Below are 69,832 nucleotides of genomic sequence, written 5' to 3' on the forward strand. Positions count from 1 at the left end.
AGGGGACACAAGTTAAATCCCTGGTTGGGGAAATGAGATCCTACTTGCCTGGGAACAAATAAGCCTGGGCACCATAACTAGAGAGTCCATGTGCTGCAATGAAAGATTCTCCAAGGGCTTTCCTGGTGGCTCAGTGGTAAAGGATCTGCCTGCCAGTGCACGAGACATGGGTTCGGTCCCTGATCCAGAAAGATCCCACATGCCTCAGAGCAACTAAGCTTGTGCACCACATCTATTGATCCCGTGCTCTAGAGCCTGAGAGCCGTAACTATTGAAGCCTGTATGCTGTAGAGTCTGTGCTTTGCAACAAGAGAAGCCACAGCAATGAGAAGCCAGTGCATCGCAGCTAGAGAGTAGCCCCAACTCTTCAAAACTACAGAAACGTCTGCACAGCAAGAAGACCCAGAACAGCCAAAAATTAAAAATAAATAAATATTAAAAAAAAGATTCTGCCAGCCCAATTAAGTCTTGACACCAGCAAATACATTATTTTTTTATTTAAAAAATAATTTATTAAAAAATAATTATATTTTTAAAAAGTATAACTGCTCTGGAACCGTGTCAGGCAGCATGGAAGGGAAATTCCCTCTCAGGTGTTACTGCAGCTCTGGCCTCCTGCCTTCCGACCTGCAGAGATGCTGAAGGTCTCCGGAGGCCATTGAGACCCTAGGGGACAGGACTCCTAGAACTCCGCTCCTCATTGGTCGGTGCTGATATGCCCTCGTCCTAGCTGCCCACTTCCAGATGAAGCTGGGAGCCCCACTCCCACCTCCCCCCACATCCTCCAGGTGCTTGTTCCCCCAGGGCCCCCCAAGGATACAGACCAGCCCTCAGTTTGCCCCTTCCCTACCGGCCTTTCCCTCAGCCCGCAGCCGCAGGCAATTCAATTCTTTTCTGAGTCTAAGAAGACTCTGAATTTGGCCTCAGAGCAGAGAATTCTAAGGGTCCAGCCTCAAACCCAGTTGGTATGTCTTAAGGAGAAGGGAGGGAGTAACAAATAGCTGGGTTCTTTTTTCCAAGAGTAGGGAAACCAAATGCTCACATTCCATAGTTTAGTAGATGATGCTGACACATTCAAGCTCTCTGCCCTCCACTGTGCCCTCTCTCAGCAGTGGCCTCTGCAAACCTCTATTCTGCTCGGAACCACCTTCTGCCACCCTCCTCCATGCCCCCCGCCCCCGGCTGACCTTAATGATGCCAGCTTGTCTGCCTCCTTGAACTACTGTGGCTTCCTGCCAGTGACCCTTGCACACGGCACCATCCCTTCTTCCCTGCTTCCCTGGGAGTTGGAAAGGGATCTTCCTGCCCCAGGCCAAGTGCTCCCCACTCTCCTCCAGCTCTGTCAGTGGCCCCTCCTTATACATTTTAGATTGTTTTTTAAATAAAGATTTATGTTTGGTGGTGGTTTCGTTGCTAAATCCTGTCCGACTTTTGAGACCTCATCATGGACTGTAGCCTGCCAGGCTCCTCTGTCCATGGGATTCTCCAGGCAAGAATGCTGGAGTGGGTCACCATTTCCTTCTCCAGGGGATCTTCCTGACCCAGGGATTGAACCTGGGTCTCCTGTACTCGGTATGTTTAGAAACATTGATGATTTACAGAAAAGTGTACAGAGACTTCTTGTATACAACCCTCTTACCCAATTGTACATTACTATTAACTAAAGTTCACACTTTATTCAAATTCCCTTGGTTTTTTCCTAACATCCTTCTTCTGTTTCAGGGTGCCACCCAAGATATCACGTGACATTCTGTTGTCATGCCTCCTTGGGCTACTCTTGGCTGGGACAGTTTCTCAGACTTTCCTTGTCTTTGAGAATCTTGATGGTTTGGGGAAGTACGGTTGTCAGTAGACTGTCCCTCATTTGGGGTTCGTGTGGTGGTTTGTTTTTCTCGTGACTAGACTGGTGTTTAAGGGCTCTTGGGAGGAAGACCACAGAAACGAAGTGTCATCCTCATCACGACGTTTCAAGGCTGCCTGATGTCAACATGCTCACCGCCGTGGATGTTGACTTTGATCGCCTGGCTGAGGTGGTGTCTGTAAAGTTCTTCTTTGTCTCCCGTTCCATACTGTGCTCCCTGGAAGAACTCCGTAGGTGTAGCCCCTGCTTAGTGGGTGGGGAGTCAAGCTTCACCTCCTCGAGGGGTCAATATTTACATCAATTATTGACAATTTTCCCATACAGAAACTTTCTCCCTCTTTTATTTGCTTAATCATTTATTTGTATCAATACAGACTCACAGATATTTATTTTATCCTTTGAGTTATCAAATATGTTATTTCTTTTTTGTTCAAATTGTTCCTACCTTTGACTCTGGGTTGATTCAATTTTAGTAATTTCTGTGGTCCTTTGATGTGGCCCCATCCCTTTGTTTTGGAAGCACTTCCTTCCTTCCTTCCCGGCTTCCGAGATGCTTCAGGCTCCTCCCCCAGGCTAGAATTAGACACTTCTTCCAGGAGCCCTGGTGTCTGTTATCAAGGAGAACAGGCTTAGGAACCTAGGTCTGGGTGCCGTGTGCCCTCTAAAGGAACAAAATTGGAAATTTGTGTGGAAATATAGATAACCTGTGTATAATACACACGACTAGGATGCTGGGACAAATATCAACAACCTCAGATATGCAGATGATACCACTCTGATGGCAGAGAGTGAAGAAGAACTAAAGAGTTTCTTGATGAAACTGAAAGAGGAGAGTGAAAAAGCTGACTTGAAAGTCAACACTCAAAAAACTAAGGTCATGGCATCCAGTCCTTTCACTTCATGGCAAATAGAAGGGGAAAAAGTTAAAGCAGTGACAGATTTTATTTTCTTGGGCTCCAAAATTAGTGCAGATGGTGACTGAAGCCATGAAATTAAAAGATGCTTGCTCTCTGTAAGGAAAGCTATGACAAACCTAGACAGCATATTAAAAAGCAGAGATACCACTTTGCCGCCAAAGTCCATCTAGTCAAAGCTAAGGTTTTTCCAGTAGTCATCTATGGATGTGAGAGTTGGATAATAAAGAAGACTCAGCACCAAGAATTGATTCTTTTGGATTGTGGTGCTGGAGAAGATTCTTGAGAATCCCTTGTACTGCAAGCAGATCAAACCCCAGTCAATCCTAAAGGAAATCAATCCTGAATATTCATTGGAAGGACTGACGCTGAAGCCGAAGCTCCAATATTTTGACCACTTGATGCAAAGAGCCAATTCATTGGAAAAGACTCTGATGCTGGGAAAGACTGGGGGCAAGAGGAGAAGGGGGTGGCAGAGGATGAGATGGTTAGATAGCATCCCTGACTCAACGGATATGAATTTGAGCAAATTCCGGGAGATAGTGGAGGACAGGAGAGACTGGCATGCTGCTTTCCATGGGGTCACAAAGAGTTGGACATGACTTAGTGACTGACTAACAACGACAGCATTTCTGTATTTACTCATCTATATTTTTACAAGATAAATGAGTTTCTGCTTATATCTCCAACTTTAAACCAGCACCACGTGGTTCATTCCAGCCTTTCCCTTGCTTATCTATAACTTCCCTCTGCAAATGGGAGAAACTCAGCTCCCACCACCCGCCATCCCTTTACTTATTTATTTATCCATGGGATTCAGGAGTGTTAGCTTGCTCACCACGAGCAACGAATTTATCAGCAAGAGAACAGCACTACGTACAGCTCCCTTTGTCAACAGACTTTGGCAGGACGAGAAAGGGGAAACAGAGAATGAGATAATTGGATGGCATCATCGACTCAGTGGACATGAGTTTGGGCAGACTCTGGGAGATAGTGAAGGACAGGGGAACCTGGCGTGCTGCAGTCCATGGGGTCACAAAGAGTTGGATACGACTGAGTGACTGAACAGCAACAACAAAGTCTTATGGCCACCAATCATTCCCGCAGTTGCTTAAGAAACTTTAGGTCAGCACCTTTTCTCCCCTATCTCCTTCAGGGAGGTTATGTGACTTTTCTAATACAGTTACATTCTTTTTTCACAGTCTGTACTCTATCCTGGGATTCCCCCACTATCTCCTAAATGATTTTTTTAAAAATTTGTCTCCATTAAGGTTTTCTCTGTGCTGTAAAGCTCTGGGGATTTGACAGTGGACAATGTCCTGCATCCATCATCACAGTGTTATACAGAACCGTTTCATTCCATCCCCCCAATTCTCCTGTGCCTTCCTTCCAACCCTTGGCAACCACTGATTAGTTTTCCTATTCTATCTCCTGCATTTTATTATTTTATTTTTGTCTTTTCACAGCTTTACAGCTCATTTTCTTTTTAAAAAATTCTTTTTGGACTATAGTTGGTTTACAATGTTGTGTTAGTTTTAGGTGTAAAGTAAAGTGAATCAGTTACACACACACACACACACACATTAATATATGTGCCGTGCCATGCTCAGTCACTCAGTCACGTCTGACTCTGCAATCCCATGGACTGTAGCCCTCCAGACTCCTTTGTCCATGGGATTTCCCAGGGAAGAATACTGGAGTGGGTTGTCATTTTGTTCAGGGGATCTTCTCGACCCAGGGATTGAACCTGCATCTCCCATATCTCCTGCATTGGCAGGAGGATTCTTTACCACTGAGCCACCTGAGTAGCTATATGTATGTATGTGTATGTATATATATATATATATATATATATATGCACATACCCCTTTTTAGATTCTTTTTTCCCTACAGATCATTACAGAGAGTTGAGTAGAGTCCCCAGTGCTCTACAGTGGTTCTTATTAGTTATCTGTCTTATATATGTATATGTGTGTGTGAGTTGCTCAGTCGTGTCTGACTCCTTGTGACCCCATGAGTTGCGCCCGCCAGGCTCCCATGACTTGGGCCCACCAGGCTCCTTCATCCATGAGAGTCTCCAGGCAAGGAGTGGGTTGGGAGTGGGTTGCATTCCCGTCTTCATATCTTATACAAAGTAGTGTGTATGTGTCAGCTCCAATCTCCCAATTTATCCATTCCCCCATTTCTCCCTAGTGACCGTAAGTTTTTTTCTACATCTGCAACTCTATTTCCATTTTGTAGATAAGTTCATTTGTAACCTTTTTTCAGATTCCACCTATGAGTGATATCATACGTTACTTGTTTTTCTCTGTGTGACTTACTTCTCTTGGAATGATAATCTCTATGTCCATCTCTGTTGCTGCAAATGCATTTTAACTGTGCTCGACTTTCTCCAGGGACTCCTGCCCACCAGCATTTATCATCTTTGAAAATGCGTCTCTCTAATCACTTTGGGTACCTCCCACTATGACATCACCTGTTGTCTCCTTTTCATAGACAAACTCCACATTTGCCCTGAATTTGAATGAACTTTTTGGCCAGCTAGACAGGGCATGTGGTTCCCTTACAGACATTTGTACATCTGCTGGCTGGTGATTCCAAAAAGAAAGCAATTTGAAAACTTGCTTACATGAATATTCATAGCAGCATATCCTTGAGAACTAAATAGCATAAAAATCCAAATATCCATCAACTGATGGATGGATAAACAAAATGTGGTCTGTCCTCACAATGGAATATTACTCAGCAGAAACAGGAAAGAAGTGCTGATACAGGCTATGGCACAGATGAACCTTGAAAACATTGCACTGTGGGAAAGAAACCAAAGACAAAAGGCCCCGTCTTATGGTACTGTGATTCCATTTATATGAGAGGTCCAGAACAGCCAAATCCATAGACAGAAAGAAAAGAAGACTGGCAGTTGCGAGGGGCTGAGGGGAGGGAGAATTAAAGGGCGATGGCTAAGGGGTGATCAACATGTTTTAAAATTGATTTTGTTGATGACTGCACAAGACTGTGAGTATACTGCTGCTGCTGCTGCTAAGTCGCTTCAGTCGTGTCCGACTCTGTGCGACCCTCACAGACAGCAGCCCACCAGGCTTCCCCGTCCCTGGGATTCTCCAGGCAAGAATACTGGAGTGGGTTGCTATGTCCTTCTCCAATGCAGGAAAGTGAAAAGTGAAAGTGAAGTCGCTCAGTCGTGTCCGACTCTTCACAACCCCATGGACTGCAGCCTACCAGGCTCCTCCGTCCATGGGATTTTCCAGGCAAGAGTACTGGAGTGGGGTGCCATTGCCTTCTCCATACTACACACCATCAAATTGTACGCTTTAGATAGATGGATTGTATGGTATGTGAATTACAGTTTCATAAAGTTGTTACAAAACAACACAGAACAATTCCCTCACTGATTGTGCTAAGGCGATATCCGTTGAGATGAGTCATACTCACTGTGTGAATTCTCAGGATGACTCAGGGTTACAGGGTTATTTTCATGACAGCCCCAAGTTGGGCTTCAGGTCGACCCAGGACCAGCCAAGGAGGCTTATTTAAAGGTGCCCAGAACTGCTTTACGCAGGAGCTGGCCACTCACACCTGTGAAGCCTCTTTGGCTGTGCGGTCCCAGAGATGGAGCAGGCCATGAACAAAAACACTGTCAGGGTCATTTCAGCTCTGGACTCTCCTTTCCCTCCATTCTAGGGCTTGAATTGGGATTGGAATCTGGGACAGTTCTGCAAGTGACAGAATTTGAGCCCTGTCTGTAGGACTGTGGCCCATGCCTCCAGGGTGGGGGTGGGGGTACGACTTTCTGACGCCAGATCAAACGTGGATGTGTTTATAGCAGTAGGGTTAGGTTGGTTTAAGTTGCTCAGTCGTGTCCGAGTCTTTGTGAGCCCATGGACTGTAACACGCCAGGCTTCCCTGTCCTTCACTGCCTCCTGGAGCTTGCTCACACAGCAACAAAGCAGCCAAAGAAATTGGTGCCAGAATCTAATCTGAGAGGGAGTGTCACACGTAGAGTCATACGCATTCGTTCTCAATGGGAGTGACCTGTCACGGGGGACAGAGATCAGGTGGATTGTCAGAGCAATTACGTAGAATTCACTCTCCCTCCAGTTCCAGCTCTACTTGCTGATCCATTGGTCTTGCTCGAAACCTCCCAGCATGTTCGTCAGTAGGAAATCTGGACACTCTGTATTTCCTGCTGATCAGTCTCCGTGTCCATGACCAGAGGGCAGGCAATGAAGGAGCTGGTTTGTCTTCCTTTTCACCACTAACTCACCTGGCCTTAGCCTCTGTGGTGGGTTGAATGGTCCCCAACCCCCTGCCACCATGGATCTACCTAGAACCTGTGAACATGACCTTATCTAGAAAAAAGGGTCTTTGCAAATGTAATTAGATATTTATTTATGTATTTGACTGCACTAGGTCTTAGTTGCAACACCTGGGAGCTTTAGTTCCAGCAGGGTAACTCTTAGTTCTGGTAGGTGGGATCTAACTCCCTGACCAGGGATCGAACCCGGGGCCCCTGCACTGGGAGCACAGAGTCTTAGCCACCGGACCACCCAAGAAGTCCTCTGCAGATATAATTAAGAATCTCTACTTGAGATCATCCTGGATTATCTGTCATTGGCCCTAAATCTAATGATTGATACTCTTATAAAAGACAGAAGAGGGGAAGGCTGTGAGAAACAAAGGCAGAGATTCAGGTGGTGTACCTCAAGGTGAGGAAGGCCTGGAGCTGCCGGAAGCTGTTAGAAGCCAGGAAGCCTCCTCCCCGAAAGTCTTTGGAGGGAGTTGGGTCCTGCCGACACCTTGATTTCAGACTTCTGGCCCCTGAAATTCGAGAGAATACATTTCTGTTGTTTTATGTCACCAGGTTGGTGGGGATTTGTTATGGCCAAAATGAATACATCCCTGAGTCTCTGAACTTCATCTGTAAAATGTATTAAAATAAAACAGCATGGACTATGTGCCAGGGATTATGTAGACTAAGCCTTAACCTACTTATGCCATCTAATTCCTGGTATTCCCATTTTGCCACGTTGGAAGGAGGTGAAACAGGAGGCTGTGACTGTGCTGTGGACTGGCAGGACCTGCTGTGTGGTCAGCTCCCCCAGGGCTTTTGTCCTTGGCTCCCTAACACTCAAGCACTGGGAGTCTAACTCATAAAGCCTCTGGCCTGGCCTGTTTCTGAGATCTTCCATTCTGTGCACCAGCGAGCACTGCAGGGGCTTGAGGGGCCACCGGGGGATTAAAGGGTTAAATCCAAACCTCAGTGGCCAGGCCTCTGATGTGGTCCTGTTGTTGTTGTTCAGTCACTGAGTCATGTCCAACTCTTTGTGACCCCATGGACTGTAGCATGACAGGCTTCTCTGTGCTTCACTATCTCCCAGAGCTTGCTCAGACTCATGTCCATTGAGTCAGTGGTGCCATCCAACCATCTCATCCTCTGTCCATTTCTCCAAACTACAGGGAGGGAGCACAGCCTCATCTATCAGCAGAAAATTGGATTATTGGATTAAAGATTTACTGAACATGGTCCTGCTCACCAGAGCAAGACCCAGTTTTCCCCACAGCCAGTCCCTCTCATCAGGAAGCTCACACAATCTTCTTATCCTCATCCATCAGAGAGCAGACAGAATGAAAACCACAATCACAGAAAACTAACCAAATGGATGACATAGATCACAGCCTTGTGTAACTCAGTGAAACCATGAGCTATGATGTGTAGGGCCACCCAAGACAGACGGGTCATGGTGGAGAGTTCCGACAAAACGTGGTCCTCTGGAGAAGGGAATGGCAAACCACTTCAACATTCTTGCCTCAAGAACTCCATGAATAGCATAAAAAGGTAAAAAGTGGTCCTGGGGTTCTCCTATTGGCCTGCCCAGAAGGTCCTCTCAGCAGTTCTTCCTATCCCTGCTGACCCCTAATGTACCCTGATTTGGAGAGGGACGCTTACACTAGGAAACAGAGAGTAGACCCAGAAGTCCTCCCAAAGAGCATCCTCTCCTCATCCAGAGAGACACTGAGTCCACCCTGGGTGGTGACAGGCAGGGTGGCCTGTTGCTTCATTTTGGTGCTAGTGTGGACGGTGACTGCAGCCGTGAAATGAAAAGACGCTTGCTAGCTAGAAGAAAAGTTATGAAAAACCTAGACAGTGTATTAAAAAGCAGAGACATCACTTTGCCAACAAAAGTCCGAAAAGTCAAAGCTATGGTTTTTCCAGTAGTCATGTACAGATGTGAGAGTTGGACCATAAAGAAGGCTGGGCACCAAAGAATGGATGTTTTTAAATTGTGCTGGAGAAAACTCTTGAGAGTCCCTCGGACTGCAAGGAGACCAAACCAGTCAATCCTAGGGGAAATCAACCCTGAGTATTTCTTGGAAGGACTGATGCTGAAGCTCCCATACTTTGGGCACCTGATGTGAAGAGCTGACTCACTGAAAAGACCTTGATGCTGGGAAAGATTGAAGGCAGGAGGAGAAAGGGGTAGGACAGGATAAGATGGTTAGCTAGTATCATGGACTCAGTGAATGTGAATTTGAGCAAACTCAGTGAGATACTGAAGTTCAGGGAAGCCTGGCATGCTGCAGTCCCTGGGGTCACAGAGAGTCAGACACAACTTGGCAACTGAACAACAACAACAAGTGGGAGTCATGGAAGATGTTGACAGCTTGGCAGGGCAGAGACAGGGCCTGTGAGAAGAGTCATGGTCACGGACAGTGCACAGGGCAAGTGGGCTCACTGAGACCCCCACCCTTGGGGACAAGGGACCCCTTATCCCTTCCCAGAGCCACAGCTTCTAAGCATGATGGCTCCTAGGAGGCTGCCCGCAGGCACCCCTCATCTCTCATCCTTTAGCCTCAGAAGAAAGCAGCGTGGGTTGTTAAAACACATTTCATAATAAAGTAAACAAGTCTGGGTCCCAGGCTGCAGGACACGTGTTCAAGGCAAGTAACATGAGTCCTGTGACCTTTCCCACGCTGGCCGGCTGGGAGCTCGGCCACCTGTTGGGCCAGAACAAGTGCAGCCATGAAAGTCACCCAAGTCCCTCTTCCTCCAGCAGCAAATAGCAGCTTGCAGATGCCACAGGTGCCAGCTGAGGCCCAGGTGGGACGGGCTGTACGCAATGGCTCCTCCGGGGCTGGGGCCACAGCGCAGTTATTTATAAGCTCTGGCTGCTGCCAGCCATCCTGGATCAGGCTGGTTTGTTTGAGTCTCTGGTGCCAAGTGTTTTCCTTTTTTTTCTTTTCCCAGTGAGAATCTGAATCTGAACATCACCGGGGAAACCCAGAATCAAGTCACTGGATCAATACTTGCTCAACACCCACTGTCAAGGCCTCAAAGGTACAAATGTATGGCTTATCACCCACTCTCCCCTGGGATGATGGTGGGGCTGCTGGGTGTGTGTGTTGGGGGGGTACTTCTAAGAGCACCTGCCTAGAATTTGTCCTTGAGTGTGTCCGGTGGCTTAGTGGTAAAGAACCCGCCTCCCAATGCAGGACACCCAGGTTCAATCCCTGGGTTGGGAAAATCCTCTGGAGAAGGAAATGGCAACCCATTCCAGTATTCTTGCCTGAAGAATCTCATGGACAGAGGAGCCTGGTGGCCTACAGTTCATGGGGTCGCCGAGTCAGACACAACTTAGCGACTAAACTGCAGTGTCCTTTTCAGAGAGGGATATGTCAGAGCTCTGTTGTTATTTACCAAGTAGATTGATGTCCCTGAAGAAAGGATGTCCAGAGTATTTGCATAACGTAGGGCTCAGGCCTGCACTGTGACTTCCACAGGCCCTGAGCACTTCTGTTTTTTTGGGTCTCATCCTTCATTAAAAATAAATAAATAAAAAATTTTAAATTAAAAATTGGTATTGGGTTGGCCAAAAAGTTCATTTGGGTATTTTAATATCATCTTTCAGAAAAACCTGAATGAACATTTTGGCAAACCTAACACAAAGCAGACATAATTCAGGCTGGATTTGCTGCTATATATTCATTATTAATGTATTCACTTTTTCCTCTTGATTTTGTAAATTGTGTGTGTGCCATACTCTCAGTCATGTCCGACTCTTTGTGACCCTGTGGACTGTAGCCCACCAGGCTCCTCTGTCCGTGGAATTTTCTGGGCAAGAATACTGGAGTGGGTTACCATTTTCTACTCCAGGGGATCATCTTGACCCAGGGATCGAACCTGAGTCTCTTGTGACTCCTGCATTGGCAGGAGAATTCTTTACCACTGCGCCCACTGGGGAAGTAATTAAAACCTTTCTGAGGGCTCCTAAAGTCCCAGGGTCCAGTGAGTGCCTCCTGCTGGGCCTCCCTCCCAGAGCTGTTTTATTCTCTGATGGTCACCCACATTCAGATTTACTGTGCTAAGTGATTTACATGCAAAGTCCTATTTCTTCTCTGCAAAGTCCATGGGGAAGTTAGCCTCCCTACCCCAAACCCCAGATGGGGAAGCTGAGAAATGAGATCACTTGTCCAAGGTCACGCACAGCTGGGGCTGCACCCACTGCCTTGTCCTCTATTTCCCCACTAGATGCCTCTTCACCCACACTTGACTTTAAAAAGCTTTCATGCCTACAGTTCATGCTTCCTGGAGGCCTCCGTTAGTCAGTAGCCACTTGTTCCTGGCCCAGTGAGATGCTACCAGGAATAGAAGGTCCAGGCAGAGAGAACCACAGGGGTGTGGCTGTGTCTGGAGCCAAGCTATCCTCTCCCCCACCTCCCTGGACATCCCTGGGCCCAGCGCCCTTGGTGTTGTTCAGTACCCGAGGCAGCTGGCTCTGTCCGGCCTTGACTGCCTCAGACCCAGGGCCACTGCCCTGTGAAAATTAGTAAAAGGCATCCCTTCCTCAAGACCCTTGATTGCCAGGAAACTGGTGCATTAAACACCCAGATCTATAATGTGCAATGTGTTTGTTATGTGAATGGGGGCCCTTGTAATGTGTGACGTGTGCATCCTGCCCAACCAGACAGGGTGGCCCTGGCCAAGCTCCCAGAGCCCTGTTGCCAATGCCTGCTTTCAAGGATGCTTGAAGTGATAATAGGCCAGTCTTGGGAGAAGGCTGGAGATGAAAGCATTTGCAGCAGAGAGGCGTGGGGGCGGGGGGCAGGGGAAAGGTCTCAGGCTGGCTCCAGAAGGAGGGGTTGGGGGGTTGCAGTTGGAGTTGAAAGCAGAAGTCCAGGCTGCCTGATGGTCACATGGGGAGTTGTACTTGAGGTCAGGAACATCCAGCCCTGCGAGAACCAAAGGTGGGCCTTGGAGCATGCACCAAGTGCTACAAAGGTAAAGACAAAGAGGCAATTACGCCTGTCGGGGCAGAAAGGACAACCAAGAAATGCTTCATGAGAGACAAAGCATCTGAGCTGGGCTTTGGCAGGATAAATAGGAGTTCGCTGTGCCAAGAATCTGGAAGAACATTTTAAAAAGTGTGTAGGGCTTCCCGGGTGGCTCAGTGGTAAAGAATCCACTTGCCAATGCAGGAGACATAGATGTGATCCTTGGGACAGGAAGATTCCCACATGTTGCCTAGCAACCAAGCCCGTGGGCCGTGACTACTGAGCCTGTGCTCTAGAAGCTGGGAGCTGCAAGTACTGAACCCACGTGCCCTAGAGCCCATGCTCCGCAACAAGAGACGCCACCACAATGAGAAGCCTGCGCACCACTGCTAGAGAGTAGCCCCCACCCACCATGACCAGCGAAGAGTCCATGTAGCAGTGAAGATGCAGCAGAGCCAAAAATAAATAAATAAAATCATTATGTTTTAAACAAGGTGTGTCAAAGAGAAGGAACAGAGAGGCAGGAGACTACAGAACTTCAAAAGACCCCTGGGTCACCCCTGTCTGGCACTGACCCACTCTGTTACAGGAGTTGTTTACCACATTGCTTTCCCACTGCCCTGTAGGCTCCTGTGGGCAGGGACTGAGTCCAGTTTGCTTGTATCTCAGAACAAGGTTATGGCCTGGCATAAACGGGCTCTTGATAAATATGTGCAGGAAGAATGTACCAGGTGTTGATTGACTGTCTGTTGCAGCCAGGGTTTAAGGGGTTGGGAATTGGGATGGGAAGGTGGGAGGAAGCAAGGCGGAGAAGACCAGCTGGAGACACTGTGTGGGCCTGGGGGCTCTGCCGTGGAGCCTGTGTTTCACTGTGTTGGGAATGTGGGGTCAACAGAAGGGTGATCCAGACCTGCCTAGGTCACCAGATCTGTTGCCAAAGGTTTGGGGTGGCCTCCAGTTCAAGGGTGGCTCAGTGGTAAAGAATCCCCCTGCCAATGCAGAAGTCACAGGAGACTGGGTTCGATCCCTGGCTCAGGAAAACCCCTTGGAGGAGAAAATGGCAACCCATTCTAGTATTCTTGCCTGGAGAGTCCCGTGGACAGAGGAGCCTGTATAGGGTTACAAAGAATTGAATATGACTGAGCATGTACGCACCAGGCCAAGTGGGCAGAGCCTTGAGATAACAGAGGAGAGAGGAGGAAAGTGTTGGGGCTGTGGGCTCCTGGCCATATCTACTTGCTCTAAAATGATGAAAACTGGGGAATTCCCTGATGGTCCAGTGGTTAGGGCCTCTCACTGTCACTGCCAAGGCCCTGGGGTTCAATCCCGTGTTGGGGAACTGAGATCCTACAAGCCATGTGGCATGGCCAAAGGGAGGAAAAAGATAGAGACAGTCCCACTGAGGGAAAGAGGGAGTTCTCCAGTTTAGAGGCATGAGTCAGGAAGAGCAGCATAGTCTCCTGGGTCAACTTGGGTGTGGTAACATTTGGAAAACATAACCTGTCACAGGGCTAGCATATAAAACTATTCACTCAGCACCATGACCAAGTGGGATTTATGCCAAGTGTGTAAGGCTGGTTCAACATTTAAATACCAATGAATGTAATCTATCATATCAACAGGCTAAAGAAGAAAAAGAATCACATGATCATATCAACAGATGCAGAAAAAGCATTTGACAAAATCCAACACTCATTCAAGATTAAAGCTTCCAGCAAATCATTAAGAGGGGTACTTCCTCAATTTAAAAAACATCTACAAAAAAACTACAGCTAACATCATACTTAACAGTGATAAACTTGAAGCTTTCCTGCTAACATCAAGAACAAGGCAAGGATCTCCCCTCTCACTAGTCCTTTTCAACATTTCGCTGCAAGTCCTGGCTAACGCAATAAGACAAGAAATGGGAGTAAAAGTTATACAGATTGGGAAGGAAGAAATAAAACTGTATTCACACATGACGCAATTTTCTCTGTAGAAAATCTGAAAGGACCACCACCACCAACAACAAAAGCTCTTGGAATTAATGGGCAATTTTAAAAAAGCTGTAGGATACAAAGGTAATACATAAAATCCAAAAGTTTTCCTGTATACCAGCAACAAACGAGTGGAACTGAAGTTAAAAACATATCATTTACATTAGCAGCCCCCCAGATCTATATGAGGAAAACTACAAAATTCTGATGAAAGAAATCAAAGAACCAAATAAATAGGAAGGTGTCCATGTATCAAGATGTCGTGTGTGCTAAGTCACCCAGTCATGATCAACTCTTTGTGACCCTATGAACTGTAGCCTGCCAGGCTCCTCTGTCCATGGGATTCTCCAGGCAAGAATATCGGAGTGGATTGCCATGCCCTCCTCCAGGGGATCTTCTCTACCGAGGGATTGAACCGGCACCTCTTATGTCTCCTGCATTGACTGGTGGATTCTTTTACCACTAGCGCCAACCTGGGAAGCCCAGCAAGATGTCAGTTCTTAACTCGATCTTCAGATTCAACGTGATCCAAATCAAAATGGCAGCAAATTATTTTATGGATATTGATAAGCTGATTCTAAAGTTTATTTAGAGAGGCAAAAGACCCAGAATAGCCAACTCAGTATTGAAGGAGAAGAACAAAATCAGAGGACTGACTTAACCCAATTTCAAGACTTATTATAAAGCTATAGTAATCAAGACTATAATAATAGCAAAAGAACAGACAACTAGATCAATGGAACAGAATAGAAAGCTCAGAAACATACTCACATAAATATAGTTAACTGATCTTTAACAAAGGAGCAAAGATAATACAAAGGAACAGAGGAAATCTTTTCAACAAATGGTGCTGGAACAGCTGGGCATCTATATGCAAAGGAAGCATCCAGACATAGATCTTACATCCTGAAAAATTAACTCACAATGGATGATAGACCTAAATACAAAGAGCAAAACAGTAAAGATTCTTGAAGATGATATCAGAGAAAATCTAGGTGGCCTTGGGTATGGTGATGACGTTTTAGATATAACACCAAAGGCACAATCCATGAAGGAAGAACTGATAAGCTGAACTTCATTAAAATAAAAACTGCTCTGTGAAAAAAGATGTCAAGTGCATGAGAAGACAAGCCACAAACTGGGAGGAAATATTTGCAGAAGACATATCTGATAAAGGATTGTTATCCAAAATATACAACAAAGTCTTAAAACTCAACAAGACATCAAACAACTTAATTATAAAATGGCAAAAGAAAAAAATATAATGGCAAAAGATTTGGACACCCTACCAAAGAAGATATACTGATGGCAACATGCATATGAAAAGATATTCAACATCATATGTCATTAGAGAAATGCAAGTTAAAACAATGAGATACCGCTAGACTCTTAACAGAATGGCCAAAATCCAGAGCACTGACAACACCAAATGTTGATGAGGGTGTGGAGCAGCAGGAACTCTCATTCATTGCTGGTGGGAATGGAACGTGATTCAGCCACTTTGGAAGACAGTTTGCCAGCTTCTTATGAAACTGAACATACTCTCACCAATATAATCCAGCAATCTCAGTCCTTGGTATTTACCCAAATGAACTGAAAACTTACATCTACACAAAAGCCTGCACTCGGACGTCCAGAGCAGCTTTATTCATAATCTCCAAAACTTGAAAGCAAACAAGAGGTCCTTTGGAAGGTGAATGGATAATGAACTGTGGAATATTCACCCAACAGGATATTATTTAAGAGAATTCCCTGGAGGTCCAGTGGTTACGACTCCACACTTTCACTGATGTGAACCTGGGTTCAGTACCTGGCCCAGGATCTAAGACCCCCACAAGCTGTGCTGCCAAAAAATAAAAAAAATAAAATAAATAAACCTGAAGCTTGTTAAAAAAAAGAATATTATTCAAGATTAAAAAGAAATGAGCTCTCAAGCCATGAAAAGATGTAGGGAATACAAATGTATGTTACCAAGTGGCAGACACCAATCTGAAATGGCTACATACTTTATAATTCCAGCCACATATATGACATTCTGGAAAAGGCAAAACTGAAGATGGGAAAGGATCAGTGGTTGCCAGGGGATCGGGGAGAGCGGGATTAACAGGAGACACGAAGAGGCTTTTTAGTCAGTGAGGTTTCACTCTGTAAGACACTAGTGGATATGTGTCCTTATACATCAGTCAAAACCCATAGAATGTACAACACCAAGAATGAACCCAAGTGAAGTATGAACTTTGGGTGGTGATGTGTCAGCATAGGTTCATTGATTGTAACAAAAATGTCACTCTGTGGTGAGGGAGGCTATGAGTGTGAGAGTTGTGGTTTAGTCTCTATGTCATGTCTGATTCTTTTTGCAACCCCATGGACTGTAGCCTGCCAGGCTTCTCTGTCCATGGGATTTCCGTGGCAAGAATACTGGAGTGGGTTGCCATTTCCTTCTCCAGGGGATCTTTCCAACCCAGGGATCAAACTCACATCTCCTGCATTGGCAGGCAGATTCTCTACCACCAGGGAAGCCTGTGAGTGTGAAGCGACAGGAGGTAAAAGGGAAATCTCTGAAATTTCTGCTCAATTTTGCTGTGAACCTAAACCTGCTCTAAAAAATAAAGTCCATTACAAATTACTGAGTCAATCTCCCTTCCTACTCCAGTCATCAGACCTTGAGCTGGGGGGTGGAAGGAGAGATGGGAGCTCACAGGAGAGGGGCTCCAGAAGAAGCAAAGGACCCCAGCTGTCCCACATCCAGGCCTGCTCAGGTCATGCCCACCTTTCCAGGCCTCAACAGCCTAGGAGGGGACACTTGAGGGGGTTGATGGTGACTGTAAAACATGGGCTGGGTGGGGACTTCCCTGGCGGTCCTGTGGTTAAGACTCTGTGCTTCTACTTCAGGGGGCACAGGTTCGATCCCTGGTCGGGGAACTAAGATTCCACATGACCAAAACAACAAAACCCAACTCCCATCCCTAAATCCAAGGGTTGGGTAGTCACCTTCTGGGCAAACTGCCTCTGGACTCTGGCTCCAGAGGTCCTGGCTCCACCACTTTTCAGCTGGGAAACTTGCCAAGTGGATGCGTGTCTGCGAAATTGGCAATCACAGTAGTGCACCTACTGTGGGCGCCGATGAAAATAACCGGAGTGACACAGGTGGATGGCCCTGAGCGGACAGCTGGACAGCAATACCAGCCAGGAGGGAATCGTCAGATCTCCGCGTTCCTGCATGCGCCGCTGCGCCCCCTGGTGGCCGCATAGGGAGCGGCAGCACTGGCCGGCGGCCTGGGGCAGAGCCATGCTCCCTCCTGTCGCTGTGTGCGGCTTGCTTTGCCAGCAGTGAGCATCGCGTGCTTGCGTGCCCTGTCGCTTCAGGAGTGTCCGACTCTTTGCGACCCTATGGACTGTGGCCCACCAGGTTCCTTCTGTCCATGGGGTTCTCCAGGCACGAATCCTGGAGTGGGCTATTGTACCTTCATTAATCAAGCGTCCCTAGAGGCGGCCATGCTGAGTTTTCTCCCAGTTTCCTCTCTCTTGGGTCCTGAGGTCGCCATCCCCAGGACAGGTTTGGTGGATGCTTGTAGAACTGTGCTCTACAACTCTATCCAGGATGCTTGTCCTGTGTCTCCCCGTTGGGCTCTCCCAGGACACAACCCCAGAGGTGGAGGAGCCAACCCCTTCCTCTCTGGAAAGCATGTACCAGCCCCAGGCAGCCCACCCTACTAAGCTGGACTGGTAGGGATGGATGTACCTACAGGCCTCTCCGGGGACTGTCTGTCAAGGAGCAGGAAATCCAGGGAAGGGCCCTGCTCCCTGGTTTTTAAGGGACACTGACTGAGTGCCACCACTTGGAGGGCCTTTAGCCACTCCTGTCTCCGCAGTGCGTGCCTGCTGCGTGTGTGCTCAGTCGCTCAGTTATGTCTGACTCTTTGTGACCTTGTGGACTGTAGCCTGCCAGGCTCCTCTGTCCATGGGATTTCCCAGGCAAGAATACTGGAGTGGGCTACCATTCCCTTTCTCCAGGACGTCTTCCCGACCCAGGGATGAAACCCGTGTCTCCCAAGTCTCCTGCATTGGCAGGCGGATTCTTTACCACTGAGCCATCTGGGAAGCCCATCTCCCCCAGCAACCACAAATAAGGAAAAAAAAAATTGGCAAAGTATGTGTTTCAAATTTCCAAGTTGATGGGACTACTGTTTAATTCATCAAACGAAGAAATTAAGAAAAAAAAATAATGTACTGGTGAAGTAATTGGTCATTAGGGGGAATTCTAGATTCCACTTTAAAAAACTCTATTAGGTAACTTGTTTGTAAGGATAAAGTTTTTTTCTTTTAAGGTGTACCTAATTTTATTTATTTTTTGACTGCACCATGTGGAGTGCAGGGATCTTATTTCCTCGGGATTGAACCTGTGCCCCCTGACTTGGGAGTTCGGGATCTTAACCACCAGGGAAGACTCAGGGATAAAATATTTATTAATAACACATTTCTGGATGATTTTCTGGTGCTGTCCTCAGTTGGCACCATGTCAGTGTGCCCTCTGTCCCAGGCTAGAGCCCTTGAAGAGCCACCCTCGAGCCCTCTGATGAGAGTGGACCCCCACCCGCCTGACTGTTGGTATCTAGGTGCCCATCCTAGGACAGCCTGAGTATTAATAGATTCTAGAGGAAACTGGCAAAGGGCACAGTTCTGCAGGCCAGAAGCTGAATGGAGCCCCTGCACCGCGCCCCTGCCCGGCTGGGATAGCAGAGTAGGAACCGTTGGGGAGGGAGTAGAGAACACTGTGTCCGTGAGTCCGTGTTTGGGGTTTTAGTCTGGACCTGAGCAGGTTGTGAAATAAGGGCATTTGAGCCATGTTTATCGAAATTTCAAAGGACCGTTTGGCCCAAAGTGACATATTTAGTTTAATATCACTGATGTTGCCTTGGATGTCAGAGTGCTGCCAGAAAAAGGCTCTGTGATCAGGCTGCCAGGGCTGGAGGATGGCTGATGGTTCTGCAAGGAGAACAGGAGGGCCTCTGAGCTCAGGGAAGAAGGAGGGGTGTGAGGCTTCCGTGTAGACTGTGACCAAGCTAGGAACTAGGCGGGGGCCTCGCCTGTCCCCACCTGCACTCAGGGTTTCACAGATCCCCGTGTTTCTTACACCTCTTTCACAGGCTCAGAAATCTCAAAAGGACGTGGACAAATTTGAGGTTCAAAAAAAAATTTGACGTTGAAAAAAATTGATGTCATTTGAAAGACATCAATTGTGCAGTATTTTTCATTTTTCTCTGACAGAGTTTCATGTGCATTTTCTGTTTTAAGCTTCATTTTTCTATGATAAAACTAGTAGAGCCACAGAGAGCTAGGGAACCTGGGGATGAAAAGCAAGTAAAACCCCTGTGGCTCAGATCATAAAACACGGTTGGCATGTGGCTCCATTCCCTCTGTTCGTGAACATGGCTACAATCCCAGGTCACTTGCAAATCCAAGTTATGTGTTAAGATAGCAAAACATGGAGAGAGTAGGTCTTAAGTGTTCTTAATACACACATACACACATACAGACAGGCAACTATGTGAAGATATGGATGTGTTAATTAGCTTGATTATGGCAATCATTTCACAGTGTATACCTGTATCAAATCTTTTCTTTGTGTACTTAATGTATATAATTGTTGTCAATTAAATATAAAGTTGGAAAAAATTAAAAGCAGATTTCTTCAACAAATAAATTGCAAGATGAACAGGGAACCCATAGATAAAAAGAAATTTAAATGTCAGGTCAACCAATCAGTGGATCCTGATTCAAACAGGCTGCTTTTTAAAAAAAGAATATTTTTGGCATCAAGGAGACTATTCATAATACAGCATTAATGATTTAATTATGTTGAAGTTTATTTTTAGGTGTGGTGAGATTAAAAAGATTCTGTACTTTTTGTGCATTTAGAAATATTTACAGATGGAATAATATACTCTCTTGGATTTGCTTTAAAACAATAACAGTTGGAGGGAGAGGGTAGAGGTCAAGATGAAATGAGGATAAATGTGACAACGTGTTGGTGGCATGTGGGATCTTAGTGCCCCTACTAGTGACTGAACCTGTGCCCCCTGCACTGGAAGCATGGAGTCCTAACCACCGGAATGTCAGGGAATTCCCTATTTCTCTATTTTTAAAAAATACGTTTGCAATTCTCCATAATAAATAGTTTAATTTTTGTTTTTAAAGGACATGCAGGGACTAGGACTGACCTTTTGTTGCAAAGGGACTCAGTCACTGAGAGGTACCCCATGGGCTTTGTTGTTGTTTAGTTACTAAATGATGTCTGACTCTTTTCGACCCCATGAAGTGCAGCACACCAGGCTTCCCTGTCCTTCACTAACTCTCAGAGTTTTCTCAAACTCATGTTCATTGAGTCGATGATGCCATCAACCATCGTTCTCTGTCACACCTTTCTCCGGCCCTCAATCCTTCCCAGCATCAGGGTCTTTTCCAAAGAGTCAGCTCTTTGCATTAGGTGGCCAAAGTATTGGAGCTTCAGCTTCAGCATCAGTCCTTCCAATGAATATTTGCTGGGAAGAGGCTATTCAGACTGGTCCAGCCACCAACTCCCTCCAGATGCTCCTTCCTAAGGCTCAGTAGGGTTTCCCAGGTGCCTCAGTAAAATTCACCTGTCAATGTAGGAGACACGGGAGACCCAGGTTTGATCCCAGGAAAGATCCCCTGGAGGAGGAAATGGCAACCCACCCCAGTATTCTTGCCTGGAGAATCCCATGGACAGAGGATCCTGGCAGGCTGAGGTCCATGGGGTCGCAGAGTCAGACCCAACTGAGCAAGTGAGCGTGTATGAAGGCTCAGTATCCAGTGTCCGCCAGGGGGCGCTGAGACCATGTTTAACTGACCCAGAGCTGAGGGGCTGGACCTTTCTGGACCGCCTTTGAGATGTGCTAAGATTTCAGACTCTCCGTGGGAAAAGTTTGGGCACAAACCTAAGAGATGTGCAGAGGGTCAAGGCGAGGGCTGATATCGCAAGAATGTTGCTGAAAACCTGTGGATGAAAATTGGGCTTTCCTGCTGATTTCTTGAGAGAATTTTATTTCTTTGGCTTCTATCCCTGAGTTTCTCTAGTCTCCATTGTGGGTTTTTTTATTTTTTTAATTGTTGGAGGGAGGGATATAATTCACATATCATAGAGCTTACCCATTTAAAGTGTACAGTGCAGTCATTTCTAGAATATTCACAGATATGTGAAACTGTCACCTCTTTCAATGTTAGTCTTTTTGTTTGTTTTTTAAATCCCCTCAAAAGAAAACTGCTGGGCTTCCCTGGTGGCAAAGTAGGTGGGACTCCGCCTGCCAACGCAGGGGATACAGATTCGATCTCTGATCCAGGACGATTCCACATGCCACAGAGCACCTAAACCCGTGTCACAACTCCTGAGCCTATGCTCTGCAACGAGTGAAAATGAAAGTCGTTCAGTCGTGTCTGACTCTTTGTGACCCCATGGACTATACAGTCCATGGAATTCTCCAGGCCAGAATACTGGAGTGGGTAGCCTTTCCCTTCTCCAGGGGATCTTCCCAACTCAGGGGTCAAACCCAGGTGTCCTCCATTGCAGGCGGATTCTTTACCAGCAGAGCCATAAGGGAAGCCCGCAACAAGAGAAGCCATCACAGTGAGAAGCCCTTACACAGCAACAAGGAGTAGACCCCACTCACTGCAGCTAGAGAAAGCCCGCACAAAGCAACGAAGACCCGACACAGCCAAAAATAAAACCGGGAAAAAAAAGAAACTGAGTGCCGTTTGGCTGTCTCCTAACTACCTTCCTGACCCGTGCCCCTAGCTCTAAGCCACCACTAATCTACTTTCTGTAGATTTCCCCACACTGGATATTCCCTTGTGGGTTTGATGAGTGAAGAGGCTTTTTTCTCTCTCATCTTGGAAGTGAGAGCATTATGGGGACCACCCCCCACCCCCAGGGCCTCCTGTCCCTCCCTCTTGGTAAGCTTGGTCCAGAAGCTACAGGTTGCCATGACGCCCTCTATACTGCTCAATGAAACTGGCTCCTCCAAAATTAGAGTCTGAGGAGGCTGGGGTCCCCTGGATCACAGACCCCAGTACACACATGTGTGCACACAGGAGGAATTAGAGTGGGCTGGAGAGCAATTTCAGTTCAGAAAGACTCTGACTGCCCTCATAGCTGGCCAGGGAGATTGTACAGCCCCTGTGGAAGTGAGCTGGCAGTTCCTCAAAACTCAAAGTCACCACATGACCCAGTAATTCCACAACTAGGTTTACATCCAAGAGAATTGAAACTGTACATCTGTGCAACAAACTTGTACACAAATGCTCTTAGAAGCATTATTCACAATGGCAAAAAAAAAAAAAAAATGGAAGCCACCCAGTGTTTATCAACAAAGAAATAGATAAAATGTAGCATACGTGTAGAACAGAATACTATTCAGTCATAAAAAGAATGAAGTACTGATACACGAATGAACCTTGAAAACATGAAGGTCAATGTGTGAAACCAGACACAAAAGGCCACATATTATGTGATTCCATTTGCAGGAAAGGAAATAAACAAATTTATGTAGACAGAAAGTAGATAAGTGGCTGCCTGGGGTTGGGGGAAGGGGGGACTGGGAATGACTGCTAATGGGGATGGGGTTTTTGGGGGGAGATGAGAATGTTCTGGAGTCAGATAGTGGTGATGGTTGAACAACCCTGTAAATAGTTACAGTGAATTTCACAGTTTAGAATGGCTAAAATGGTGAGGGGGAAAAAAAAGACTGAACCCGAGGGGCCGTCTTTCAGTCAGGGAGATGGGCAGCAGGTCTGAAGACTCCTTCTAGAACTGGGGTGCAGAGCAAAATCTGGAATGTTCCAGATCATGGGCTGCGGTTGTCCTCACCGCTCCCCTGAAACGGCTCTTGTCTGGGTCACGGATGATATGCTCCTGGTTTTCTCCTGCTTCTCTGATGGCTGGTCTTCAGCCTCCTCCACTGGTCCCTCCTTCTCTGCCTCCCAAGTGTCTCCAGCCATCAGTGCAGCCTGAACTGCCCCTGCCTCCAGACTCCCTCGTCCACCTGCCTCTCCATCTTGCTGAGCTGCCCAACAGGAAGTTCAAAGCTAACTTCTGCACAACCACTTCCGCCCTCCCATCCCAGTCTGCTCCTGACCCCTGTGATCTGTACTCCCTCTTTCCACTGGCCCAGGCAAAAGACGCTGGGGTAATCCCTGGCTCTTTCTCTCACACTCAACATCCAGTCTCTCAGAAAAATTCTTTCAGTTTGGTGACGTGAGAAGATGCTCTGGATTTGACTGTTCTCACCACCTCCCCTGCTTCCTCTCTCGACCAATTACTGTAATAACCCCCTGGGGAGTCTCCCTTTTGCTCTTCCAGAATCTTCTCAACATAGCAGCCACACTGATCATTTAAAAAATAATAATAATTAATTTTACTTTGGACTGCATCGGGTCTTAGTTGCGGAATGTGGGATCTTAGTTCCCAGATGAGGGATTGGATCCAGGGAAGCCTCACATTGATCCTTTTAATCATGAATCAGATCATGTCATTCTTCTGCTCGAAACCTCCCAAGGCCCCCATTTCACTGAGGGGAAAAAGCTGAAGTTTGTTCTGTTATCGAGTCTAAGCTTGTACTGCTCGCCTGACAGGCCAATAATTGCGACATGAGTTGTTGGGGCAAGGAATCACTTTATTCGGAAAGCAAGCAAACTGAGAAGCCGGTGGACTCACGCTGCGGAGAACCATCTCGCCCGAGTTAGAATTCTGGCTCTTTCCATACTAAAAGGGGAGGGAGCAAACTCAAACACAACCTGCTTCCACTCAGACTCTGGAGGGGACATGTTCATTTCTGCACATCACCTTGCAGTCAGCATCATCGATTCAATGGAAGTGAATCTGAGCAAACTCTGGGAGATGGTGAAGGACCGGGGAGCCTGGCATGCTGCAGTCCGTGGGGTCGCAAAGAGTCGGACATGACTTGGTTACTGAACAACAACAAGGCTGCAGTCATTGGCTGATGGACCTGGTCAGGATGTTCCCTGTGAGCTAACAAAGGTGTTTTAGCTTAATGCTCATTACCTGGGAAGTAGGGTTCCCAGAGCTGGGCTATTATGTATAATTTAAGCTTATGGGCACCATCTATACAGTGATTAACTTCCAGCCACTTTATCCAGGGAAGGATGATTGAGCTGTGTGTCAGCAAAGAGGAGTCTGCAGTGCCAGACTGCAGCCCCATTTAATTTTTTTATTGTGGTAAAATACACATAATAAGTTTTCCAGGTGACCCAAGTGGTAAAGCATCTACCTGCCAATGCAGGAGACTCAGGTTTGATCCTTGGGTCTGGAAGATCCCTTGGAGAAGAAAATGACAACCCACTCCAGTATTCTTGCCTGGAAAATCTCATGGACAGAGGAGCCTGGCGGGCTACAGCCCATGAAGTTGCTAAGAGTCAGACATGACTGACTGAGAATGTATGCATGCAAAATACATATAACATGAATGTTACCATTTTAAATCATTTTAGAGTATATACTTCAGTGGCATTAGAGGCATTTACCCTGCCCGGCAACCACCATTATTGTTTAGTTCCAGAACTTTTTCATCACCCCAAAAAGAGACCCCACACCAATTAAGAAGCTGCCTTCAGTTCTTTCTTCCCTCCAGCCCCTGGAAATCACTTGTCTGCTTTCTGCCTCTATAGATATACCTATTCTGGACATTTCTTTTCTTTTTTTTTTAATTAAAAGTTAAAAAAAAAAAAAGCTTTTGGCTGTGCTATGAGGCTTGCAGGATCTTAGTTCCCCAACCAGGCATTGAACCCACACCCCCTGCAGTGGAAGTCCTGACCACTGGACTGCCAGGGAAGGCCCTCTGGACATTTCATATAAATGGTGTGCCTGTGTCTGCTCAGTCATGTCTGACTTGATACGAAGGATAATATTTTGAAATACCTGGCATACAAAGCATGCATGATATCCCTAACAAAGAGCTAACTTCCTTGAGGAATTACGCTACCATGCCAGATTATGACATCTGACAAAGGGAAAGTAATTTCAACCATAAAATTAAGCAATCTGACATGACAGACAATGGAAGGCTTGATTTGACATTCCACATGGATCAGAATACAAGGGCATGTAAATGGAATCGCAGCCTGTGCTGCCCTTTGTGTCCATTTCCTTCTCTGAGCATGTGTTGAGGGTTCACTGGGTTGTGCCCAAACTTGATTCTTCTTTATGGCTGAGCGACATTCCAATGCATGGCTGTGCTTCCCTGTGTTCATCCAGTCATCTGTCTATGGACACCTGGGTGGTTTCCACTTTTTGTGAACAATGCTGCTATGAACATTCATGTACAAGTTCCTGTTTGACGTGTTTAAAATAGTAAACATTAAGTCCCACCTAGAAGAACAAAACACCAGTTGCCCAAGAACAGGAAAGATCTGTGACCCAAATCTGGAGTTTTCCCGCAATCTCATCTCAGTAAGGACCAATGGTGTGATGCAGTTCTTGGGGAAACCAATGAATGAATACAGTCATCAGAGCATCTTTTGCTCTGTTTGGACCAGAGACCAGATGCACATTGGCTGTTTACTATTACAGGTAGCAGTAATTGGAGAATAAGTCCCTCCTTGCCAAAAGTACCAGCCCCTTCATGTCCTGGGATGATCAGTCATGAGTGTTGACAGATTATGAGTTCCACAGTCAAGGTTCATATCCTTGGGTTCAAATCCCAGTTCTGCTACTTCTTGGGGCTTCCCAGGTGGTGCTAGTGGTAAGGAACATGTCTGCCAATGCAGGAGACATGAAAGACGTGGGCTGCATCCCTGGGTAGGGAAGATGCCCTGGAGGAGGGCAGAGCAACCCACTCCAGTATTTCTGCCTGAAGAATCCCATGAACCCCTTCCATGGAGCAGCCTGGCGGGCTACAGTCCATAGGGTTGAAAAGAGTCGGACACAATGGAAACAACTTAGCATGCACGCTACTTCCTGACCGTGTGGTCGGGTTTGTCACGTAACCTGTCCAACCCTACTGTCCACTCCTTATAATGAAAACCTCCTGGGTGGTTGTTTCGGGGGAGTAAGATAATGTGGCTGAGCCCTCCAGCAGTATCTGCTATGTGGAAGATGCTCCACAGACATTTAAAAAATTGTTTATTCATTTGGCTGTGCTGGGTCTTAGTTGCTGCACTCGGGATCTTTGATCATCAATCTTCACTGTGACATGGGGAATCTTTAGTTGTTGTTCAGTCCCACAGTCATGTCTGACTCTTTGTGACCCCATGGACTGCAGCACACCAGACTTCCCTGTCCTTCACCATCTCCCAGAGTTTGCTCAAACTCATGTCCTTCAAGTCGGTGATGCCATCCAACCATCTCATCCTCCATCACCCCCTTCTCCTTCTGCCTTCAAACTTTTTCAACATCAGGGTCTTTTCCAATGAGTCAGTTCTTTGCATCAGGTGGCGAAAATATTGGAGCTTCAGCTTCAGCATCACTTCTTCCAATGAATATTCAGGACTGATTTCCTTAGGATTGACTGGTTTGATATCCTTGCAGTCCCAGGGACTCTCAAGAGTCTTCTGCAACACCACAGTTCAAAAGCATCAATTCTTTGGCACTCAGTCTTCTTTATGGTCCAACTCTCACATCCATACATGACTACTGGGAAAACCATAGCTTTGACTATACAGACCTTTGTTGGTAAAGTAAGGTCCCTGCTTTTTAATATGCTGTCTAGGTTTGTCATAGCTTTTCTTCCAAGGAACAAACGTCTTTTAATTTTATGGTTTTAGTTTTGGCATGTGAACTCTTAGTTGAGTCATGTGGAATCTACTTCCCTGACTTAGGATCGAACCTGAACTTCCTGCATTGGGGGTGTGGAGTCTTGGAGTCTTAGCCACTGGACCACCAGGGAAGTTCCTCTCCATGGGCATTTGCAGGGACCTGGGATGCTGGAATGACCAGGGGAGGTGGTTGGGATGGTCCCAAAGCTCCAGGATTACCCGCTAAGTCACATGGCTTTGCTTCTCAGGTTGAATGTGCTTTACACAGAAACATCACGACACAAAGCAGTTTCCTCTTACAGCCTGATAAAGAGGATCCAGGGAGGGCAGAAAAGCAGGCCAGGAGCAGGAAGAAAACTCACGCTCAGATAGAACATGTGATTCCATGAGTATCTCAAATATGCTCAATCCAGCCAAGATCGTGTCTGCAATCAGGCCGATGAGAAGTCCTTGCACAAAAATAGCACCCTTGGAGATAAGAGGATGTTTCTTACCGGGAGAATTTTCTTTTGGGTCTTCACATAGTTCACCAGTGACTCTGGAGGGAATTTTGAGGAATGAAGGCAATAAAAGTGATGAAGAGCTTGGAGGGCCTGATTATGAGTGAAGATGAAACGACAGCCTGGCCGTAGCATGGGTTTCGGGGAGTTGTGGCCTCCATCTGGCAGATGCGAGGGTCCCAGATGGAAGGAGAGGTTGGAGGAGTCTGGGAGGGTGTAAGTAGGAGTAATGGTGTGATATTATGAAAAGAAAGCGATAGGCTGTGGATAAGATGGTTTCTGGGCAAAGAGCCTGTTGAGGAAACTAATAGCCTCCCAAGGGCGGTGGACATGCCTCATGGCTCGTTAAGGCAAACGTTTGACAAGATCAAAGTCTGAGAAGCTGCTCTGTTGGGAGTGACCACCTCCTCCCCAACTCAGGTGCTTCATCTCCACACCCCTTATCTCTTTCACAAGTTTGGAAGTGCCGTGTGGGTTTGCAACCCAGGTCTTCAGGGTGGTGGATGGAGTTCTGGCCCCTGAACACAGGCTCAGAGGAGAGCTTAGCAAGGAGGAGCAGATAGATGAGCTGGCTGGAGAGCATCTTTATCCACCCAGGGAGCAGAGGATGGAGGGTGCTGTTGGAATCCTGGGGTAAACAACACATGTGCTTCTGGCCTCTGGTCTGAGCCAAGTAGATATTGGAATGGTTCTACTCGGGCCAGTTTCTTTGATTTCTATGGTTCCTCTGCCCACTGGGTTGTGATGCCTCAACGTTTCTGGTTGACAAGGCAGTTTCCTGTCTATTACCTCCTTTATTATGGTTACTATTTGAAGCTGACCTTTAGAGTGGCAGAAGTATTTGCATCATCTTGTCTGTTCCCCTGATTTGCTGTTGAGAATACTGAGGCCCCCAAAGAGCAAGTGACTTGATCTGAGGTAGCTGGTGATTCCAGACCTCGCATGTGGAACGCTGGAACCACGCGTGTGACACATATGAGAACAGTGCTTTGGTGAACTCCAGAAGGTTGCCTCTGGGAAGAGAAATGGGTGGCTGGGGGTGGACAGGGGTTGGAGAGAGACTTACTGTATTTGCCCATGTACACTGAAGATTTTTAAAAATATATTTATTTGATTTTCTGATCCAGAAGTTGCCCCTTTCTTTCTTTTTATTTATTTGGCTGCGCTGGGTCTTAGTTACAGCATGTACATCTAGTTCCCCGACCAGGGATTGAACCTGGGCCCCCTGAGTTGGGAGCACGGAGTCTTAGCCACTGGACCACCAGAAGCTACCCCTTTCTGAGAGCGGAGACCATTTGGAATGTGATCCACTCCTGTGTCTAGAATCCCGCCTGCTCCTTTTCCCAGGAGCGTCAGCTCTCACTAGGGAGGCGGCAACCTCTGAGCTGGTGATGGGGCCGCAGGGGCCTCAGGAAAGTTCCCTCTGGCTAGTGTTCACGTTGTGGTCAGTGGTCTGCGTGGAAAGGGCAGCATGGGTCCTGGAGCCACCATCCCCTCTCACTGGTAGAACTAGATGCTCTTTACCCAGAATTTGGTTTCCTTGTGCTGCTTTTCCTTCAGGAACAAACTGTTCATTCAAAAGCAGGTGTAAAAAAAGCAGGTGGGTCAGGAAGGCCACCTCTCGCTGCTCCATTGGAGGGACCCATTTGGCTCCTGGAGTCACCCCTGATGGCTGGCAGACAGAGACGAAGCTGTCCAGCCTGGGAGCCCCACAGCCCTGCACAGAGCCCTTGGATTGGCTGACCTCTGACCTCTGAGTCGGCTTGTTGGCAGATGGGCTGGCTAAGTGTAGGACCACAGCCAGACTGCTGGGATACAAATGTCACCCTGCCACTTAGCAGCTGTGTGACTTTGGGCAACTTACTCAACCTCTCTGTGCACTGTGCCCCCAGCTTCCATATCGTGTGGTAATAATAATACCAACTCCACCAAGCTCTTATGAGAATGAAATGGTTTGGTAGCTGCTCTTAGGACAATGCCTGGCACAGAAAGTTCTGTAAGTTCTTGTCACATAAACTGAAGCAAAGAGGGTGATCCTCAGCGGGACTCTGGCTCTCTCTCCGGTTCCAGGGTACTTTATCACTGTGTTCTTCTTGTGTTTAGCAATTTTTTCTTTTTTTTTTGGCAGCGCTGCCTGTCTTTGTGGGATCTTAGTTCGCTGAACAGGGATTGAACCCAGGGCCTTGCAGTGAAAGCACCAAGTCCTAACCACTGGACTGCCAGGGAATTCTCTGGCACTTAGCTATTAAAAAAAAAAAAAAAGATTTGTCAATTTTATTGATTCTTTTGGGTGGGGGGAGGAATCAATTTCCTTCATTGAATTTCTCTACTGTTTTCCCATTTTCAATGTAATTGAGTTCTACTATTTATTAGTTCCTTATTTATTTACTTATTTGGCTGCACGGGGTCTTAGTTGCAGTATTTGGATTCATCAATCTTCCTTGCAGCATGTGGGATCTTTATTTGTGGCATGTCGGATGTAGTTTCCTCACCAAGGATCGAACCCAGACCCCTTGCATTGAGAGTCTGGAGTCTTAGCCAATGGACCACCAGGGATGGTCATTAATGAATGAATACGTAAATGAAACATCCCCCTTCTTCCACATTAATAGACTGTTCCTGGAACAATGAATCACTAGGAAGCAACTTTGGCTTGTCTGCTGGGGCATCTGGGTCTGGTTGGGAACTTGTAGGGTCACTGTATGACCTCAGGGGGAGTGCATGAGCCATGCAGGTGCTTCAAATCCAGGCAGGTGGCAGGTGAGTGGCTTGGCTTCTCAGAGTGACACGGAGCAGTACCTTATGGTCCTGTCCCCCACGCCCTCTGCCTGTCTTTTGTCTGTGGACAAACTTTAGTCAAAGAATAAGTTTAATCAGAGAAGTGAGAAACACAGAAACAAAGGAAAATAGTCTACGGAGACCAAATAACGATAATGTAGTCATTAGGCATAGTCAAGGACCTTCAGTTCCTTCTCAGGGACTACAGCTAATATTCTGAGCCATATCCTGAGAGCTGTCTTATAGAGACTGAAACACCAAGTGGAGAAAACTAGATGATGACCAGATTGCACCCAGGACATGAGCTGCCACAGTTCCAAGAACCGGCCACAAAGAAACAGGAACAAACTGACCCTGGAACTGAAGACTAACTGTATCTAAAACAACCAAGATGACGTTGCTCAGAACACTGATGACCAATTTGAGGATGACTGTCAGAGCTGACTGTGCTGTTTCTGCATGTAGCACTCCCTCTACTTCTCTCTATAAAAGTTCATGCCCCACTGGTTGCCAGTGTGGAGGGGGTGTCAGCCTTTGGATAGGTGTCCACCACCCTCCCCCAACAGTTGCTGGCATCTGAAATAAAGCAAACTTTCCTTTCCACCAACCTGGCCTGTTTATTGGCTTTTGAATGGTGAGGAGCCAGACCCCACACACTCTTTTGGTAATGAGACGAGGAGGCTTCCAGCCTGCCAGGCCCTAAGCTGCTGACCCCAGGAGAGAATTCAACAACAGGCTCTCCCCATACTGCCAGGAACAGTGGGGTCCATTCTTCCTGATTAAGTCCTAGGATGGGCTAGGTTATTAGAATGCTAGAGTCCTGGTGAGCAGTCTATCTGCGGAAGTTAGACCAGCAGCTCCAGGAGGCACCAAGTGTCCAAAGAGAAGACTTTTGCTCCCTGACAGGTAACTGGAGAGACTAGAGAAGGAGAACCCTGGGAACAAACTAACGTTGCTTATCATTAGGGTAAAGGCACATGTGCACCTCCAACCTTTGACTCAGGACAGTAGGGCTTCCCTGGTAGCTCAGATGGTAAAGGATCCACCTGCAAAGCAGGAGAACCTAGTTTGATTCCTGGTTCAGGAAGATCCCTTGGAGAAAGGATAGGTTACCCACTCCAGTATTTTTGGGCTTCCCTTGTGGCTCAGATGTTAAAGAATGTGCCTGTAATGCAAGAGACCTGGGTTCGATCCCTGGGTTGGGAAGATCCCCTGGCAGAGTGCATGGCAACCCACTCCAGTATTCTTGCCTGGAGAATCCCCATGGACAAAGGAGCCTGGTGGGCTACAGTCCATGGGGTTGCAAAGAGTCGGACATGACTGAGTGACTAACCACACAGCACAATCAGCCCCTGGTACCCAGGTCAGTCCCACCCCATCTGTTCACATTTTAACTGGCATCCAGAGGGATGATCCCTTCTGGGACACCCAGAAAGAAGGAAAGATGTGCCTGGGAGGCTCCTGGCTCCATCACATCAATGTCAGCTTCTGAGCCCTTCTCTGCTCACGGAGACCCAGACGCTGCCTCTGAGTGCATGGAGCCAGCTGACTAGAGGCAGGAGAAACCTGACATAACTGCCTTGGCTGCAAGTCGGAATCATCAGTGAGGAAGGGGGACAGCAGACGACCCCCTCTGGCAGCCTCCAGGCTCTCACATTTAAAGTCACGAATGTGGTCACTATGAGAAGCATGAGACAGGCTTTGGGTGGTGTCCCATGCTGGGGGAGAGACCTCGGTGCTCCCCACATCAACAGTGGGAGTCGGAGGCCTTCCTTCGAGCAGGTCACATCTCTCCGAGTGCCCACTACCCTTACCCAACTACGGGTGGGGGTGGAGTGGGGCTGTAGGGTGGGAAGGGCCCCAGAGTCCAATTTCAGTCAAAGCAAAGATCAATCATTGAAATATTAGACATTGCATCCTTATACAGGACAAAATGCTTGTCTGGATGAAGGCTGCTGCATAAATTTAAACTCTGTATCTTTAGGGAAAATCTTGGGAAATAAGCTCTCTTTTCAAGCAGTTCACTTCATTCATTCAACAGACTTGAATGACATTCAAGTGACATTCAACATGTCTTGAAGCCTCACCCTGGCCTGAGCACCATACTGTCAGCAGGGAGCCATGTTTGAGATGTGGGCAGATAATTAACAATGTGCAGCCAAGTGCCGTGACTGAACCACCCGCAGAGTTGTGGGGAGCCTGAGGGACTTCGCTCTTTGCTGGATGAGAGGTGGGGCACTGAGTCAGTGAAGGCTTTTCAGAGAAGGTAATGCCTGAACTGAGTGATAAAGAATGAGTAAGTATTTGGGGGTCGGGTGGGGGGTGATGAGAGCATTCTGGGCAGAGGAGGCAGCAAGAGCAGAGATCCTAAGGAAGGAAAACATCATGTGTGTGTGTCTGTGTGTGTATGAACTGTGTGGCTGGCATAGTAAACAAGATGGGGGCAGTGGTACAAGGATGAAGGAGGAGGGAGACAGGGCTGGATCAGGGAGGCTGTATGTTCCTTGCTAAGGAGCTGTATTTTACTTTATTAGGGATGGAGGTATGCAAAGGCAAGTGAGTGAAATGCACATGTATTGTTTGGGTCTCTTTTAGTCCCATATTACAGAAACCCAGTTCCAATCAGCTTGAGCACAAAAAGATGTGATGGCCTTTCAAAAGTGAAATGTCTTGGGGATAGTTCTGCCTTCAGGCAGAGTTGGATCCAGGTGCTCAGACAATGTTGACAAGAACCGGCCTCCTGCTGAAACCTCCTGCTGAGTCTTATGGCTAATTTATAATTAAAATAATATTTGGGTTTCTGTTCTTTTTTGAAAAATTTTATTTATTTATTTTTGGCTGTGCTGGGTCATTGCTGCCAGGACTTTCTTCTAGCTGTGCTACGCAGGGGCTGCTTACTCTCTAGTTGCTGTGCACAGGCTTCTCATCGCTGTGGCTTCTCTTACTGTGGAACACCTGCTCTAGGGCACCCAGGCTTCAGTAGTTGCGACTCCTGGGATCTGGAGTACAGGCTTGGTTGTTGTGGCACATGGGCTTAGTCACTTCTCAGCATGTGGGATCTTCCTGGATCAGAGATCAAATCGATGTCTCCTGCATGGGCAGGCAGATTCTTTACCACTGAGCCACCAGGGTAGCCCCAGGTTTCTGTTTTTGATCTTCCTACTCCTCTTTGTCCTAGCCCAAATCTGTTTGCAGAATTCGTTTGCCGAATCAATAAAAAGTAGTGAATATCAGGTGCTGTGAGCCACAGCTTTCCAATAAGCATCACAGTTGATGTGATGATCTAGGTTATCTTCCAGGTCAAGATGACCTGTGCACATTACGTTGGCTTCACAGACCGTGGGTTCAAAGACACACATACCACAGATGATTCAGAAGATTAACCCCAGCGCCTGTTCCCCTTGAGAAATCTCTAACTCAGAGACCAAGTTGGAGTGGATCTAAGACTTGTTTCCTATCCCCTTGCTTGGAGACCTGCAACAAAATCCTTGCTTTGTTGCAAACTCCCACTCTGAGTTTGCCTTTCTTTGCATTGGGCACAAGAGCCCTTTGCTTAGATGCAGTGCTTTGTCTCTGTTTTCCTCTGGGTGGGTGTTTTTCCCAGATGGGCACTCCTTCCATGGTGGCCAAGATGGCTGCCAGTAACCCCAGCATCCCATTTTGCTGACTCAGCAAGCCAAGCAGAGAGCACCTTGCTCCAGAAGACGTCCTGTGACTGCTCTCATTGGCTGGGATTGAGTCACAAGCCCATCCCTGAGCCAATCAGGGTGACTGATTGGCCAGACTTGGATCATGTGCCTGCCCCTGCACACAGTGGGTAGGGCATTCAAGTGGATTGAAGGGAAGGCTGGGATGGCTTCCCCAAAGTAAAATGTGGGTGCTATGGTCAGCAGAAGGGGAAATGGTGTTCTGGGCAGCTAAAAACAACAGATGTCTAGTTCCTTATTGTGTGACTCCATTTATATGAAATGTCTAGAGGAGGTAAATCCAGAGACTGAAGGTGGATTGGTGGTGGCCAGGGGCTGGGTAGAGAGTGAACAGGAGTGATGGTGGTTTAACGGGTAGGGGGTTTCCTTTTGGCATGATAAAAATGTTTTAGAACCAAATAGAGGTGGCGTTTGCACAACACTGTGAATGTACTACTAAATGCCATTGAGATGTTAACCACTTTACAGTGGTTAATTTATTATTATTATTATTTTGCCATGGATTGAACCCTGTGCCCCTGCAGTGGGAGTATAGAGTCTTAACCACTGCACTGCCAGGGAAGTCCCAACAAAGGTTAATTTTATGGTATGTGAATCTGGTTGGATAGCATCACTGATTCAATAGAAACGAACTTGGGCAAACTCCAGGAGATGGTGAGGGACAGGGAGGCCTCACGTGCTGCAGTCCATGGGATCGAAAAGAGCTGGACATGACTTAGCGATGAACAACAACAACAAATGTGAATCCTACCTTGGTAAAGAATTAAAAAACAAAACAGAAAAATGGCACACCCATATTATGAGAATTCCTTTGAAGAGGCATTAGATAAAGGAAAAGTGATTCTTACATTGGTTCCAGTTAATGAGAGAACTGGAACCAAGTGTTTCTTCAACTTCAGAAATCAATGTGGATCTGCCGAATACAAGTGATCAAGTTCATCCTCCTTAAACAAATGAACAGTTTGAAGCTTGCCCCAAATCTAGTTGCAGTAAACCAGTTTCTCCTTGCAGACCATGATGCCTCCAATTGATAAGGTTCATCAGGACACTTTGCAGAACTGGTGCCAACAACTTAATTTGAGTACCAGTGGCCAGAAAATAGAGATTTATCTGAGACTCCAGAAACTTGCTTATCTTGAAAAAGGTGAGTAAATTCTGGAGTCATCTCAGGAAGCCAGATTGCAGTCATGTTGAAGGAAACACAAGATGGTGACCAAGAATGCAAGCTTTCAGAAAAGTAGGATGAGTGAGAGCAAGGAAGGAACTAATATGGTTGAAGCGCTAACTTCAGCTCAGGAAGCCATGTTGGCAGCATGGTCAAGAATTGCTGAGCGGCTTCCCTGATGGTCCAGCGGTTAAGACTGCACTTCCAGTGCAGGGGCCACCGGTTTATCCCTAGTTGGGGAACTAAGATTCCACATGCCCATGGCCTGGCCAAAATAAATACATAAAAAGATGTGTTTTTTTTTTTTTTTTAAAGAATTGCTGCAAGCCATTCAACCTACGGCTGTGAGTTCCCAGCCCCTTCCTATCTCTGTTTAGCCCGTTCTGCCACAAGGTCCAGGCGTCCAGTAGTGTGTGGTCAGTGGCAGACTGTTCCCAGCAGACATAGAAGGTTGGGTTCGCCTGCAGTTTCATGCAGGTCAGGCCTGAGTCCCTGACACTCCCAGGAGATGTTCTCTCTCTTCCTGCTACCTGCCTGCACTTTCCCATCCTCAGACCTAGAAGATAATATGGTATGCCCTGAATGTGCTAAAAGAAATAAGAAAATTATGGAAAGATTAATTGCAATGGGGAAGAAGAAGAAACTTGGTTTGGACACACAATCAATACTTTTTTTAATTAAAAAATTAATAATTTAATAATTTTGGTTGTGCTGGGTCTTCTTTGCTGCTCTCGGGCTTTCTCTAGTTACTGTGAGCGGGGGCTACTCTTCTTTGTGGTGCACAGGCTTCTCATTTTGATGGCTTTTCCTGCTGAGGAGCATAGGCTCTAGGTGCATGGGCTTCAGCAGCTGCAGCAGGCGGGCTCAGTAGCTGTGGCATTCAAGCTTAGTTGCTCTGCTGAACAGGGAATTTCCCAGATCAGGGATCAAACCTATGTTCCCTGCATTGGCAGGTGGATTCTTATCCACTGCACAACCAAGGGAGTCCCATCACTGCTTTTAGATGGTTCATATCAGGAATTCCCTGGTGGTCCAGTGGTTAGGACTCAGTGCTTAACTACTCAGCCAAAGAGGGAGGGGGAAAAAAGGAATATATATGATCAGTGTCTTAATACAAAATAAATGGTAATCAGAGGGGAATGGGTGAGGAATGGGTGAGATGGGAGAAGGGGGGTAATTGTACAGTAATAATGGTAACTAGACTATTCTGCTTTATTGACTATGCCAAAGCCTTTGACTGTGTGGATCACAATAAATTATGGAAAATTCTGAAAGAGATGGGAATACCCGACCACCTGACCTGCCTCTTGAGAAACCTATATGCAGGTCAGGAAGCAACATTTAGAACTGGACATGGAACAGACTGGTTCCAAATAGGAAAAGGAGTACATCAAGGCTGTATATTGTCACCCTGCTTATTTAACGTATATGCAGAGTACACCATGAGAAACACTGGGCTGGAAGAAGCACAAGCTGGAATCAAGATTGCCAGGAGAAATATCAATAACCTCAGATATGCAGATGACACCACCCTTATGGTAGAAAGTGAAGAGGAACTAAAAAGCCTCTTGATGAAAGTGAAAGAGGAGAGTGAAAAAGTTGGCATAAAGCTCAACATTCAGAAAACGAAGATCATGGCATCTGGTCCCATCACTTCATGGGAAATAGATGGGGAAACAGTGGAAACAGTGTCAAACTTTATTTTTGGGGGCTCCAAAATCACTGCAGATGATGACTGCAGCCATGAAATTAAAAGATGCTTCCTCCTTGGAAGAAAAGTTATGACCAACCTAGATAGCATATTCAAAAGCAGAGACATTACTTTGCCAAAAAAGGTCCATCTAGTCAAGGCTATGGTTTTTCCAGTGGTCATATATGGATGTGAGAGTTGGACTGTGAAGAAAGCTGAGTGCTGAAGAACTGATGCTTTTGAACTGTGGTGTTGGAGAAGACTCTTGAAAGTCCTTTGGACTGCAAGGAGACCCAACCAGTCCATTCTGAAGGAGATCAGCCCTGGGATTTCTTTGGAGGGAATGATGCTAAAGCTGAAACTCCAGTACTTCGGCCACCTCATGCGAAGAGTTGACTCATTGGAAAAGACCCTGATGCTGGGAGGGATTGGGGGCAGGAGGAGAAGGGGACGACAGAGGATGAGATGGCTGGATGGCATCACTGATTCGATGGACGTGAATCTGAGTGAACTCTGGAGTTAGTGATGGACAGGGAGGCCTGGTGTGCTGCAATTCATGGGGTCGCAAAGAGTCGGACACGACTGAGTGACTGAACTGAACTGAGACTATCATGGTCTACTATTTTGCAGTGTACACAAATTACTATGCAGTACATCTGTAACATACTGTTATATACCCATTTCACTTCAGTTAGAAGAAGATCTGTTAGAAAAAAAGAAACCCAGAACGCCATAGATATCAACTCCCCAGGCATCCTGGGACACCTCTTTATTTCACAGGGCCGCCTGGATGGCATGAGTAGGAAGGCTTTTCCTTCCTTCTCTCTTCCGTTTAAACCTCAGAGGGTTGGGGCTTGCAGTGGAGTTGAAGCTGGAGGTGATTTTGGGTGTGGCCACTGGCAGAGTCATTGCCCACCATCGCGGCATGAAGACCTAGATGCTTGGTCCAGAAGCTGAGCTCATGGCTTATCATGAGACCTGGTAAAGCGGGCTCCAGTGAGATGCCAAGGACGTTTTGTTCACTAGCTGTACCTGTTTTCCTCCCGGCTTTGGGTGGTGGACAGGAGCTGCACTCCACAGAGCTTAACGCTGCAGCTCCAGCTGGCCAGGAGGACTTGGAACGCCGGATTTCCGTCATCGCTTGGCACTGAGCATGCGCAGATTACGTCACTGCGAAAGGGCGGGTCTCGGGGAAAAGCTATTGGCGCTTGGAATTATAAAGGGGAAAGAGGGTTTTGGCTCATTCTCTGGGCCTTTCCAGATCCTCGGTGCTAGGGTTTGGGCAGAGCCCAGAGCCGCCCTGGGGCTCTCCCAGAATGAGCTTGCATTTGCTTCTTCAGGAATGGGAGTTTGAATCCAAAAACTCCTCCTTGGGTTGCTGGGCACCAGCTGGCTGCGCCAGGGTGAGGCCCTCTGGTCCCCAGCAGGCCCAGCCCGCTGGACTCATCTGGCCTGGACTCTGGCTGAGCTGTGCTGCCTGTTCCTGCCTTGAGCTGGAGACACGGGCTGAACTTAACCCCGGAGTCTGATCTCAGTGATGCTTCAGGGCTTCTCAGGACATGGTTCTGGACCACAGTCCACCTCCTGCACTCGTCACCTGGGGTTCAGGGTCCTGTTTTCAAAGACGACACTGGTTCCCCTCCCCCACGAGCCGACTGGGTCAGAACCTCTGAGAGGGATTTTTTCCGGACTTCTTTCAGGGATTCATATACCAACTGAAGTGTCTAGAGGAGGGGACCATGTTTTGCTCCGGAAAGCTGAGGATTTCCTACTTGTTTTCCCTCCTGCCTGGGAGTGCAGGGTAGGAATTCTCTGAGATGTTGGGCTCCAGCAGAAACCTTAGAGTGGATCCCAGGACTGTGGGACCTGGGTTTGAATCCTGACTCCACCACTTTCCAGCTGGGAACCTCTGGACTAACTACTCACTTCCCTGCTTCCCAGTTTCCTCATCTCTAAAAAGGGGTCCCCCCGGGAATTCCTTGGTGGTCCGGTGGTGGTGGTGGTTATTTAGTTGCTAAATTGTGTCTGACTCTTTGCGACCCCCGGACAGTAGCCCACCCGGCTCCTCTGTCCATGGGATTTCCCCACCAAGAATACTGGAGTGGGTTGCCATTACTTTCTCCAGGCGATCTTCCTGACCCAGGGCTCAAACTCATGTCTCCTGCATTGGCAGGCAGATTCTTTATCACTGAGCCACCAGTGGTTAGGACTTCTCATTCTCACTGCCAAGTGCCAGGGGTTCGATCTTTGGTCTGAACAACAACAACCATTATCACTGTGCTGTCTTTCGCAAGAGGGAGCAGAAGGAGAACCCGATCATCTCTCAGCGGTCAGCCTGTAGCCCTGGAGAGGACCAATCTGCCAAGAAGAGCATCCCAATGAGTCCAGGGGGCACCCGCCCTGCTGATGTATTGCCTCACTCCACGCCCTCCTGGCTTCCAGAGGCTGGAGCCCTGGGAGGCCCCTGGGAGGGAGTGGGAGCGAGGAATAGGCTGGGCAGGGCAGCGGCCGACCCAGGGTGAAGAATGCAGGCCGCTGTGAGGAATCGTGGCACGTGGGCCAGCGGCTGCCTGCTGACACATCACACCCCAGAGGCAGGACAGCGGTGACCTCACGCTGGTGTCAAACGTTCGGGGCCCCTCCCAGCACTGCCGATGCCTCAGCGTTGCCCAGAGGGAGCCGTCCCCACCCCACCCTGCCCAGGTTTGTGTGCTCGTCCCTCCCCTGCACACACAGCAGGACAAGCACACCACCCGAGCCAAGGCTTCAGTGGAGGTTTATAATTTGGATGCTCCGGGACGGGTGAGGCCAGCAGTTTCCACTTCCCCGAGGGCAGCCACATCGTAAATCCTGGAATACGCACCCGCACATCTGCCACAGCTGCTGGGGGAGGGTGTGATGGGCTTCACGGAGACCGTTCCCAGCGTTCCCAGGACTGGAGTCCTGGCCTCTCCTGCCTCCGTCTATACAAACAATGGCTCACAGTTGGGGAAACTGAGGCCCAGAGCTGCTAAGGATCTGCTATACACCTCCAAGTCAAAGCTTCTTGGCCACAGAGCTGGGACTGGAATGGAGAATTTATCTTGGACCAAGTTCTGGTCTATCTCCTGGGCCAGGGTTGTCATCTCAGCCACTGCTGCAAATCTCAGCTCCCCTGATCCTGGATCCAGGATGTTTCCCCCCGCCCCGAGTCAGGGTGCTGTGGTTCCTGGTTTCTAAAAACTGCTCTTATTTTCTTGGCCCTCACCTTCTAACCTCTGAAAGCTCCTGACCTGTCTTCCTGTGGTCCTATCCTCCTGTGGTGGTGGTCTAGTCACTCAGTCGTGTCCAACTCTTTGTGACCACATGGAATGCAGCCTGCCCAGGCTCCTCTATCCATGGGATTCTCCAGGCAAGAATACTGGAGTGGGTTGCCATTTCCTCCTCCAGGGGATCTTCCCAACCTAGGGATTGAACCTGAATCTCCTGCCTTGACATGCGTTTTCTCTACCGCTGAGCCACCAGGAAAAATCCCATAGACAGAGAAGCCAGGGGGGCTACAGTCCAAGGAGTTGCAAAGAGTCAGACACAACTAAGTGACTGATCACACATGCACACCTTCTGGAGGTGAGTATATCTACCTTTAGCATTGATTTTAGCCTCATGAATGCCCTCTGTGTCCACCCCACCTTCAGAGAGAGTTTTCTTGAGACTCTGGCTTTGGGTTCTTAATGTTTCAACAGACAACACTGAGCAAGGATTTTTGAGAATCTACCAAGACTCAGGGATCTGTTCTCCACGCTAGATGGAGGCCAGGTGTCTGAGTATCCAGGGCACAGGCAGCCCCTAACCTGGCTCTGTCCCCCACGCTTCCCTGTGGGCGAGCCAAATCCTCTCACGGGTTTTGACAAGCATCTGGAACAATGGGCAGGGCCACTTTGAGCTCCCCAAGGCTCCTGCTTATTTATTTTACCATCATAACTTGAAGCCAATATTTAAGCATTACCAAGGCAACAGCCCAAATCTCCCAGCCCTTGGCCCCTGTCCACCTCCACATGGTGGGGACACGGGCAGGAGGGGAGTAAGGAAAATGAGTCAACCATTCCCCCACCCCCCAACCACCTGGGAAAACAGTGACCCAAAAATCAGATCCCAGCTTCTCTCACGGGGTAATTGGTCTTTTCCATGGGTCTACGACTCAGTGTTTCTCACACAAGAGGAACAGAATTGAGCAAGACCTCTGTCCCTATATTTTATTTTGTTTTTGCAGTTATGGTTGGAGACGAGAGGTTTTTCAAACATTTTATTGAAGCTTAAGGTACACAAAGAAAGTGGACAAGTTGTAAGGGTACGATTTTTATGTTTGCAACCTGAACTCTCCCTTTCCCCAGCACCCCCATCAAAAGCAGCACCCCCAATTTTCCCTGTTCCCTCATCGCTATACCTCAGGGTGACCAGGATCCTAGCTGCTCACAGCTTTGCCTGTTTTTCACCTAGAGGGAAGCATACACTGCGTTCCATCTTGGGTTGAAGCCAGTAGCATTTGTAGGTTCTGGGAGGTTTCCTTGGTCCTTTTCACTGGAAGGAAGAGCACAGAGGAGCAGAAAGCGCCTTCTCTGCTCCACAGGTCGTGCGGGTGTTCGGACAGGCTCAGAGCACATGTAGAGAGTGGGCCGGGGACTGGTTCTGCTTTCAGAAAAAAAGCCACAGCATCCTTTTCTCTTTTGCTGTGTGTCTCAGGTCCCCACCTGATGTGCATGATCAGAGAAAGGAGGGGGTCCTCGAAGTCATAACAAAGCCTGCCTGGGGGCTTTCCTGGTGGTCCAGTGGCTAGAAATCCACCTTCCAATGCAGAAGACTCAGGTTCCCCGTCAGGGAAGTAAGATCCCTCATGCCTTGGGGCATCTAAGCCCATGTGCTGCAACTAGAGAGCTCATGTACTGCAACTAAGACCTGACACAACCCCCTCCCCCCTGCCAAAAAAGGCCTGCCCAGGAGGTCTCCAGAGACCCCATTCCCAGAGTCCTCACTTCTCCTGGCAGGATGCCTGGGGCACCCACATCTTCTTTACTGGCCAGTACACCTTGTCACTGCAGGCCTGGCTCTGATGGCCCCTGTTTTTATGCCTGGTCAGGGAAGGACAAGGGTTTACCCCAATCTGTGTGTCCCAGTGGGGTTGGTGGGCCTGGGCTCCTGGCTGCCTGGTCAGTGCCCCCATGCATCCTCCCAGGGCTGCCACTGCATGGATTTCACTCTCTCCCAAGACTGAGGAGGAGTTCTTTCCTTGGCGCTTCACATCCCTTGGGCCAGTGAGTATCTGCAGGGAAGAATGTTTTGTTTTCCACATTTCCAAGCCATCACAGACTGCTGCCTTTGCGAAATACAATAACCTTGACACAGATGGGAAAAAGCAATGAAAGAAATAAAAGCTGTACAAAATACAAGCCCACATTTCTTTTCTTATTATTTTATTCCAGATATAATAGGACAAGCCCAAGAAGGGGTGAAAGGCATATAGACGTTTCTTGGTGCTTACTCTTAATTTCTATACTTACTCTGTGGAGTCTGTGATCTGCTCTTAGCTGACCAATACAGGTCTGAGGACCACACTTGGAGCAGCCTCACCTTAGACTGTGACTGGCCTCTATAGTCTGCATTTGCCTGTGATCCCCCTTCCTAGCTCCTTGCAGGGTTTGTTGTCTTCCTGTTTGTATGCATGTTGTTTTAGCAGAAATAAAAGCCAGAGAAACATTTACCCATCTACTTTAGGACTTTATGTGAGACCCTGAGGGCTTCCCAGGTGGTGCTAGTGGTGAAGAATTGCCAGCCAATGCAGGAAACATAAGAGATGCTGGTTGGAACCCTTGGTTGGGAAGATCCCCTGGAGGAGGGCATGCCAACTCACTCCGGTATTTTTGCCTGGAGAATTATATGGACAGAGGAGCCTGGTAGGTTACAGTCCATGGGGTCACAAAGAGATGAACACGACTGAAGCAACTTAGCACAGCACACACATGAGACCCTGAGCTCAGAAGCCTTGCTCTTTTCAGTTTCTTATCTTTGGGAATTGCACCTGGCTTCTTGTGACTTCTCTGTCTTAGATATGCGACAAGTTTCCTCTGGAGGTAGGTTGGACTATTATACAGCTGACAAAAGGTGCCAATCCTGTCTCCTCCCTTCACCCGCTTCTACCCACTGCATCCCGTCATCATGGTGTCACTCTCCAGGAGATGCTGAGAACCTGGGAAGGGTTCCTGGAGGGTGTATGAGGCTCCTCTGCCCCCTCCTTGCTTAAGAGTCTCCATCCTGTGGTTCAGTCCTGAGCCCTCATGTCCGGGACTTTTCCTAGAGGGAAGGCTCTCAGGATCCAAGTGGGCTGGCAGCTTCCTCCAGGCTGAGGTCACCACCAGGGGCGTAACCAAGCCCTCCACCCCTTGCGTCTTCTCTGTCCCCACAGGAAGCCCATGGTTTTGGCTCCTTTCTCTCAGGAGGGACAGCTCCTTTGCGGCCATCCATGGTGTGTCCTGCCCCTCTTGAGGGCAACCCACGTGTGCTCTCTGGTCCTAAGTGTCCCCAGACCCATTTGTCCATGGGTATGTGTGGGACCATGAGCGGGGCAGACTGCGTTTTCCACCTGAGATTGGTTTCATCTGGGCTTCTTTAGGGACAGATGTGTTCAGCAAGGACCAAGTAGCCCCAGCCAGAGACACAGGCAGATCTAGTGGTGTTGGTTGAGATTTACAAGCTGTCACTGGTCCTGCTGCATACAAGCCTTCCTGCTGTTCCCTTTCCTCTCCTCATTCTTCTGCTCCCCCCACCCCCTTTTTAATAACCCTGGCTGCATATTTTCTGTAAACCAAACCATCTGTTTACTAGCTTTTCTAAGTGGTAATAAAGACAGTGGAGACCCGAGTGCCCGTTGGGTCCAGGCTCCTTCTCTGGCTGTTCCCAGGTGGCCCAAGAGTGGGGCTTGGAGGTAGCGTGTCCAGCAGCGTCCTTTCTGCCTAAAGTTGCCTGTTCAAAGCTGCGTCTCCTTGGAAACCAGCTTGGAGGCAGCTGTGGCTGCCTCCCCACCACTGTCGTTTGCAGCTGTGATCCAGGACCGTGGGGTCACCTGCCTGCGGCGAGCTGCCTGCTGGATGTGGAGCTGACGCAGAGGAGCAGTGGAGTGAGGCTGCTGGGCCATCCGGGCTGCCCGGGCGCCAGGTTCTCCTCCCAGGGAATGTACTGAGCTTGGAGGACAGGCGAGCCCAGGAAAACATTTCGACAACAATGCTGAGTGCCTAGGTGACGGAGAGAGAAAAAAAGAGGAGTCTGTTTGGGAACAGATTTCGGCCTCCTCTTCCAAGGCATTAGTAATTCAAGCAGCAGCGAGTGTCATATTTACTTGGGAAACTATGAAAAGTCATATAACAATGTTCTCTTCACAGCTTTCATCATCGGCTTCCTGGGTTCTGAGTGCAGTCAGCCCCCTGATCATAAACAGGAGTGTGCTCTGCATCTGGCAGCAGGAGTGAGCATGCTGCTGGCAGCTGGGACCCAGGCCCCTGCAGTGCCAGGTGCCCTCCCTCCCCAGGTCCTGGTGTCAGCTGCCGGGCCCCAGGAAGCCCAGAGTGTCCCCCACCCCAAACTACCGAGGTCAGGACGGCACTGCACACCGCTTGGACCAGGAAGAAGCCAGGGCTGGTGGTGCTGACAACCACATGTCCGGCCCAGCAAGATGGCCCGAGGAAAGATGAAATCTTAGGTCAACAAACCTTCATTTTATTATGTTTGGCTCAGATGCTAAAGAATCCACCTGCAATGTAGGAGACCTGGGCTCGACCCCTGGGTCACTTTATTATGTTATGTCATGTTATTTTTAGTTTTTGGCCACACCCCACGGCCAAAACCCATCCTCTGTTACCCTCTTCTTTTGCTTTCAGTCTTTCCCAGCATCAGGTTTTTTTTCCAGTGAGTTGGCTCTTTGCATCAGGTGGCCAAAGTATTGGAGCTGAAAAATTCTCTGCTTTCTCTATGATCCACGAATGTTGGTGATTTGATCTGCCTTTTCTAAACCCAGTTTGTACATCTAGAAGTTCTCGGTTCATGTACTGCTGAAGCCTAGCTTGAAGGATTTTGAGCAAAACCTTACTAGCATGTGAAATGAGCGCAGTTGTACTGTAGTTTGAACATTCTTTGGCATTGCCCTTCTTTGGGATTGGAATGAAAACTGACCTTTTTTCTGACTATTAGTGGGAGGAGCCAATTCAACTCTTTACAGGCCAGGCAGGTAATCTGACAGTGAAGGGGGCAGGTGTGGGCCACAGGTGGCCTGTGGGGTGGTGGTAGCAAGGAGACCTGGAAAACAGGCTTCTCCTCTTCCCCAACCCATCACTTCCATGCAAAAATGTGAGCCTTGGGCTGCCAGGCATCTGAGTTTTTAAAGAATTCTTTTTGAGTGAAAATTCCCAAATTGAGAAATGTTGGCTCACGTATTAAGGACATCCTGTATAGGCCAAACAAACACCTCTGGACGCGAAGTTGGCCTCTGGGCAATTGGTTTGCAACCTCTTGGTTACACAGTTTCTAAGTTTCCTGTCAGCTCTGAAGTTTAACAATTTTACAACCTCCAGCCAGCCATCTCCTCAGTTAACTGGAAATGAATCACATGGCTTATGTTGAGTAAGAATAAGCAGACATAGATGTTACCAAAGCTGATTCCAAAGGGTTCATTCTAAAAAGCAGTTTCTCAGGACTTCCCTGGTGGTCTAGTGGTTAAGACTCTGTGCTCCTCCCAGTGCAGGGGACACAGGTTCTATCCTTGGTCAGGGAACTAGATCCCACATGCTAAAGATAGGAAACTAAAGATTCCATGTGCTGTGACTAAGACCTGGAGCAGCCAAACAAGTGAAATAAATAAATGTTTAAAAAGAAGTTTTTCCAAAGGAGGCATTATGTTTCCAGGAAAATCTCAGGGAAAACTATTGCAAGCAACAATGGGAGCTGTTGGATCGGACTCTAAAGGAAAGGGTAAAGAGATTTAACCAGCTAGCGTGAAAGCTGGAGATAAAGTTCTTCTCCCTGAATATGGAGGCACCAAAGTTGTTCTAGAAGAAAAGGATTACTTCTTATTTAGAGGTGGTGACCTTCTTGGAAAACATGTAGACTGAAATAAGTCACTACTGAAATGACATCACGTGATGCTGCCCATTCCACTGAAGTTCTGAAATCTTTAATCATGTAAATAATTTCCATGTTTCTCTTTTGTAATAAATTAATGATATATATATATATATATTTAAAGTGGTTTCTGCAAACTATCCCAGGCCGGTCTATTTCTCTGTTGATTTAGGTACTGCTGTGAACTCAGGGTTGTTAGGGTGTCTGCTCTAACCTGGAGGGACAGGGAAAACAATATGCTCAGTGAAACAGGCCAGACACAAAAGGTCACATGTTGTATGATTCCATTGATATGAAACATCCAGAATAAGCAAATTCATAGAGACAGAAAGTTGATCAGTGGTTGCCAGGGGCTGGGGGAAGGAGTGATGGGGAGTACTGCTAATGGGTACAGGGTTTTCTTTTGGGGTGATGCAAATGTTCAGGAATTTGATAGTGATGATGGTTACACAATGTCGTGAGTATACTAGAGACTACTGAACATTGTACTTGAGAAGGGTGCGCTTTATGGTATGTGAATTATGTCTTAATTTAAAAATATACTGTAGGGACTTCCATGGCTGTCCAGTGGTTAAGACTTCGCCTTCCAGTGCAAGGGGTGTGGGTTTGATCCCTGGTTGGGGAGCGAATACTCCACATGCCTTGTGGCCAAAAAACCAAAACAGAAAACAGAAGCAATGTTGTCACACATTCAACAAAAACTTTAAAAAAGGTCCCCATAAAAAAAAGATCTTTTAAAAAATACTGCTAAGTTGTCAATTCTCAGATCAGTCTATAGATTTTATGCATTCTCAGTCAAAATTCCAGCAGGTTTTTGGGAGTAGAAATTGACAAACTGATTCTGGAATTCAAATGGAAATGCAGTGGACAAGGAATAGCCAAAACAACTTTGAAAATGAAGGGGAAAGGAGCAGTTCTTATACCACCTGATTTTAAGGCATGTAAAGCTGCAGCAAGCAAGATAGTATAGTATTAGCATAAAGACAAACAGGTTAGTGAAACAGACTAGAGAGCCCAGAAGTTGACCCAAACACATATAGGCAATAAAATTTTTGAAAAAGTTTCAAAGGCAATTCAATAGAAGAAGAATAGTTGTTACAACAAATATTCTGAAACAACTGGATATCGATATGCAAAAGAAAAAAAAAAAGAATCTTGATCCATTCCTTACATCATATAAAAATATTAACCCCAAACATACTTAAATGTAAGGCTTAAAACTATAAAACTTATATAAGAAAACACAGTAGAAAATCTAGTAACCTTGGCTTAGGCAAAGATTTTTTTAAATATGGAATAAAAAGTACTACCCACAAAAGAACAAATTGATAAACTGAATTCATCCAAAATTTAAGTTTTTGTTGTTTTTTTTTTTGGAAAGACACTGTTAAGAAACTAAAACAAGCCATAGACTGGTAGAAAATATTTACAAGCTATATGTCTGATAAAATATGTAAAGAGCTTCCAGAAGTTAAGAAAACAACCCATTAAAAATGGATGAAATATTTGAACAAATACAGAATGATTATTTTGTTTAATAAGCTTGTACTTTTCTTAGTGGATGGCCAATAAGCATAAGAGAAAATGCTAAAATCATTACTCATTAGGGAAATACAAATTAAAACCACAGTGAGATACTGCTACACACCTGCTCAGTTCAGTTCTGGAGCTTAGTTGTGTCTGACTCTTTTCGACCCCAAGGACTGCAGCACACCAGGCTTCCCTGTCCATCACCAGCTTCTGGAGCTTGCTCAAACTCATGTCCATTGAACTGGTGATACCATCCAACCATCTCATCCTCTGTTGTCCCCTTCTCCTCCTGCCTTCAATCTTTCCCAGCATCAGGGTTTTTTCCAATGCATCAGTTCTTCACATCAGGTGGCCAAATTATTGGAGCTTCAGCTTCAGCATCAGTCCTTCCAATGAATATTCAGGACTGATTTCCTTTAGGATTGATTGATTTGATCTCCTTACAGTCTGAGGGACTCTCAAGAGTCTTCTCCAACACCACAGTTCAAAAGCATCAATTCTTTGGCATTCAGCTTTCTTTATGGTCCAACTCTACATTACCTTTTTTAAATGTAGGATGTCCCTACATTATCTTTAAAAAAAAAATTTAGCAAAACTTTATTTATTTGACTGTACCAGGTCTTAGTTGCAGCATGTAGGATCTTTAGCTGCTGTGTGTGGGGTCTAGTTCCCTGACCAGAGATCCACCTGGGCCCCCTGCTTAGGGAGCCCAGAGTCTTGGCCACTGGACCACCAGGTAAGTCTCTCAAGTTATTTTTTAAAAAGCAATTTCATGGGCTAAAATTTCAAAGGCAGTCTCCTCCAAGTGTCTTGGACCTGGTTTACTTCCAGCTCATGGATATGTACCAGGACCATGATGATTTAGGGGCTCTCCCCCAACCACTCATTTGACTCAGGCCAGGCTCCATATCACTTGCTTTCAGCCCACAGACCAAGCTTCCTCCTCCCCCAGGAAGGATGTTGCTCCCTACTGGCCACATCCTTACCCCTTCCTCCTACCCCAGGTTTCAGTGATAACCTCTGTCTGGCAATCTCACTCCTGGGTATATATCCAGAGAAAACCATAATTTGAAAAGATATATGCACCCCAATGTTTATTGTTGCATTATTTACAGTAGCCAAGACATGAAAACAACTTCAATGTCCATTGATGAAGGAATGGATAAAGAAGATGTGGTACATATATACGATGGAATATTACTCAGCTGTTGAAAAGAAGAATGTAATAATGCCATGTGCAGAGACATGGATGGACCTAGAGATTGTTATACTGAGTAAAGTAAGTCACTTCAGTGTTGGAGAAGACTCTTGAGAGTCCCTTGGACTGCAAGGAGATCAAACCAGTCAATCCTGAAGGAAATCAATCCTGAATATTCAATGGAAGGACTGATGCTGAAGCTGAAGCTCCAATACTTTGGCTACCTGATGCGAAGAACTGACTCATTGGAAAAAAAATCTGATGCTGGGAAAGACTGAAGGCAAGAGGAGAAGGGGATGATGGAGGATGAGATGGTTGGATGGCATCACTGACTCGATGGACATGAGTTTTAGCAAGATCTAAGAGTTGGTGATGGACAGGGAATCTTGGGGTGCTACAGTCCAAGGGGTTGCAAAGAGTCGGACATGACTGAGCAATTGACCTGAACTGAACTGAACTGATGTAAGTCAGGCAGAGAAAGACAAAGCTCATATGATGTTGCTTATATGTTGAACCTAAAAATATAGTGGCTTCCTGGGTAGCTAGCGGTAAAGAATCCATCTGCAATGCAGAAGGCCCGGGTTGGATTCCTGGGTCCAGAAGATCACCTGGAGAAGGAAATGGCAACCCGCTCCAGTATTCTTGCCTGAGAAATCTCATGGGCAGAGGAATCTGGTGAGCTACAGTCCATGGAGTCACAAAGATTTGTACATGACTAGCGACTGAACAATAAGAACAAAAAAAAATGGTACAAGTGAAACTATTTACAAAACAGAAAGAGTCATAGATGTAGAAAACAAACTTACCAAGGGGGAAATTAGTGGGGAGGAGTAAATCGGGAGATTGGGACTGACATATACACACTACTATATGTAAATAGATAACTATTAAGAACCTACTGTTTAGCGCAGAGAACTCTACTCAATACTCTGTAACGACCTATATGGAAACAGAATTGAAACAAGAGTGGATATACGTATGTGTGTAACTGATTCACTTTGCTGCACAGAGACACTAACACATTGTAAATCAACTACACTCCAATAAAAGTTAATTAAAACATATATACTAATCTCCAGGTCAAAAACATGGAGTAGGAAATGGCAACCCACTCCAGTATTCTTGCCTGGAAAACCCCTTGTACAGGGAGCCTGGGCAGCTACAGTCCGAGGGGTCGCAAAGAGTTGGACACGACTGAAGTAACTTAGCACATGACGTGCACAGGTCGAAAACAAACAAACAAAAACCTGTCTTGACAGACTTCTAAAAATGCCCTTCTCCGTTCTGTCTTGGGCTTCCCTGGTGGCTCAGATGGTAAAGAATCTGCCTGCAATGCAGGATACCTGGGTTCAATCCCTGGGTCAGGAAGATCCCCTGGAGAAGGGCATGGCAACCCACTGCAGTATTCTTGTCTGGAGAATCCCTTGAACAGAGGAGCCTGGCGTGCTGCAGTCCATGGGGTGGTGGAGTCAGACATGACTGAGTGCCTAACACTTTCTATGTCTTAATGCTTGGGACCTGTGAATAGGAGGAGACATCACTCCTGCAGTTGTGTGATGTTGTATGACACAGTTGATCTTAAGATGGGAAGACACAAGCCCTTAAAAGCAGGGAGCTTTCTCCAGCTAGTGACAGAAGTGGAGGCACGCAGGGTGTGAGAAAGACTGGACACAATCGTTGCTTTGAAGATGGAGGGGCCACATGAGAAGGAATATGGGTCCCCTTGAGTTGCTGAGAGTAATCCCTCCACCCTTGCTGACACCAGCCAGAATATAGTCCCTCATCCTTCAGTTCAGTTCAGTTCAGTCCAGTCGCTCTGTTGTGTGCGACTCTTTGTGACCCTATGGACTGCAGCATGCCAGGCCTCCCTGTCCATCACCAACTCCCGGAGCTTGCTCAAACTCATGTCCTTTGAGTTGGTGATGCCATCCAGCCATCTCATCCTCTGTCATCCCCTTTTCTCCTGCCTTCAATCTTTCCCAGCCTCAGGATCTTTTCCAGTGAGTCAGTTCTTCATATCAGATGGCCAAAGTATTGGAGTTTCAGTTTCAGCACCAGTCTTTCCAGTCAATATTCAGGACTGATTTCCTTTATGATTTGCTGGTTTGATCTCCTTGCAGCCCAAGGTACTCTCAAGAGTCTTCACCAACACCACAGTTCAAAAGCATCAGTTCTTTGGTGCTCAGCTTTCTTTATAGTCCAACTCTCACATCAGTACATGACTACTGGAAAACCCATAGCTTTGACTAGATGGACTTTTGTTGACAGAGTAGTGTCTCTGCTTTTTAATATGCTGTCTAGGTTGGTCATAGCTTTTCTTCCAAGGAGGAAGCAAAAAACCTTAGTCCTTGCTATAGACTAAATGTTTCAGTTCAGTTCAGTTCAGTTCAGTTCAGTTGCTCAGTCGTGTCCGACTCTTTGTGACCCCATGAATTGCAGCACGCCAGGCCTCCCTGTCCATTACCAACTCCCGGAGTTCACTCAGACTCACATCCATCGAGTCAGTGATGCCATTCCGCCATCTCATCCTCTGTCCTCCCCTTCTCCTCCTGCCCCCAATCCCTCCCAGCATCAGAGTCTTTTCCAATGAGTCAACTGTTCGCATGAGGTGGCCAAAGTACTGGAGTTTCAGCTTTAGCATCATTCCTTCCAAAGAAATCCCAGGGCTGATCTCCTTCAGAATGGACTGGTTAGATCTCCTTGCAGTCCAAAGGACTCTCAAGAGTCTTCTCCAACACCACAGTTGAAAAGCATCAATTCTTCAGCGCTCAGCTTTCCTCACAGTCCAACTCTCACATCCATACATGACCACAGGAAAAACCATAGCCTTGACTAGATGGACCTTTGTTGGCAAAGTAATGTCTCTGCTTTTCAATATGCTATCTAGGTTTGTCATAACTAAATGTTTATGTTCCCCCAAACTGAAGTGTTGAAACCTAGTCCCCAGTGTTGTAGCACTTGGGAGTGGGGTCTTAGGGAGGTGATTAGGTCAGGAGGGTGGAGCCCTCATGGATGGGATTAGTGTCTTTATAAAAGGGACCCGGGAGAGTGCCTTTGCCCCCTTCTGCCAAGTGAGGATACAACCAGAAGACGGTTGTCTACAAATCCAGAAGTGATCTCTCACCAGACACTGAATCTGCTGGTGCCTGGATCTTGGACTTTCCAGTTTCTATTTATGGGCTTCCCAGGCTTTCCTGATGGCTCAGTTGGTAAAGAATCCGCCTGCAATGCAAGAGACCCTGGTTTGATTCCAGGGTCGGGAAGATCTGCTGGAGAAGGGATAGGCTACCCACTCCAGTATTCTTGGGCTTCCCTTGTGGCTGAGCTGGTAAAGAATCTGCCTGAAATGCAAGAGACCTGGGTTCGATCCCTGGGTTGGGAAAATCCCGTGGAGAAGGGAAAGGTTACCCACTCCAGTATTTTGGCCTGGAGAATTGCAAAGAGTCGGACATGACTGAGTGACTTTCACTTTTACTTTCACAGGCTTCCCAGATGGCTCAGTGGGTAAAAAAATCTGCCTGAAATGTAGAAGATGAAACAGATATGGATTCGATACCTGTGTCAGGAAGATCCCCTGGAGGAGGGCATGGCAACCACTCCAGTATTCTTCCCTGGAGAATCCCATGTACAGAGGAGCCTGGTGGGATACAGTCCACAGGGTCTCACAGGGTTGAAAAGAGTCGGACATGACTAAAAGCAACTGAGCACGTGCGCATATATATTTTAAATATTTATGTTTGCATGATCTGGTGGCTCTGGGTCTTAGTTATGGCATGTGGAATCTAGTTCCCTGGCTAGGGATCAAACCTGCACCTGCTGCATTTGGAGCATGGAGTCTTAGCCACTGGACCACCAGGGAAGTCCCCAGTCTATGGTATTCTGTTACGGTAGTTCCAACAGATTAAGACAGTTCTGTGGCTGCTAAAAACTGGATTCTGTGAACAACTGGAGTGAGTCTGCAAGTGGATTCTTTCTAAGAGCTTCCAGGGAAGATTCCAGCCCAGGCAACACCTTGATTTCAGCTGTGTGAGACCCTGAGCATAGAACCCAGACATCTGACCTATAGAACTGAGAGTGAATAAATGGGTGTTGTTTTGAACTGTTGAAAGTGTGGTAGCTTGTTATGGCAGCAAAACTCACCTACTTCCTCAGAGAGATTTCCTGACCATCCCGTCTGCAGCAGCCGCCACCCTCAGCCACCCAACAACTTTGTAATTTTCTCTCAGCCCTTCAGTTACAGCAAAGCATTAATTTTGTCTGTTTTGTCTGACTCTCTCTGATACTACGACTTAGCCAGGAGGGGAGAGACTATCTATTTTGTTCACCTGTGGATCTGGAGTCCCAGCCCCCAGGCCTGACCTGCAACTGGCCCTTAATTAGTGTTAGTGAGGTTGGTGGGAGGAGGAAGAGGGGAATAAATTGGGTGTTTGGGATTAACAGATACACACACTATATACAAAATAGATAAACACTTAAGAACCTATTGGACTTCCCTGGTGGCTCAGATGGTAAAGCGTCTGTCAACAATGTGAGAAACCTGGGTTCGATCCCTGGGTTGGGAAGATTCCCTGGAGAAGGAAATGGCAACCCACTCCAGTACTCTTGCCTCGAAAATCCCATGGACAGAGGAGCTTGGTGCCGGCTACTATCCATGGGGTCGCAAAGAGTCGGGCACGACTGAGCACTTCACTTTAAGAACCTATAGTATAGCATGGGGACCTATATTTAATATCTTTATAATAACCTAAAGTGGAAAAGAATCTGAATATATACCTATATGTGTGTGTGATGCGTAACAGAATCATTTTGTTGTATACCTGAGACTAACACAATACTGTAGATCAACTGTGTTGTGGTTTAGTCACTCAGTCGTGTCTGACTCTTTTGTGACCCCATGGACTGTAGCCCGCCAGGCTCCTCTGTCCATGGGATTTTCCAGGCAAGAATGCTGGAGTGGTTGCCATTTCCTCCTCCAGGAAATCTTCCTGACCCAGGGATCAAACCCATGCCTCCTGCATTGGCAGGCAGATTCTTTACTATTGAGCCACCAGGAAAGCTGTAGATCAACTATACTTAATTTTAAAATGTCTGTGAATGGATGAGCGATCCTTGAAGATGTGCAGCCTAACCTCCAAGGATATTACTTTGCCAACAAAGGTCCATCTAGTCAAGGCTATGGTTTTTCCCGTGGTCATGTATGGATGTGAGAGTTGGACTGTGAAGAAGGCTGAGCACCGAGGAATTGATGCTTTTGAACTGTGGTCTTGGAGAAGACTCTTGAGAGTCCCTTGGACTGCAAGGAGCTCTAACCCGTCCATTCTGAAGGAGATCAGCCCTGGGATTTCTTTGGAAGGAATGATGCTAAAGCTGAAACTCCAGTACTTTGGCCACCTCATGTGAAGAGTTGACTCATTGGAAAAGACTCTGATGCTGGGAGGGATTGGGGGCAGGAGGAGAAGGGAACGACAGAGGATGAGATGGCTGGATGGCATCACTGACTCGATGGATGTGAGTCTGAGTGAACTCCGGGAGTTGGTAATGGACAGGGAGGCCTGGTGTGCTGCAATTCATGGGGTCGCAAAGAGTCAGACACGACTGAGCGACTGAACTGAACTGAACTGAACCTCCAAGGAAAGTCAGATGATCCTCCTTGCACCCTTCTCTCTAAGACATGCAATTATAAGATGTGAAATTGAATTAACATATTTCTCAACATAAGTTTTTAAAAATGGGATTTTTAAAGTGTTATTTTGAATTTCATCTAACCAAAGTAACTGGTTAGCCAACTTTCTTAGCTAAAATTGGAATTTAATCCTCGTTTTTGTTTAGAATCTTTCTGGAAAGATCCAGTGATACTGTTATTGTTTTGCCAAACATGACCGACCAATTCTTAGACAAAAAGGGTAGAAGCAGCCTGGCAATTCCTGGAAAGATTAAAGATAGAATTTCCATATGTATGTGTGTATGTAGTAATGGTTACACAATTCTGAATATACTAAAAACTACTGCATCATATAACTTTAAAAGGATGAGTTGTATTGTATGTGAATTATATCTCAGAAAAAAAATGGATATGTTATAAAGGGAAGAGTAAGAAAAAAAGTGGGACTTCCCAGGTGGTTAAGATTCCATGCTTCCAATGCAGGGGGTGCCAGTTGGATTCTTAGTTGGGGAACTAAGAAAAAAAAATGTGAATGGGGTGAGCGTTGTCAGCATCACAAAGATAAAGAACGGATGGACCCATGAGACGGAGAGAGGGACTGTGGAGTCCTTCCCACACTTACATTCCTCCTTGGAGGTCAGACCCCTTCCCTCAATACCACTGCCAAGACGCTGAAAGCTCTTACTTTCCTGCTGAAAACACAAAGACATTTTCAGGTTTGCTCACTGGTATTCTTGTACTTTCAGGTAAAAAAAAAAAATCTATCTGTAATTTGGCATGTTAAGGCCAGAGAGTGCATGCAAGCTTCAGCTCTTCTCTAGAGGGGCCCGTGATGTCATATAGGGATCTTCTGAGATTCTTTCTCAGGGCCCCTGCTGAGCCTTCCAAGAGCCCAGCCTCAGGGACCATCATACCCTCTGCAGGAGGTGGCCACCTGCCTCCTCCTGGTGTTAGCCTGCAATGAAGTCCCTGTTGTCTGATTCCGAGTCCATGGCCGATCCCTCCAAGGAATAACAGAATGCATGGAAGGAACTAGGTTTCCAAATAGCACATATAGCAGAGAGAGAAATTCCTGTTTCTTCCCCAGTTCCTCGGGGTTCACGCCCAGAGCCCCTGATTAACCCTGCACAGTCACATTTGTGATTTACAGAAGTCAGATCACCCACCCGTGGTATCTTGGTGTGGGACCTGGAAACGTCACACATGCAAATCTGAGCCTGGAGAGATTCTTGTAGTGTCAGGCCTGCGTCCACCTACAGCTTCCTCTAGGCATCAAGCTGGGGCCTGGAAAGCACAAAATTCATCTTCCTTGGCCTTCCACAGACTTTTCCTCTTGACCCAGAAGATGAGTCCTCAGATCAGATCAGATCAGATCAGATCAGTCGCTCAGTCATGTCCGACTCTTTGCGACCCCATGAATCGCAGCACGCCAGGCCCCCTGTCCATCATCAACTCCCGGAGTTCACTCAGACTCATGTCCATCGAGTCAGTGATGCCATCCAGCCATCTCATGCTCTGTCGTTCCCTTCTCCTCCTGCCCCCAATCCCTCCCAGCATCAGAGTCTTTTCCAATGAGTCAACTCTTTGCATGAGGTGGCCAAAGTACTGGAGTTTCAGCTTTAGCATCATTCCTTCCAAAGAAATCCCAGGGCTGATCTCCTTCAGAATGGACGGGTTAGATCTCCTTGCAATCCAAGGGACTCTCAAGAGTCTTCTCCAACACCACAGTTCAAAAGCATCAATCCTTTGGTGCTCAGCCTTCTTCACAGTCCAACTCTCACATCCATACATGACTACAGGAAAAACCATTGGGCTATTCCGAGACCAAGCCTTTTTATAAGCATATGGCCTTTGTTTTGAATCTTCCCTTGGAATTTCTGTAATCAAAGCTGACAAGTGCTTTTATCCCAGATGGACAGAGATGCTTGGTTCAACTCAGAGGTTCCCTGGTGTCTGCCTGGTCCCTCCTCACCATGGAGAACCCTGAGGCCCCAGCAGTGAGGGCTGTCTGACCATGGCTCCTTTTCCTGGGTCCTGTGGTCTGCATTTGGGATCAGGAGCCTGGACCCCTCTGGTCTCATCTGGCTTTCCATGATCTCAGCCCTTCAATGGTCTCTGCATCTTCCCTGGGATAAACTCCTCCCTCCCCGCTTGGCTAACATCTTAATTAGGTTTTCCCAGATAGAACCACGTCAGCTTCACACTGTCTGAGGATGCAGACTCTGAAGGATCATGTGTGAAGCTAGTCATCTCGGGTTTTGCACAAAGGTGAGAAGATGTTGTTGGGTGACTGGAGATGGAGGTTCGATTCCACTGCCCTGGACGCCCACTCTGGGCGCTCGGTTGGGACGTTTCGATCCGCTCTCGCCAGAGGGCGCCACACTCCTTTATTGCTCCCCCAGTCTGGCTTCCAGATTTCAGAGGCTCAGGTAAAGGGGGTGGGCACTTTCTAGATTCTCACAATCGCCGCATTGCAAATGACTCAGAGGCATCACGTTGCCTGTTGGGGAGCTTGATGGTTTTAGGAGCGAAAACTCAGCTGTCCTGACAAAGGCTCTTTGATCAAATGACCAGCTTTTGTACTGAACCACAGACGGCAAGCAAGAGTTTCCTTCTTGATTCCTATTCCATTTTATGACTCAAAAATAATTTCCTCCTTTTCCGAGGACCGCATCCACCCCATCTGGGATCTTTTGTGGCATAGAGATCCAGGAAAAAAAAAAAAAAGTGCATCTGAAAAAGTGGATCCTTTCTCTAAAAAGAGCCTGTTTACAGACCTGTTAATCTTGGGTGCAGCTGTACTACGCCAAGAAAATCCACCAAGACATTTATCTTTCTTGGTGCTGCTGGTCATTCAAAGGAAAACAGGATGGAAGCCCTCAGCCACACAGGGATTGGACCACTGTCCTCTGCCCCATGGGCTGGACAGGCGGTCCAAGGACAGACCTTCCATCAGCACAGCTCTCACTGTCCAAAGCTGCTCAGAACACTACCTGGGGGAGCCCAGCCCAGGAGTCCTTGGAGATGGATCTTAACTCTCCCACCAGGGGAGCAAGGGGAGGTGTTATGCAATGGTGTGGTGTGTATGCATGTGTAAAAGTCACAGGGATGCAATCTGGGGGAGTCCCTCCCCTGATTCTGCCCATTGGTGCAATTTGCAATCAGGATGCAGAAGCTGGGTCCTAGAGCTGTCTCTGTTCTTGGTCGGGGGATCTGTGCTGCTCTGTTTCCCCAGGTGGCCAGTCTCGCTGTGCCTCTTCCACCCATGGGTGTTTCCGGCCTTACTAGGCTCCGTGTCACTGATAATAAAGGTGGCTTTCCCCCCTGGCCCCGTGCCCATGGGCTCCAGGGAGCCTGGAACGCTGGGGAGGGCAGGCCCAGCAGGCCTCACAGTCTAGATACTTTCATTGCAGAGCCCCTCCGGGTCTCTCCTGGGATGGCTGGGGGCCCTGGATGGGAAAAGCAGCTCTGGTTTCATCCAGGGCCTCTACAGGTCAGCTCGCCTTGGTCCCCTGGGGTCTGTGTTCTGGCCACCACTACCCTGGCTGGGAGGCACGCCATGTCCCTCAGCCTAGTTTAAGCAAGTTTTTGCCCTGGAACTTTTTTTAAAAAAGAATTTTTAAAATTTATTTTTGGCTGTGCTGGGTCTTTGTTGCTGCATGTGGGCTTTCTCTAGTCGCAGTGAGAAGGGACTACTCTCTAGTTGCGGTACATGAGCTTCTCATTGCGGTGGCTTTTCTTGTCGTCAAGCACATGCAGGCTTTAGTAGTTGAGGTCCCTGGCCTCTAGAGCACAGGCTCAGTAGTTGTGGTGCTAGGGCTTAGTTGCTCTGAGCCACGTGGGATCGTCCCAGATCAGGAATTGAATCCGTGTCTCCTGCATTGGCAGGTGGATTCTTTACTGCCTGGGGCCAGGGAGGCCCCACAAGTTTTAAAAATAATTTTTAAAAGAAATTATTTTGGGGCCACGCTGTCCAGCATGCGTGATCTTAGTACCCCAACAAGGGATCAAACCCACACTTCCTGCAGCGCAAGCACAGAGTCTGAACCACTGGACCACCAGGGAAGAGCCTGTCCTGGGACATTTTTACAACAGAGAATTCATGTGGTGGTTGTTGCAGGGATGGAGGCTCTCAGAAAGACATCAGAAAGACTTGTTTCTCCCACAGGCCATCCTCCTGGAGCTCCCCCGCAGAGGGCCCGGCTCCACGGGTGCTGCTGCCGAACTGGGTGATGGAGAGGTGTTCTTCAGGTCAGGGCTTCCCATGGCTTCCTTTTTAAATGGAACCACTTCTCACGTTTGCCAAATATGAACTTTAAGGGCAACAGCCACGTACTATTCTTCTTCTTTTAAATTTAGCCCTGTTGCAAGGCATAGGGCTTCCCTGGTGGCTCAGACAGTAAAGAATCTGCCTGCAATGAAGGAGATTCAGGGTCGATCCCTGGGTTGGGAAGATCACCTGGGGAGGGGAATGGCAACCGCTCCAGTAACCTTGCCTGGAGAATTCCATGGATAGAGGAGCCTGGTGGGCTACAGTCCAGCAGGTCACCAAGAGTCGGATACGACTGAGGACTAACACTTCCACTTTGTGAGGTGTGTGGGATCTTAATTCCCCAACCAGGTACTGAACATGAGCCCTCGGCAGTGAAAGTACAGAGTCTTAACCATCATATCACCAGGGGATTCCCTATTCTGATCATTTTTTAAAAAGAAAGCTCTTCCCAGGAAATTGTTTACTCTCAGAATGAATGACCAGTGTATGTTTATTTATTTTTGGCTTCGTGGTGTGGCTTGTAGGATCTTAGTTCCCCAATCTGGGATTGAACCCATGCCCCTGCAGTGGAAGCTTGGAGTCTTAACCACTGGACCACCGGAGAAATCCCCGGATGGCCTTTCAGTGAAATACAGCTTGCTTTATGAAACACTTGGCACACTTCCCCTGGTATTTTTGCATTTCCCTGCTCATCTGTGACCCTGTTGTCAGGCTCCAGTGTGCCCTGCAGACCTGGCGCCTCTCTCCCACCTTCCCTCCTCTCCCTTGGGTCCTGTGTCTACCTCTGGTGGGACTTGGCATTGGTTTTTCACCAAGACACTTACTTGCATTGCATGTCTCTGCGTGCTTATCCTAGCACATCTCCCCATGGCACCTCCAAACCGGCCTCATTACCTTGAATGGCAGTGGGTAGGGGTGCTGCTCAGAGTGGCTAAGCCAGTGGCATCCAACTTGGAAGTTTCCCAGCTTCCTCTACTAACCTGTGACCAAATGGGTATGGGACAGAAATATGCAGATGAGGGAGAATGTCTGGATTTGCATTGAAAACCTTTGAAGCGTTCCAAGAAGAAACCAAGTTTGAGTCAAACACTGAAGGGTCAGGAACCTACCAAAATTTTCAGCAAGTTCATAATCCCTCTACAGAGACAAGGCACACTGAGAATTTATCACCCCTGGGGGCTGAGGACCAGGTGATGCCCCTGGAGATGCTCCCTTAGGAGCACAGCCCAGACCCGCTGGTCCAGAGCATCCTTCAGCTCTGGCCTTGATGCCACTGGGCTCTTGTTCATAGCTCAGAAAATGGTCTCAGCCCGGGGGATGCCTTTCGACTTCTGTCTCTCATACGTGTAAAACTTATACTTTCTCCTTCCCCCAAACAGCTTCTCTTTCATCTTCCCTGTTTCGTCGTCTCCCTTCCCCAATCTTCCTCATCCCGAGTTGACCCCATGAGCTGCTCCTCTTCCTTCCATCAGCTCCATCAGTTGTCCTGGACTGTACATTCTTCCCTTACAAGGTCATGGGGAAGAGCGCTTTTCCTCTTCTGTATGCTCCCAGACCACAGGCCTATTCCACCTCTGCTTTCTACACTTTGCACAGGGTGGCCACTCGTGGAGCACGTGATTAAATACTAAGTTGACGTGCTCTAGGTTGTGTTGTCTCCTGCTAAAGAAAAAACTATTCAATGACACTTAAACAAAAAAAAGTTTTTTTAATTTATCTGGTTGTGCTGGGTTTTAGTTGGGGCACGCAGGATCTTTTAGCTGTGGCATGTGAACTCTTAGTCGGGGCATGTGGGATCTAGTTCCTGGACCAAGGATGGAACCCGGGCCCCCTGCATTGGGAGTGTGGGGTCTTAGACCACCAGGGAAGTCTGTAATGACATTTGTTGAAGACAGGAAAGCAGACTTTTACTTAAACAGGGGCCATGGCAATGGGTGCAGGGACCCCTGCAGTGGGATCTTGCAGTGGGAGAATGATCTCAATTCTGAACACAGGGTGGGCACGTGGGGGTTTACAGCCAGAGACCACGGTTGGGTGGGGTTGGTGGATGGAAAATTCCTAAGAGGAAACATCAGGGGTGAGCTAAACCAGCCTCACCGGAATTTTGCTAAAGGCAGGCCAGGGTGGGCAGACAGCCCCTGGGGGCTGGTGGGGAATGAGAAACTGATCAGATTTCGAGGGTGGAAACTTCTTGCTAAAACTGAATTTTGTAAGGAAGGCCACAGATGGGCCTAGAAAGTTCAGGAGTCTGAAAAAGTTTGATCAAGCAAAGAATCTTTGTTTTTTCCCGATATTTGCCTATTGGAAGTACCGATTTTTCTCATTCCCATGTGGTGCCAGGTATTAAGTGTATCCCACAGCTTCTCCATAAAGCTGTGATGTGGGAAAAATGACCTTTTTACCTAAGAGACCAGCATTCTCCTCAGGGAACAAAAGGTCTTTGTTTAGGAAAATACCCCATGAAGGGGTGAAAGGTGAAAACCACAGAAAAGGAGACAGGAAACCAAACCAAACCCCAACCACTTTAAACTCTTCTGCATAGTCAAAGAACAGGTATCTGGGGGGGAGAGAGAGAAGCAAGAGGTGGGGGAATGAAGGAAGAGATGGTTGATGGATGTTTAAGAACAAGCAGAAGACTCATATTGTTATTAGCATTCATAAACTTGCTTCAACTACCCCAAACCTTCAGCAAGAATGCAGAAACGTCTTTTGACATTATTATTATCCTTACTTGGTTTTCATACAGAAGGCATGAGGTCACACCCATGCCAGAGTTGACGCCAAGCTGGAGATAAAGCGACAGGCAGAATCAGAGCATGGGCAGGGCAGACTGGACTGTGGGGCAGAGAAGTGCGATGGGAAGCAATCTTGGCGAGGCTTGGACCTGCCTAAGGGGCTGGAGGACACGGCGCCTGCAGCCCCATCCGGCACTCAACAAGCCTGCCTGGACTCATCTTGTGGATGGTCTGCATGCCACCTCCAGACAAGGAGGTGTTAATGTTAAGAGTTTGGTGAGTCTTCACTTTCAACAGACATTTATGCTGCACCGACTGTGTGGCAGGCACAGTTCCAAAGGAGACACAGGAGGAACCAGCTGATCGGTCCACAGTTTCCATTGCTCCCTGGAATAATGCTCGCTTCCTTGCTTAGAAAGCTTTGCCAGCTCCTCCTGCCTGGAAGTGATGTCAGCATTAGCACATGTTCCCCAGTGTGGACGATGAGCCCTTCGGGCCCTGCTCCAGCTCACCTATTCAGCCTCCTCCTCTGAAATCCCTCAGGAAGCCCCTGGTCCCTCAGTTCATGGCTGATTCCTGGATATTCCCAGGATGCCTCAGGTCAGGCTACAAAACCTCCACACACCAGATTCTATTCCTTCTTCCCTGGACCTTTCCTGTCTATTTTTTCAAGCCAGGTCATGGCTGGTGGTCCTTCCTGACCACTCCTTCCCCTCTCCCTGACCCCTCTCCATTCCCCAAGGCCCAGCAGCCTCCACCATGTTGGAGTCTGTGTTCTCATGGTGCTCTCAGCGGGCCGAGGTGGACCACATTATCATGATCCATTTTCATAGGGTCTCCCCTCTAGGACGACAGTAAAGAGGAGAGGGACCAGTCTTACTCATCTCAGGGCCCACATGGCACCTGGTGCTCTATCAGCATTGAATTGTCTGGACAGCGAGGCTGAGAGAGATTTTCACCTGAGGATCCCGAGAACTTTCTCCAGCATCAGTAGGACAAGGAGCACCAACTATGGCTGCAGCCTGCCCTCTGACTCATTTTCATCCAACTCCCGGTATAAATAGCTCCCTTTCCCCATATCAGAAGCCATCTGCTCCCGCTAGCTGCCCAGTCTATAAATATCCTGTTGGATCCAGCCTGCCTTGGCACAGCGGCTGAGAGGACTTGAGGGGAGTGAACACCAAAAGAGATGAGGCCGGTGGGAGTGAAGATGCAGAAATCACCCAATCTCGCACTTTTTGCATCTCCAGCCACAGGCTGACAACACTTCTCACGTGGGCTTGGAAACTCCCAAAATATTCCTGGGAATCCGGCAGAGACAGATAAACATCAGCTACTCCTGGTCTGGTGGTTTTCAACACACTGTCTGCCGCGTCTCTCACCGGCTGAGACACAGCTTGGAACTCAATTTGAGGCAACCCTCCCCATTCCAGTGGGATTCCTGCAGGATGGGAAATGATACGGCTTTGAAAGGAGTTGCTTTTCAAGCACATTTCAAACGGAGTCGTGTAACTCTATGCTCCTCGAAGCTCCTTCTTACATTTAACAAACGAAAGACCTCCATTCCACACAGTATTGTGCTCTAAAACCTGCATAGATTGCCAAGGAGGCAAAAAGGAGGTTAGTGTTTGGGAGAAGGGACCTGGGGTATGTTCCGGCTCCTCCTGCAAACACAAGCCCACTGCCGGCATCACGCACCCTGTTTGTGAAACTGCCTGGTTTGTGGGTGCAGCAGAGTGAAGCCTCTTCTTTACTCTTGCGGGCCCATCCCACACACCTGGGCGGCTGGTTTCTCTCTAGTATCATCCCCCACCCCCACCCCCAACCAGGGCACTCTCGGCAGCTCTTGACCTTTGAGCAGCCACTGGGTGGTAGAAAGTTCTCTGGTCAGTTCAAGTCTACAGGGTCTCTCCACAAGGCAGATGGGCAGAGGTTCAATTTCTTCCCCCTCACCCCCAGCTCTGGCTGCACCCAGCCAGGACCCTGCACTGGGAGATGGTAGATGTGCCTTTCTTCTACTACTTCTTTTTTTTTTTTTTTTAATATTTATTTTTATTTTTGGCTTCATTAAGTCTTAGTTGCAGCACGTGGGATCGTCCTTGAGGCATGCGGCTTCTTTCTAGATGAGGCGTTCGGGCTTAGTTGCCCCAAGGCATGCAACCAGGGATGGAACCCGTGTCCCCTGAATTGAAAGGCAGATTCTTGACCACTGAACCACCAGGGAAGTCCCCTTCTTGAAGTCCCCTCTGTGTTTTCAGCTGGGATCTCCAGAGAATGGTTAGGAGATAGAGGTGTTTTTACTCAAGAATTGGGCTTCAAGGATCATGCAGGTGAATGTGTTCAAGATCTGGAGACGGTAAGCTGGAGACCTGGGAGAGATGATCTTCCCTGGTGGCTCAGACTGTAAGGAGTCTTCCCGCCATGCGGGAGACCTGGGTTCAATCACCGGGTTGGGAAGATTCCCTGGAAAAGGAAATGGCAACTCACTCCCGTATTCTTGTCTGGAAAATCCCATGGACAAAGGAGCTTGACAGGTTACAGTCCATGGGGTCCCAAAGAGTTGGACACGACTGAATGACCTCACTTTTTTTTTGGGAGAGACGAAGGTGTGCATTCCAGCGGGAGCGAGAGTCTGAAGGCAGAAAGCAGACGATGTCCAAGTTTGAAGACAGTTGGGCAGAGAGAGAGCTTTCTTTCCTACTCAGCCCTTCAGTGGATTGGAGAGGCACACTCACAGGGTGTGGGAGTGGGGAGAGCGCCTTTGGTTTCATTCTGTCTGTGGACTCAAACGCTAAGCCCGTCCACAGACACATGCAGAAATAACGTTTGGCTCAGTACCCAAGCCCCCTGCACCTGGTCAAATTGACACATGGAATGAATCCCCACACTTGGTTTCTCCACATTGTCTGTCTACTCTCCTCCTTCCCACTCATTAGGCTCCTCCAGGGTGAAGTGGGTGGGGGCAGCCATGTCATTAGCCATTGTTTCCTTTGGCCATGGCAGACATTTAAAGCTGTGAGGGGCTTTGGGGTCCCTCAGAGGCTCCCAGGAGCTGGGGACGGCTCACCTGTGGTTCCCTTGAGGGGGATGGAGCCTCACTCAGCTGGGGGTTTAGCTTCATGGCTCTTTGAAGAAGTCTTCTAATTTTGATGCAGATGTATAGAACAGACATGTGGACACAGTTGGGGGTCAGGGGAAGGAGAGAGTGGGACAAACTGGGATATTAGGATTGACATATATTCCCTACCGTGTGTAAAACAGATAGCTAGTGGGAACCTGATGTATAGCACAGGGAGGTCAGCTCAGTGTTCTGTGATGACCTAGAGGGGTGGGTTGGGGTGGGAGGGAGATCCAAGAGGGAAGGGATATGTATGTACAGATAGCTGATTCATGTTGTTGTACAGCAGAAACTAATCCAACATTGTAATCCAATGTTAATGATATTCCAGTAGAGAAAACAGAAATCATCTAATTTCCAATCTCTCCCTGTCCGCCTTGCCACCTCTAGTCTGTGGTTGGTCACAGCTCTTTGCGGGCCATGCAGACATGGTCTAGTGCCTCCCTGGAACATAGGAATAGTTGGTACCTACTGGTTTGTTCTCTGCCTCAGGACCTTCACCAGAGTTGAAGCAGAATCATTTTTTAACACCTTCTTCCATTTGTATTAGCTGAGGGTACTAGGCCAGCAGTTAGTTTTAATAGTACACTTGTCTTCTTTGGATTAATGATAGGGATAGACTCAAGGCATGAAAATGTTTATCAAACTCTAGGACAGGGCTTCCCTGGTGGCTCAGTGGTAAAGAATTCACCTGTCAATGCAGGAGACACAAGTTCGATCCCTGGTCCAGGAAGATCCCACATACTGTGGAACAACCAAGCCCGTGTGCCACAACTCCTGAGGCTGTGCTCTAGAGCCGGGAACCACAGCTACTGAGCCCAAGTGCTGCAACTACTGAAGTCCGCAAGCCCTGGAGCTTGTTCTCCACAACAAGAAAAGCCACTGCAAAGAGAAGCCCATGAACCACAATGAGAGAGTAGCCTCTGCTCACTGCAACTAGAGAAAAACCAGAGCAGCAAATGAAGACCCAGCACAGCCAAAAACTTTTTAAATGAAATAAAGTATATGTATGTATTTGAAAATGGTAAATAGAGAAGCCTGGATATATTTATTTTTAGAAGCCTAACCCATTGCATTCCCAAGGCCTGCCAACAAGTTCTTCCTCCATATTTGAGATGGATATCGTATCTGGCAGTGGGAGAACACCCCCAATATTCTTCCATAAAGACATTTATTCAGGCTGCCTCACCTCACTCTGCTTCCACCTCCCTCCAGCCCGCTGTGGGGCTCCCGGTGCCTGCTCCAAGCGCAGAGAACATTGCCAGGTCAGCAGTACGCACCATCCCTCAGACACGAGGAGTATTATTTAGTCTACAAACTCTCAGAGGAAATATCTGCTTGCACGTGAAAAATCTCTGGAATTTCTCTATTCCTCTCAGTCTTGCATCCCTGTATCTGTGAGACCGCCTGGAAAAGCCTCTGTGTATACAAGTGCTGCCTGTCCTGGGGCTGGCCACCATAGGCCCAGTTCCAGGACACCTAGATCCCCATCAGTGTCACTCCGAGCTGCCCCTGTCCCTCTGAGACTTCTTGTGTCCAGGAGGAGGAAGGTGAAGAGGAAGAAGAGGGAGAGGGGGAGGGAGGAGGGAAGATGGAGGAGAGAGGGGGAGGAGGGAGAGGATGAAGGAGGATGGAAGAGGGAGGAGGGTGGATGGAGGCGGGAGGAGGACCCTCTGAAGATCAGAAGTGAGAAGTCTTACACAGCTGAGAAAATATAGGAACAAAATCCACAGCCTTAACCCCCCTGGTCCTTGAGTATCTAAGTCTTAATGCTTTTCACTAATGAACCTGAGGAAGATTTGGGGTCTAAGTGATAATGCAGACTCCTAACACCCAGCTCATCCACAGGCTCTGCCTGGGCTGCAGATCGCTCTATTACTAGCCCCACTCACTCCCCTTCTAGATTCTCCTTCTTCCTCTCTTGAGTGTCCCCTGCTCCCCGCCCCTCCTACAGGCAACTGACTGTCCACAGATCTGGAGTTTATTTAGATGAGGTGCCCTGGATCCCAGGGGGCACCCAAGGGCCTACTAGACAGGCTATGAAGGCATAAGTACTGAGTATCTGCCTTTAACTCTTTCACACGAAGCCAGGGAAACCCTTCTTCTTCCAGTCTGCCACACCTCTCCATCCCTCACCCCCATCACTGTCTCCAGGGCTGTCTTGTCTCCATCTGAGCCCAGTTCTGGCAGCACAAGACCACAACTTTCCAGCTCCTTTTAAAAATGTCCTCCTCTTCATGCCTTTGGGTTGGGTTAAACCCAGCAGGTTGGGTTAAGCCAGACTAGCACGGAAAAGGGAAGGTGGAAAAGAAAATCCGGGGGAGAGAGGGTACCCTTTGGAAAACAAGAAATAGTCAAGTACCAGGTGTGAGCGTTTTAAATAGAAACCTGCTTACATTGCACTTGCCATAACAACAGCTGGGCTGAGAGGTCCTACTTCTTTTCAGAAGACTAACATTTAACTTCCAGACGGTTCCGGAACAGTCTTAACATCACATGAACTCATGACAGCAAATGCCCAGTGGCCTGGCCTGCCTGTGCATCTCAAATTCCTGGTTCTGAGATATGTACTAAACCTCTCACATTCGGACACACACACATACAATGACCCTGTTTTTCAAAATGCAGTCCTACATGGGAATTTATGACATCAAACCCTTAAAAATGTGGAAACTTCAGTTTCAAAATACTTCATAGGGGAAAATAATAAACCTCTTGATTCACAACGCCTTTGCTCTGCTTACGGTTCATTTCTGAAACTGTGACTGACTTGGGACTTAAGAGGCATAATCGAGTATTCATATATGCCCGGGGTTAGCACTGCAGACTGCTCCTCTGATCTGGAAATATTTTCCCTTCAGACAGGAATAGAGAGGTTACTTTTGGGTCACTCCCAACCTCACAAAAAGGCTTTTCAAAAAGGAGGAAAGAAAAAAAAGTTCTGATGTGTCGGGAGAAACCAGTGAGCTTTCAAATGATCAAGACGTGGTGAGCCTCTGGGGCTGTGAACCGCTTGGGTGGGGAGTGGGTGCGAGAGGCAGGGTTCCAGGGGGGCGGAGAGGGGTGGAGGCCCCGTTTCCTCCAGGTGTCCTTTACACAGACTTTCCAGCCCGGCTGCTGGCTGCAGGTTCCGTCCCTCTCCTGTGGCTGGGGCATCAGCTCGTGCGATCTTTCTGGAAAGCTTGTGTAACGGCCGTCCGCCTGCCTGTGGCTGCCTCACCCGCCGCTTCGCCAGCCCCAGGGCTCTGTTAGCAACCAGGGAGGTGACAACATGTCAGATGCATTTCCTTCTCAGGAGCTCGTACAAAGCAGACCCTGTTGGCCCCGGCAGAGTGAACACCTGTGTTCCTAAATCACTGAAGGTTCTGCCTTTCCTTTGGAATGACCTCCCCTTTCCTGTGTCTGTTGGAAAAGCAGAATATACAGAATCAAGGGGGCAGCGAGGAAGAGATGCAAACTATTTGTCCAACTCTTCCCATCTCTTTGAGGAATCAGGAGGCTTCCTTCAGCTTCTAGAACTATTGCATTCCTTTGCTGTTGTTGTTTAGTTGCCAAGTCCTATCTGACTCTTTGCGACCCCATGGACTGCAGCACGCCAGGCTCGTCTATTTTCCACTGTCCCCCAGAGTTTGCTCAAACTCATATCCATTGAGTTGGTGATCCTATCCAAACATCTCATCCTCTGCCACCCCCTTCTCCTTTTGCCTCAATCTTTCCCAGCATTAGAGTCTTTTCCAGTGAATCAGTTCTTCACATCAGGTGGCCAAAGTGTCGGAGCTTCAGCTTTAGGATCAGTCCTTCCAATGAATATTCAGGTTGATTTCCTTTAGAACTGACTGGTTTGATCTCCCTGCTCTCCAGTGGACTCTCAAGAGTCTTCTCCAGCCCCACAGTTCAAAAGCATCAATTCTTCAGCATTCAGTCTTCTTTACATCCAACTCTCACATCTGTCAGAGAAGGCAATGGCACCCTACTCCAGTACTCTTGCCTGGAAAATCCCATGGATGGAGGAGCCTGGTAGGCTGCAGTCCATGGGGTCTCTAAGAGTCGGACACAACTGAGCGACTTCCCTTTCACTTTTCACTTTCACACATTGGAGAAGGAAATGGCAACCCACTCCAGTGTTTTTGCCTGGAGAATCCCAGGGACGGGGGAGCCTGGTGGGCTGCCGTCTGTGGGGTTGTACAGAGTCGAACAAGACTGAAGCGACTTAGCAGCAGTAGCAGCTCACATCTGTACATGACTACTGGAAAAACCATAGATTTGACTATACAGAACTTTGTTGGCAAGTGATGTCTCTGCTTTTTAATATACTGTCTAGGTTGTCATGAAGCACAAGCTGGAATCAAGATTGCCGGGAGAAATATCAATAACTTCAGATATGCAGATGACACCACCCTTAAGGCAGAAAGTGAAGAACTAAAGAACCTCTTGAAAGTGAAAGAGGAGAGTGAAAAAGTTGACTTAAAGCTCAACATTTAGAAAACTAAGATCATGGCATCTGGTCCCATCACTTCATGGCAAATAGATGGGGAAACAGTGGCAGACTTTATTTTGGGGGGCTCCAAAATCACTGCAGATAGTGACTGCAGCCATGAAATTAAAAGGCGCTTACTCCTTGGCAGGAAAGTTATGACCAGCCTAGGCAGCATATTAAAAAGCAGAGACATTATTTTGTCAACAAAGGTCCATCTAGTCAAGGCTATGGTTTTTCCAGTAGTCATGTATGGATGTGAGAGTTGGACTATAAAGAAAGCTGAGCACCAAAGAATTGATGCTTTTGAACTGTGGTGTTGAAGAAGACTCTTGAGAGTCCCTTGGACTGCAAGGAGATCCAACCAGTCCATCCTAAAGGAGATCAGTCCTGAGTGTTCATTGGAAGGACTGATGCTGAAGCTGAAACTCCAATACTTTGGCCACCTGATGCTGGGAAAGATTGAAGGAGGGAGGAGAAGGGGATGAGAGAGGATGAGGTGGTTGGATAGCATCACTGATTCAATGAACCATGAGTTTGAGTAAACTTTGGGAGTTGGTGATAGACAGGGAGGCCTGGTGTGCTGCAGTCCATGGGGTGGCAAAGTGTCTGACATGACTGAGTGATTGAACTGAACTGAACTGAGGTTGTCACAGCCTTCCTTCCAAGGAGCAAGTGTCTTTGAATTTCATGGCTGAAGTCACCATCTGCAGTGATTTTGGAGCTCAAGAAAGTAAAATCTGTCACTGTTTCCACATTTTCTCCTTCTATTTGCCATGAAGTGAGTTCCTTAAAGTAGTTCAGTTCAGTTCAGTCTCTCAGTCGTGTCCGACTCTTTGCGACCCCATGAATCGCAGCACACCAGGCCTCCCTGTCCATCACCATCTCCCAGAGTTCACTCAAACTCACATCCATAGAGTTGGTGATGCCATCCAGCCATCTCATGCTCTGTTGTCCCCTTTTCCTCCTGCCCCCAATCCCTCCCAGCATCAGTCTTTTCCAATGAGTCAACTCTTCGCATGAGGTGGCCAAAGTA

At 47.6% G+C, this 69,832-nt stretch overlaps 1 long non-coding RNA gene and 1 pseudogene across 1 annotated transcript; both read left to right on the forward strand.

Moving 5' to 3' along the window:
• Positions 1-9,779: 9,779 nt before the first annotated feature.
• Positions 9,780-16,887, forward strand: LOC133227820 (uncharacterized). Its single transcript, XR_009729958.1, has 3 exons — positions 9,780-9,892; positions 10,040-10,129; positions 13,686-16,887. It is a non-coding gene; the product is annotated as an uncharacterized LOC133227820 (long non-coding RNA).
• Positions 16,888-34,337: 17,450 nt separating this feature from the next.
• On the forward strand, positions 34,338-35,630 carry LOC133227352 (developmental pluripotency-associated protein 2-like; annotated as a pseudogene).
• The last annotated feature ends 34,202 nt before the right edge of the window (positions 35,631-69,832 follow it).

This window comes from Bos javanicus, chromosome 16 (assembly GCF_032452875.1).
Source record: "Bos javanicus breed banteng chromosome 16, ARS-OSU_banteng_1.0, whole genome shotgun sequence".
Classification (NCBI taxonomy): Eukaryota; Metazoa; Chordata; class Mammalia; order Artiodactyla; family Bovidae; genus Bos; species Bos javanicus.